Here is a 72,089-nt window from a genome sequence, read left to right as displayed (position 1 = left end):
CTTTTAAGCTGAATGTTCCTGGTGTGTCCTTAGCCTCTAATTTGGTGCCCTGCGGATAGCATAGACGAATAAACATTATTTGTTTTATTCAAAGGTTTATTTCCTTCGACAGTATGTACACAAGCTCACAAGAACATGAAAGCTGTCACACCTTTATTACAAGTGCAATGCTGCTTCCCCTTTTGAAAAAGAATAATTTGGTTTAACATATTTACAAACATTACAAGTCCAACCAGTGCTCTGTTCTTTGTATTCTTGGTAATAACTGCAGCGATACAGCTCCTGTTCAACTGGGATGTTGTCGGTACACAATCCACTTTATTAATGGTGTCTCGCCATCAGTCACATTCTGTGTTGATTTCTCTGAAGCATTTGTAGAACCCACTTTAGGAGTATATTTAAACTCACTATCTTCCCTCCCATTCCTTGGCTAACCCTTGTTATATTTTCTTTGTCTCGATGGCCTGTCTTCCACAGCCACTTCCAAAGTCAGTTGAAACAGACTCAAATGTATCCTGACTTCTGAGCACCAGCATTTCCTCAAGAGTACACTGTACTGGATGTGATTTGACTTGGCAACACTTGACCTACTTATACTTCCCTGCTTGAATCTGGGTAGTCTGGAGAAGTGAAGTGTTGCTTTATTCCATTCTATTTCATGAATTACTCAAACAGAAACAATCTGAATTGTGGACCATTTCCCAATACAACCTTGTTGAGAAGACCATGTCTTGAAAAAAAAAGTGGAACCAAATTCCTCTACTATTCTTTCTGGTGATGCAGGAGCCCAGATGCATTCATTTGAGATGGTTACCAACTAACCTTTTATATTAATAATCCTTACCAACACATTGGAATGTTCTTGTATACTATGTGGAGTGGTGTTGTTGGTAGTGGTGTTGTGAAGTCCTGGCAGAGTCTGTACCTGCTGAACAGCTCTTCCAGATGCTTTCCATGCTGGGCCATTGGACAAAACCACAAACTACTCCCTTCATTTTTGCTTTGCCTAAATAATCAGCACAGAATTCTTCCATAGTGCTGCTTCTTTGGATACAACTACTCTGTGACCCAATTTAATGAAGCTGTCATAGTTCTGAGTGCTGAGCACTGGTTGCCAGCGTATTGGTCAATCTTTGGGTATACTTTGTCTTCTGGTTGCTTAGACTTGTCAACTCTAGAGCAGTTCCGGTTTTGCTGCTTCTCCTAGGATATCCTGTTTGTGTCGCGACTCCGCCTCAGAGCCCCGAGGCAAGGTTCCTCCTGGTCACTGCCTGCATTTGGTTCTGAGGAAGCATCCCGACTCCAGTCTCGTACCGGTGTTCTGCATTTGGGTTCTCCATGACCTCTCTCTTTGTTTGACAGCTTAACAGAAGCTTGTAGCTGCCATCTAACACGTGTCTGAACATTTACATTGGTTACCAACCACAAACCTTGTGCTGTTCTTGAACCCAGGCTTGCTGTTCTTACAGCGGCAACCCTAAAAATGCATTCCCATTGATTGTGGCATTGAAGATTGCATGTCTCAACATTTATTCATTTCAAACCTGGATCTCTTCGTGACCTTATTTCCGTCGCTGTCATGGGGGGTGGGGGAGAAATCAGCCACAAACCTTCAGTGTGTCAATTAAGTTCATAGCAGCTTCTTCATAAGGCAGTCCTGACAAGTTACCCGCTGTGGCATATTGCCCAGACATGCCTCCTACTCTATCTGCACGTAGACTATTGGATAGTGTGCAGATTGTGAAAGCAATGGGTTTTTTTTAGGACAATTCAGTGAGTGATTCAGCACTATTCCAACTTTATGGTTGGAAGCATCACAAGCAAGTTTTAGCTTGCACTCATCAATAAAATATACCCAAAAGGGTTATCTGCCAAAGCTCTGCTGACAAACTTATGCTTTCTGCTACTCCTTTCCCCACCTCATTGGTTCAACCTTCTTTAATAGCTGGTGAAATAGCATCAATACTATTGAGGTCCAGTAGAAACCTGCCTTGGTGTTGGATCAGACCACAAAAATGATCAAAGATCAGTGCCTTTCAGGTTTCCCCTCTTTAATGATGGCTTCAACCTTTTCATTAACTGCTATGAAGCCTTTCACTCCATTTTAAGGGCCAAATATATATGTACTACAGCACAAAGGCACAGTTGCTTTTCTTGAGAGCCTTTAATATTCCCCAAATATCCAAAGATTTTTCTCCTCTGTTACTGTTGAAATTAGAATGCTATCAGACGGTGCTATAACATCTTTCCCATGACAATCTGGAATAGTTTTGGTGGAAGGTTTACATCATGAGACAGCTCAGTACATGAATACAACCTCTTGTGCATTTTAACCATTAGGTAGGGTTGGCTTATTTCATTCACCTTAAGCTGAGAAAGGACCAATGTGAAGATCTTGGCTTTTTGCCTTTTCATTGTACAGATCCTGAGATGGGGGCATAGGGTAATGTTCATCATCCACAGCTCAGTTAAAGATCCATTCACATTATAATCACCACAGAAATGGGAGGTCTTATCTGTTCCGACCACCACAATGATATGTCACCCATTCACTTTGTGCCACTCTCACCATGTATTATGTTATTCAGCCATTTTTTTGTCCAAGTGATACTGCTCTAGGTTGCAGTAACTTGACCCTGCATTTGGCTTAGTGCACACGTGTGCTTGCTGACTCTTAATATACCTCTGGGAATCCAGAAACCTCTCTTCAAATTGTTCCAGAAGTTTCTTTGATCTTCATTGCATTATATTCACACTAAGTACATCCCCCAAGCCAGTCTCGTCGTAGCAAACCTGGTCAGTTTGTGTGGTCAGATTCTATGAACAGTGGCTTTGTTTTTTTTGCCTCTTATGGAAGACTTGTCTTCAGGGTTTGACCAGAATATCTTCTCAAGTTCAATTTGCTTATTGCCAGCTGCATGTTATTAAAACTCAATAAGTATATCCCTGCCTATGTTAACATACAAGAGAACAACTGTATAATAGTCCTATTGTTGCCTTGCACATCAATTTCACCACTATTTGGAAACTGCTGCATTTAATAACCTCACATCTAGTGATGTACGTGCTGTTTAAAATGTGCTTCATGCAATGTTCGTCTGCTTCAGTATTATGTAAACACCCTTCTGTGGGTTTCTGCTGTAATTATTTCCCTTCCTTAACTGCCACCAGTCTGGTTTATGGCTTGGTTTATTATTAATATCACATATACTGAGGTACAGTGAAGAACTTGCATAACATTTATAGGGATTAATTCATTATACAGTGCACTTAGTACAAGGGAAAACAATAACAGAATGAGAATAAAGTGTTACAGTACATTAGAAAGTGCAGTGCAGACAGACTATAAGGTGCAAGTCGTAACAAGGTTGATTGTGAGGTCAAGAGTCCATCTTATCATACAAGGTGACTGTTCAATGGTTTTATAACAGTGGGACAGAAGCTGTTCTTGAGCCTGGTAGTACGTACTTTCAGGCTTTTGCATCTTCTGCCCAATAGGAGGGGGGAGAAGAGAGAATGTCCAGGGTGGGTGGGTTCTTTGATTATGCTAGCTGCTTTGCTGAGGCAGCTGGAAGTATAGACAAGAGTCCATGGAGGGGAGGCTGGTTTCCGTGATGTACTGAGCTGCGTCCACAACTCTCTGCAGTACAATTTCATTTTAGGCTCGCAGACAGAAGCTATTGATCATTTTCTGCCCTCGAAGTGTCCTATTGCCTTGACTGACACTTGCGCTGAATGATTCCCATTAATATAGTGACAACTTTTCCTGGCGGACACATATTTCATGCCACTGTTACCGGTGTGCCTTGGGCTCAGTACTGGGGCTTTCACCATTTTTCCCACCACTTACTTGAGTACCACATTTACTCTCATGTTCAGCGCCAGCTGAAATCCTTCTGCATTTCTTGAAGACAATTCCAAAGACGCAACTACCTTTGTGCCTGTTCAAACGTTATCAATCACACCGGATTCTAAGTTAGACTGGATGTGTTCGTGTCATTTTACATACAAAATTATCCCACAGTGCACAACCCAGGAATACATTGAAGTTACAATACTGTGACAGGCTCTTTAGAATGGCTGTATAATCATCCATCATTTCTCCTGACCTCAGGTTATATTTTCCAGACTTTGAACTTTTCACAAGTTTCAATAGTGCTGGTTGAAATAACTTGGCAATTGCTTTTATTACTGCAATTTTTAAAAATTATTTCATCAACTGAGATATAGATCTTTTTTCAGGCCATGCATATGCTTGCCAATGTTGTAAGTGTATCACATGATACTCCTACCAGTAGATCACTGTCTTGAAGTCACATTTGGCTGCATCCTAAACATTTTCACTTTCATCCTCTGGAGTGAATCATATCATCGAAGCAAAGAACATCTCCATTTTTTTTTAAAAGTTGAATGGCTCCCATCCAGGTTCCCAGTATAACTGGCTTAAGTCTGAGCAGTGTTGATTTCCACTTCAACCGGAACCATTGCAATTCACCTATCGCTGAAACAGGTCTACAGCAGATGCCATCTCCCTGGCCCTTCACTCAGCTCTGGAGCATCTGGACATCAGACTCCACCATCAAAGACTTTATCAGCAAGTGTGTGGAGGACTGTGTACCAAAGAGGACAATACAGGTGTTCCCAAACAGGAAGCCATGGATGAACCAGGAGATCCACTCCCTACTGAAGGAGAGGACCGCTGCACACAAATCTGGTGATCCTGATCTGTACAAGAAAGCGAGATATGACCTTCGTAAAGCTATAAAGGATGCCAAGAGGCAATACCAAACTCAAAATATGGCAGGGCTTACATGCCATAACAGGCTACAAGATGAAGTCAGGCTGCATAGCTAACAACAGTGCATCCCTTCCTGATGAACTTATCGCATTCTATGCACATTTTGAACAAAAAGGAAGTGGATTGTCACCATCCACCCTGACAGCCACCAACGCAGCTGAACCTGTGATCACAGTGGAGGACGTAAGATCAGTCTTCCGAAGAGTGAACACGAGGAAGGCACCTGGCCCAGATGGTGCCCCAGGCCACATGCTCAGATCTTGTGCTGATCAGCTGGCAGAAGTATTTGCAGACATATTCGACCTCTCCCTGCTTCAATCTCAGGTTCCCTCCTGTTTTAAGAAGACCACTATCATCCCGGTACCAAAGAAAAGCAAGGTAACATGCCTCAATGACTACCGACCAGTGGCTCTGACATCCACCGTCATGAAGTGCTTTGAGAGATTGGTCATGGCACACATCAACTCCAGCCTACCAGGCAACCTGGATCCATTGCAATTCGCCTATCGCTGAAACAGGTCTACAGCGGATGCCATCTCCCTGGCCCTTCGCTCAGCTCTGGAGCATCTGGACAGTAAGGACACATACGTTAGACTATTGTTTATTGACTACAGCTCTGCCTTCAATACAATAATACCAAGCAAGCTTGTCACCAAATTCTGAGACCTAGGACTCAACACCTCCCTCTGTAACTGGATCCTTGACTTTCTAACAGACCGCAATCAGTGAGGATAGGCAGCAATACCTCTGGCACGATTATTCTCAACAATGGTGCACCTCAAGGCTGCGTCCTCAGCCCTCTACTCTACTCCCTATACACTCACGACTGTGGCCAGATTCTGCTCTAACTCCATCTACGAGTTTGCAGATGATACCACCGTTGTAGGCCGTATCTCAAACAGTGATGAATCAGAGTACAGGAAGGAGATAGAGAGCTTAGTGGAATGGTGTCACGACAACAACCTTTCCCTCAATGTCAACAAAACTAAAGAGCTGGTCATTGACTTCAGGAAAGGGGGCGGTATACATGTACCTGTCTACATCAATGGTGCTGAGGTTGAGAGGGTTGACAGCTTCAAGTTCCTGGGAGTGAACATCACCAACAACCTGTCCTGGACAAACCATGTGGATGCCATGGCCAAGAAAGCTCACCAGCGCCTCTACTTCCTCAGGAGGCTAAAGAAATTTGGTTTGTCCCCTTTGACTCTCACCAACTTTTACTGATGCACCATAGAAAGCATCCTATCAGGATGTATCATGGCCTGGTATGGCAACTGCTCTGCCCAAGACCGCAAGAAGCTGCAGAGAGTCGTGGGCACAGCCCAGTGCATCACGGACACCAGCCTCCCCTCCTTGGACTCTGTCTTTACCTCTGGTTGTCTTGGTGAAGCAGCCAGCATAATCAAAGACCCCACCCACCTGGGACATTCTCTCTTCTCTACTCTTCCATCGGGTAGAAGATACAGGAGCCTGAGGGCACGTACCACCAGACTTAAGGACAGCTTCTACCCCACAGTGATAAGACTATTGAACAGTTCCCTTATACAATGAGATGGACTATGACCTATGACTTCATGATCTACCTTGTTGTGACCTTGCACCTATTGCACTGCACTTTCTCTGTAGCTGTGACACTTTACTCTGTACTGTCATTTTTTTTTACCTGCACTACATCAGTGCAGTCTGTACTAACTTGATGTAACTGCACTGTGTAATGAATTGACCTGTAAGATCAATTTGTAAGACAAGTTTTTCACTGTACCTTGGTACAAGTGACAATAATAAACCAATAATTACCAGGCTATCCTCTTGTCCCCACCAAATTTACAGCACTACCCCTTTCATTTCTACTCATTCTCAAGCCTTCACTTTTGACTCGCTACGATTAATTGCAAGCTTCTCAGATTTAACCTGTGCTCCCTCAATGTCCTTAACAACTTCTTTTTAAATATACATTTTTGACTCACTTGTTCTTTTGCCATTCCTTGTTAGTGTAAGCCATGGGTTCTTAATCACTAATGAAGTGCATTACATTGTGTGCAGAGCGGTACATGTGAGAAACAAATAGTTCAGACAGGGCATGCTTGATTTATTCATTGTTTCTTCTTCAGCTGTGCACATGAGCACAATACACAGTATGCAACATGTCAAGAATGACGTCACATATATTATAATACTTAAACTTGCCTCCAATTTAGTGCACCTTGTCCATCATTTTACTGTGTTCAGAGTATTTATTTTTTAAAAAGTAAGCTAAAAATTGAAGATGTCACTCAGAGGAACATCACAATCATTGCAGCCTCTATCTCCAAAGGACATCTTTGTCATATTCTAAAATGGAAATGCATTTGGACTGAACTTTACTCTAAAACTATGAGCCTGATTGATAGACAGTGACAATACTATTTTTGCAACTCATTCTTCAAATAATTGTGAATTTAGTAATTGTATAGAAAGGTGCAACGCCATTTCCTATTGTGCACCACTTGTGACACTGCCTCTGGCATTTCTTACAGCACATTTTAACTGAGTACAAGTGGATTGATCGCCCATTTCACAAACCTCCTAATTTTTATTTCCAGTGATTTCAATGCTTGCTACTGAGCTGATTTTTTTTTTAAAATGCCTCTGTACTATATTCTTTTCCTAAAGTTAGAATAGATTTATTGTTCCTGCAGGCATATAACTGGGAATTAACTCTTTGAAACCTGGACCCAAGAAACTTGATGGTGAAATTTGACTTCCATTATTCTAAAATTTTATGGGCCATTTCCACCCCCCCCCCCCCCCCCCCCCCCCCCCCCCCGAGTTTCCTTCTGTACAAACAACTAAAGAGTGTGACACTTTCCCTCTCCAACATTATCCAATCAAGGGGTTGGTTGAGAGCAAAAGGCTGTTAAAGTCATGTAACAATTGTGACTAATATTAACCTGCCTATTGTAAATCATACAAAATATTAGCTCTGATGAAAATACTAACTTTCTAGAATTTCAGTCAGAGCTTGTAAGGCTTTTGGCATTCTTGAGCAAGACTGGGGCATTTTATTGTGCATGCCAATGATTCTCAGCAGTGGCTTCTTTAGCTGAATAACTTTGTTTTCTGCTGCATAGCTGTAACTCACTGCTCTTGACTGCTCCTTCAGCTAGTCTTAAATTTTCCAGCTTTCCTTTGCCCTTAAAATCATAACAATTTCAACATTACAATTAGACATCGTAATGTTCCCAAAACAAAAAACATTATATTCTTAGATTGTTGATGTGCTGCACTGAAAATTAATACAAATTACTACTGCTTATCTGCTTTATAATTCCTTGCAGCATTTTAGTTGCATAAGCCACAAAATCTGTAGAAGCACAGTTTCCATTAAAATGCCCTTATCAGCCTTATGCCCGGTTGAAGTATTTTCCTCATAGTATCTTGGAATTATAAAAAAACATGCGAGGCTTTTACCATGCTGACTACTTCTAAGAACTACACAATTAATCCCACTCCTCTGCTCTCCACATAACCCCACAATTTATTTTCCTTCTTGCAATCTTTCCAGATACTTGTTGAAACTTACAAGCTTCTTCCACTTTTTCAAGCAATGGAAACCAGATCAGAACAATTCACAATGTGAAATAAACTCTCCTCATCTCCCTGCTGTTTCTTTTCCCAGTTAAATGTTACTTAAAGTTGCAATATCATTCTTTTTGTCAATGTGCATGTCCCCACTAATACAAATTCCCATGTGGGCATAGGCAGTTCAGATGAGCATTTATGATGAACATACTAAATGATCAAATTATATTGTATTGTCTGGCCAGCTCTCAGTTACCGTCTAACTTGTTTCACCCAAAAGCAGCACTTCCTGAGTGTGATGCTGTTGAAGATTGACCAGTGCATAATAGATACAGCTGTGGCAGGAGGTACTCTGTCCCAGCTTGCACAAAAAAGTCTAAAGCTGAAGAATTACTTGTTTTAGGAACAGTCTGTAATTATTTCTTTAGTGCTGCTGATTATTCATCTTAAGACTGGATACCAAAGCTACATCCTGATCCAAAACCCTACAGCACCCCTATTTATCAATTGAGACAGGCATGTGGCTGGTATCTCCAGAAGGAAAGAACGGAAATGGCAGAAGGCGGAGTTGGGAGGAAATGGGACAATGTGTACACTCCTGCTATTTTCACGGCAGAGTTATATTCCCAGTGGAGACTGGGAAGACTCATGGAGATGACCAGATTATAGTTGTGGTTATAGACTTGCCAAAACCATCTGGGATAAACAAAACAAGGCTTTGTTGTTTAGCATCTTGTGAGAATTCTCATTTCAGAGACAGTGACAAAATAAATGACACATACCCTTTAACTGTTTCTCCTTCCACAATGCTCCCTGACCGGCTGAGTTTTTCTAGCATTATCTGTTTTTGCCTTAATGTAGTTTCCCCAATCTATCATCGCCAACTCATGCTGAACACAGACTGGTTGCTAAAAAGTTACGTCTCAGCATTTCCACAATGAAGGCTATTTTGTTTGTGCGGATAGATTTTGACCTTGACTTTACAAACTTTGATGATATACTGTTGAAAGACAAATAGCCTTTACAAAAGCAACATAAAACCTACAGGCAGCACAGCAATGCCAGCAGCAAAATAAGGAAAGGGCAGTTCCTTCCAAAGACCAACAGCCACTTAATTGTAGGTATTAATATAATTTTACTTATTATTAATGCTGTAATATTATAATATAATTAGTAGTTTTTGTTTTCTTTTTTAGTGTTTTGAGGTTAGATGGAAGGTTTATCATACAGTGCAATAATTTTACCTAATATAGACTTGGGTGGGTGCTCAGTCAGAGCACTCCTTCCCAATTTTCAAAAGTCAGCGTTCCACACCAAGGCAAAGGAAAAAATGGTCAACCTAACCAGAGCTTCTATCTTTTGAATGAGATACTCAGCTGAGACAGCCTGGTTTTCCCTTTCAGGTGAAAACTAACTTGAGTTGTCATCTTCTGGTCAAATGGTATGATCAGAACCAAACTGTCATCTCGTTAATGCCAAAACAATGAAAAACAAGTGAACAGCACTCCAAAGTTCATAGTGTACAAGTTTGTACTCGGATCACTGATTTAAAAGTTCAAGCCTGTTTTTAAACATTCTCTCTGGTGAGATATTGAGTCCTCATCCTGATTGCCCTGTTCCATTGAAAAATCTAAGAATTTCCTATCTCCACACAAATACATATTTGCAATTTAAAAATACTGTCAATTTTGTTTGTGTTTGTGAGCTCTTAGCAAAGTCCACACGGCATCCCCATATTTACATCAGGGAAACCAGGTAACAACAGGACAGATGGTACACCTGCCATAACATAAGCTCTTGTAACACAGTTTAGGAGCTCTCATGTCTTACAAGCAGGGTCATTTTGTGTTGGTGTCATCCGTCCGTCACGTAATCTGATAAACTGTCAAGTCACCTTGCATTATGATATTCCTGCAGGAAATATAGTAAAGAGGTGGGCTACATGGTATACACAGCACAGGTATGGGCTGCTTGGTGAGGTTTCTACCCCGCTCAAGCCTTCTCCCAAATTTCCTTCCCCATCACTATCGGCGGAGTCCTCTGTTCACTTCTCCCTCATATGTTTATTTAATCTCTCCTTAAATGTAGAATCAGGTTTATTATCACTGACATACGTTGCGAAATTTGTTGTTTTGTGGCAGCAGTACAGTGCAAGACATAAAAATTACTACAAGTTGCCAAAAATAGTGCAAAAGAGGTGTATATACATTTATATAATATTACTCTCAACCATGTTTTTCTGATAGGATTGCAATGTTGGTTGTGAAGAATAATAGTTGCTTTAAGACTGTCAGCCTTCAGGCAGTGTGTCATGGAAAGTTCCAATGAGATAGTCTGTGGGGAGCCATTGCATAAAGAGGACAAACCTTGTTTTAAGTTTCTTGTGTCTTGTATATTTGTCCATCGACTCGAGGTTAGGAATTCATTGAGAATGCACATCCTTGAATAGAACAATTCTTCCTTTCAACCAGACAATCACCATTCAGATGAAGGGACTTGTGAATCCTGCACCAGGTCTAACTTTGTGCAGCATCCAAGAGCAGATTCTACAGCATAAGTGCTGAGGAATTCCAATAAGCTCCTGCTTCACTCTGTGCTGAAGCTGAGCTGGGAAATCACCAGCAGAACTTAGCCAACATTATAGGCTGTCCACGATGATACCGGAGCCCTGCAGACACTTGTCTGGATAAATTCCAGCAGATTTTGTGTTTTTAATTTTTTTTTAAATTTTATTTACAGCACGGTAACAGGCCCTTCCAGCTCAACGAGTCCACGTGGCCTATTTTAAACCCAAATTAACCTACCCGTACGTCTTTGCAATGTGGGAGGAATCTGGAGCACCTGGAGGAAACCCACGCAGACACGGGAGAACGTACAAACTCCTTACAGACAGCGACGGGAGTCGAACCCCGATCGCTGGCGCTGTAATAGTGTCGCGCTAACCGCTATGCTACCGTGCCTCTATGTCCTCAATGTTTCCCTACTTTATCTGCTCTGGTTCATTTTCCATTCCTAGACCCAACAGCAAATCTTCCCTGGTCAGACTTCTTTTCTAACCCAGTAAGTAAGAATCCTGCTCATACTTCAAGAACTGCCTTCCCCAGTCAAATATTCTGGTTGGTGCCAAGCTGAACAGAAACAAGGAAAAGCTGAGCTAATTTGTAAAGAATCAACAGACATTTAAAAAAAGACAAAGGAAAACACTCGAGCTTTTATATACTCAGACACAATAGCATAATGTAGGTGAGCAAACAGATATGATCTGAACGTCACAGGAATTAATACATTGTTTACCAACAGTAACTGTTGCTTTAAATCTACAGCCCATTGTCCAAAACACTATTTTAAATCATGAAACACTCATCACTCAAATCCTTACTATTTATTGTTCACTATCAATTTCAACATTGCCAGTGCTTGGACTACTGATATATTTTCATATTTTATCACGCCACATTAAAGTAAAAAAAATCAAAAAATTACCACAACTAGTTATAGGTGTTTTCAGTGACAGAAACACAGGAGTGTTTTTTTTAAAAAATATAATGTAAATTGAACCTTACTTCATTAGGATCTGGGTCTCACAGCACAAGGAGATATTTCAAACACATTGCATTGTACTGGTTGAAGATGTTATGCTTCTTTAGAGATCAGGATGTCACCATCAGTGCAGGCACCCAAGGATCAAAGAAAACGATGTTATCAAAACAGAAAATACTATCAACCTGGAACAAACAGTAGGATGGGAAACTCATTGGAACCTGACATCTTAACTGGAAATAACTTTACCCTGAAGTTCAGTTATCTAAGGCTGTTTTAATTTGAAGACAAGCGATCGTTGCTCGCCTCTTCCTGACTCTCACCAACTTTCTCCCCTCACCTTCACAGCGATACACTATTCAGCTGAGGAAACAAGCTCCTGACTGTGAAGGCTGGCATAAGCAACCTTAGCCCACATCACCACATGTACGAAAGAATGTGTTGCTGAATGCAAATCAGGAATGGCTCGATATCCAAGGTCAGTGAAAGCCAATTATGACATTCGTAATATTACCCCAATCAACATCACCAAACAGCACAGACCAGGGTCATTCTTGTCTTCATTACTTGGTTCCTTGCTTAGTGTTGTCAGTTTCCCGCCTGAACTTCCCTTCTCTGATTTACCATAGAACACTACAGCACAGAAAACAGGCCATTCGGCCCTTCTAGTCTGTGCTGAAACTTTATTCCGCTAGTCCCATTTACCTGCACCCAGTCCATAACCCTCCAGACCTCTCCTGCCCATGTATCTATCCAATTTATTCTTAAAACTTAAGAGTGAGCCTGCATTTACTACATCAGATGGCAGCCCGTTCCACACTCCCACCATTCTGAGTGAAGAAGATCCCCCTAATGTTCCCCCTAAACCTTTCCCCTTTCACCCGAAAGCCATGTCCTCTTGTACTTATCTCTCCTAATCTAGGTAGAAAGAGCCTACTTGCATTTACTCTGTCTATGCCCCTCATCATTTTGTAAACCTCTATCAAATCTCCCCTCATTCTTCTGCGCTCCAAGGAATAAAGTCCTAACCTGTTCAATCTTTCCCTGTAACTCTGTTCCCTGAAGACCCGGCAACATTCTAGTAAATCTCCTCTGCACTCTTTCAATCTTACTGATATCCTTCCTATAGTTAGGTGACCAGAACTGCACACAATACTCCAAATTTGGCCTCACCAATGTCTTATACAACCTCACCATAACATCCCAACTCCTATACTCAAAACTTTGATTTATGAATGCCAGGATGCCAAAAGCCTTTTTTTACAACCCTGTCTACCTGTGATGCCACTTTTAGGGAATTATGTATCTGAACTCCCAGATCCCTTTGTTCCTCTGCACTCCTCAGTGCCCTACCATTTACTGTGTATGTCCTACATTGATTTGTCCTTCCAAAATGCAACATCTCACACTTGTCTGCATTAAATTCCATCTGCCATTTTCTGGCCCATTCTTCCAGTTGGTTCAGATCCCTCCGCAAGCTTTGAAATCCTTCCTCGCTGTCCACTACGCCTCCGATCTTAGTGTCATCAGCAAACTTGCTGATCCAATTTACATTATCATCTAGATCATTGATATAGACAACAAACAACAATGACCCCAGCACAGATCCCTGAGGCACACCACTAGTGACAGGCCTCCAGTCTGAGAAACAATCATCCACTACCACTCTCTGTCTTCTCCCACACAGCCAATTTCGAATCCAGTTTACAACCTTTCCATGGATACCCAGTGTCTGAACCTTCTGAACTAACCTCCCATGTGGGACCTTGTCAAAGGCCTTCCTAAAGTCCATGTATACAACATCCACAGCCTTTCCTTCATCTACTTTCCTGGTAAGCTCCTCGAAAAACTCTACAAGATTCGTTAAACACGATCTACCACACACAAAGCTATGCTGACTATCCTTAATCAGCCCTTGGTTGTCCAAATACTTGTATATCCGATCTCTCAGAACACCTTCCAATAATTTACCCACTACTGATGTCAGGCTCACTGGCCTGTAATTACCTGGTTTACTTTTAGATCCTTTTTTAAACAACGGAACAACATGAGCTACCCTCCAGTCCTCCGGCACTGCACCCGTGACTAAGGACATTTTAAATATATCTGCCAGGGCCCCTGCAATTTCTACACTAGTCTCTCTCAATGTCCGAGGAAATATCTTGTCAGGCCTGGGGGATTTATCTACCTTTATTCGCTGTAAGGCAGCAAGCACCTCCTCCTCCTGTTGTATAATCTTCTTTTTCTCAGGGATTTGCTGTTGTTCTGAGGAGTGGAAGATGCCAGTGTGTGAATTCCTTTAAAGTCGAAATGACAATTACACACCAACCACCATGGGGCAGGCTGGGGCAGGATCTTGATCCAATGATTAAAAAGGTCCAAGATGATTGGAGACTAGGCTTTGCTACACACAAAACCACCTCCTTTTCTTGCTCCATTGCCTGCACCCACCATTCACTATTCCCTTCTCTGCCACCTCCCCTAACAGTGTCTCCTTTGCTCACACGGTCACTCTCAGCACTCGCCCTCTTCATTCAACCCCATAGTACCCTTCCCCTTTACTCTCACCCCTCAGCTCCCCCCCTCTCCTGTCACCCTTAGTTTCCTCCTCTCCATTCAGTCTCCCTCTCAGTTCCCTCTCTCAGCTACCTCTCCTTCACACCCCCCTCTCTTTCCATGCCACCTCCCCTCTCTCCTTCAACCTCCTCCCTCAGCATGCTCTTCAATCCTCTCTCTCCCAGCACCCACCCCCTCTCCCCCCCACCAGCACCCACCCCCTCTCCCCCCCACCAGCACCCTCTCTGTCTCTCAGCACCCTTCCATCATTCAGCTCACACCCCTCCCCTTCCCTTCCAGTTCCCTCCCCTTCCTGCAGAGTCTCACTGAGTCAGTGGGAAGCATGTTGCTCAAGACATTTGAAAGCAGTACCAATGGATTAATGCTCATTTACACTGGTGTCATTTCCAGGCTGTTGCTTACACATCCCAACACTTAGAAAGCTGTATTCCTAAGCAAACTGCTTTGGTGGATTTTACAATTAATAACTGAACTTATTACAGTGGGTGCAGAAAAAGTCAGGGTGGGAAAAGAAAGGGCTCAATTGTGGTTGAAGCCTCCCAATGCAACAGTTCAGTTTTTTTATTTTCACACTGAGTTGTTTTCTTTTTGAATGTACTCCAAGTGTTCAAGAAATCCCAAAAGCCAATTACCACTCTCTCAGTTTCAGAGTTACTTCATAATTACCTGGGTGCCATATTACAGTAAAGGAATTTTTAGAAAAAAAATACATACCCATAACCCTTGCCACAGCACAAGCCATTTCAAAAGCCTTTGGTTAAGACAATAACCAGAACATTTGGTTTCTCAGCTCAATGTAAAACTCCCACAGTTTTATGGACATCAGGGGAGTTACCCTGTAATCCTGGCCAAGAGCACTAAAACAGATGCTCTGGTAATTATCAAATCAGTTTGTAGATTCTTGCAAAGTACAAATTGGCACATGCTTTTCTCACAGTACAGCAGTAACTTCATTGGCTAAAGAGCCTTTTGGGAGGTCCCGAGGTAATAGAGGACACCATGTAAATGTCAAGTTCCTTCTTAAAAGCACTTTATTACCAATGAATTAACAGAAATAGCAATAAGCTGTTCTGTAAATTTGGTTTCCAAAGCACACAGGAGAAATCCCCCTTACTCTTAGGGATGTCAGGGCTTCTTTCACATCAATTCAAGCTTCAGTCTGAAAACATAAAGAACTTCTTGCAGGTTTACATCCAGAAACCTTAGAACCTTGGCTGTATATTCCTGTGATTTCAAGATGAGTTAATTCCTTGAATAGAAGTCATTTACAGGAGAATTCTGTATCTTGTGTTGCCTACTACTGGGACCTCATATAGGTGCAGGAAACATTCTCAAGAATCGGTGTTAAAAGGGATCATTAGAGTGTTGCATTTCGAGAGCTCTGTGCGTGGCAGCACCTTTGTGTTAGGAACTTGGGTGATGAAAATTGGTGCAAACCCCTGCCCTCCTCATTTCTGTGCCCTGTTGTGTCACAGCTGGAACAGCTCCATGCCCTGTGCTGGTGCTCCCCAACAATGGAGTCAGTACTATAAAGGGTATAGCTAAAAGCTGAGTCCAAGTGTATGGCAAGAGAATCTGGATCTGTGGAATGCTCCTCCTGCAACATGTGGAAATCAGGAAGACTTCCAGTGAACCTGGCCACCACGCGTGCAGGAAGTGTGTCCAGCTGCAGTTTCCGATTGACTTCATTACACATCTGGAGCTGTGGACAGAATCACTCTGTGACACCAGGTGTATTGTGGACAGCACATTTCATGAGCTGGTTACACTGTAAGCAATGAATCAGAATCAGGTTTATTATCACTGACGTGTGTCGTGAAGTTTGTTGTTTTGTGGCAGCATTACAGTGCAAGACGTAAAAATTATTATAAGTTACAAAAATAAATAAATAGTGCAAAAAAGGAATAACGAGGTAGTGTTCATGGGTTCATGAACTGTTCAGAAATATGATGGCAGAGGGGAAGAAGCTGTTCCTAAAACGTAGAGTGTGTATCTTCAGGCTCCTGTACCTCCTCAGCAATGGTAGTAACAAGAAGAGGCCACGTCCCGGATGGTGAGGGTCCTTGGTGATGGATGCAGTCTTCTTGAGGCACCGCCTCTTGAAGATGTCCTCGATGGTGGGGAGGGTTGAGCCCATAATGGAGCTGACTGAGTCTACAACCCTCCGCAGCCTCTTTCGATCCTGCACATTGGAGCCTCCATTCCATGCAGTGATGCAACCAGTCAGAATGCTCTCCACTGTACACCTGTAGAAATTTGCAAGAGTCTCTGGTGACATACCAGATCTCCTCTAACTCCTAATGAAGTAGAATTGCTGGCGTGCCTTCTTCGTGATTGTATCAATGTGTTTGGCCCAAGATAGATCCTCTGAGATGTTGATGCCCAGGAACTTGAAGCTGCTCACCCTTTCCTCCGCTGACCCCTCAATGAGGTCTGGTATGTGTTCTTCTGACTCCCCCTTCCTGAAATCCACAATCAATTCCTTGGTCTTGCTGACATTGAGTGCGAGGTTGTTGCGACACCACTCAACTAGCCGATCTATACGCCTCCTCGTCGCTATCTGAGATTCTGCCAACCACAGTGGTGTTGTCAGCAAATTTATAGATGGTGTGCACAGGCCAACTGTAGCAATGTCTGCACAGGCAGAAAAATGGTGGGTGACCACCAAGAAGAATAGTAGGCAGATGGTGCAGGAGTCTGCTGCAGCCATCCCCCACTCAAACAGATATACCATGTTTCCGATTGACTTGTTGGGGGAGATGGCCTCTCAAGGATAGCAGCAACAGCCAGGTTTGTGGTACCACAGTTGGCTTTGCTGTACAGCAATGTAGGAAAAAGACTAGGAAAGCTATAGCAATAAGAGGCTTAATTGTTAGGGGAGCAGACAGTAGCTTCTGTGGTCATGAATGAGACTCCCGGATGGTACGTTGCCTCCCTGGTGCCAGGGGCAGGGCATTCTGGTGAACATCCCCACCGGGAGGTGGTGGAGGGTTGCTTTTGTGATTGGAAACCTGTCAACAGTAGTGTACCACAGAGATCAGTGCTGGAACCCTTGCAGTTTGTAATAGACATTAATGTAGGACATATGATTAGTAAGAATGCAGATGACACAAAAATTGGTGTTGTTGATAGTGAAGAAATTGGTCACGACTACAGAATGACATTGATCAGCTGGAAAATTGGGTAGGGCAATGGTAGATGGAACTTAATCCTAATAAGAATTAGATGATGTACACAGGGGGACCGTATAAGGGTAGGATATATATCATGGAAGGTAGGGCCCTAGGGAGGACTGAAGAACAAAGGACCATAAGACATAGGAGCGGAATTAGGCCATTCGGCCCACTGAGTCTGCTCTGCCATTCGATCATGGCTGATTTATTTCCCCCTCTCAACCCCATTGTCCCGCCTTCTCCCTGTAACTTTTGATGCCCTTACCCATCAAGGACTATCAACCTCCGCTTTAAATATACCCAATGACTTGGCCTCCACAGCCGTCCGTGTCAATGAATTCCACAGATTCACCATCCTCTGGCTAAAGAAATTCCTCCTCATCGCTGTTCTAAAGGGACATCCTTCAATTCTGAGGCTGTGCCCTCTGGTCTTAGACTCTCCCACTACTGGAAACATCCTCTCCACGTCCACGCTATGCAGGCCTTTCAATATTCGATAGGTTTCAATGAGATTCCCCCCTCATCCTTCTGAAGGAGCCCTGTGTACGCCCAAAGTTCCCTGCAGGTGGCAGCACAGGTAGGTCGAGTCGAGAGGAAGCCAGATGAGGTCCTTGCCTTCATTGAGCAGGACATACAGTGAGAGCAGGGAGTTATTGGTACAACTTATAAAACATTGGTTAGGCCAAATTTGGGATTTTCTGTGCAGTTCTGGTCAGTCCAATACAGAAGGGATGTGATTGCATTGGAGAGGATGCAGAGGAGATTCACCAGAATATTGCTGGTGAAAGTCTCAGTTATGAGAAGAGATTGCATAGGCTGGGTTTGTTTTCTTTGGGGGCAGAGGAGGCTGAGAGAAGATCTGACAGAAGTAAACAAAATTATGTGAGGCATTGGTAGAGTAAATAGAAAGAAACTTCTCCCCATGGCAGAAGTGCCTAAGACCAGTAGGGCATAGGTTTAAAGTGAGGGGTAGGAGATTTGGAGGAAATTTGAGGAAGAATGTTTCACCCTGAGGGTGGTTGCAAGCTGGAACACACTTCCTAAGAAGGAGGTGGAGGCAGGTACCTGCACAACATTTAAGAAACATCTGGATGAGCTCTTGAATCACCAAGGCATAGCAGGCTACAGAACAAGTGCTGGTAAATGGGATTTGTTGAGATAAATACTTGATGGTCAGTATAGATGTGTCAGTACCAGGGGCCTGTTTGTGTGCTGTATAACTCTCTGAATCGCTCACAACTTGATGTGAGAGACTGCCTGTGAGGGCTGGGGTGTGCATTACAACCGCGTAGCGTTAAGATGTGGGGCCGAGGGCTGTACCCTGACCTGCAGAAAGAGTGTGGGCCATTGCTAAGGGCCACCAGCATTGGGTCCATGTTTTGACCATTCGCCTAGATACCGTGGTCTCTCTTCTCACCTCCTGTTGCTTGAAGGCTGTCGTCTTCCCCTCTCTCTGTTTGACTGCACAGCTTTATGGTAATAAACTATAACATGTCAGTGCTCTGCAGCGCAATGCTAAGTGGTTTAACGGTGTAGTGCAGACACATCCTAACATTGTGTCTCTGTGCTGTGTCTCTATCCTGATCTTTCCTTCCCCTATCCCCTTTCCCACAGTCCCCCATCTTTAAAAGCTTTCTTCCCTCAATCCCTTTCAGACCATCTTAAGGCCAGTGATAGTAACACATCAGTTACTGGGAACAATCTTACCAAAGGTCAGATGTGTGAAAGGTGCTGAGTGACACCAGGGTTAGTGGTGGCTTTATAACATAGAGAAGTGATCAGAACAAATAGATCAAATTAAGTTAGATGTGCTGTCACATCCAGAGATAAGTATTGAATGTACTGAACAAATATTAATATGCACCCTGGATCCCGCATTGAGTTACTGTTCCATAGCATAAGATGCAATACCAGTTGCTGTTGCATGCAGGTGCCTGGACATTTGAGTCACTATAACATAGAGTATTATTGGTTTGAATTCCACCATGACCTGAATCTTATTTCCAAGAAAGATGTGGGTGGGTCTGCAGCTTTCTGCATTAGCTGGGCTAAAATAGATATAATGGCTAACTTTCAACTTCAATGCAAATATTTTATGATTAACATAGGGATAATTAAAATGCACAGAACAGTAAATGACTCCAAGCATGAAATTTCATATTTACTTCTGCCGAACATAAGATTTAAAACATGCAGTCATACTTTATAAGTTTATCATTAGTTGGATTTTACATACAATGTTAGTCATGGCTCAGTGATAACACTCCGGGTCTGATTAAGGAGGGGAATCTTGAAGAAGAAGGGAACTAGGTGGGTCCGTGAGATGAGGTGTGGATGAGGGTGTAGGCAGGAACACGGGTCTTCAATGGTCTTGGGACGCCCTTTGCCATCAGACCAAGATTTCATCCTTCAAGCCCATGTGGGAGCTTGTGTGCAAAGGTCACCCTATGTTAAAAGAATTGATGCTAAGGAAACTTCCCCTCCTCCAATGATGGAGAAAAGTCATCCATGATTGCAAGGAATTGCCTCAGAAGACTCCTAACTTAAATGATAAAAGGAAGTAGGCAAATCCACATCAGAGCTCCATCAAGCCAATAAGACAGATTCTGAAATATAATCTACACAATGGGTTTGATTGACTCATTTCATTGCCATTTGTCTGTAAATATGAGGGACAGACAGTGATTAGGCACATATACAATTCTAGTTCATTAATATAAAATGGTTTTGTTTGGAATGGACTAAGAGGGAAGACAATCCACGTCGGGGAAATAATCTGTGCTGAAGCAATGGATCCAACCAAGCTTTGGATTCGAAGGACTCAACCATATACATGGAAAAATATTTCCCGTATGATAAAGGAAATCTCTTACACTGAATTTAAATTTCTCTCCTGTAATCTGAATGGTTGTTCAGATAATTAGCACTTGATCTTCTCATTAACAGCTTGGCCAGTTTCCTGCACAGTTGGCTTTTATTTAGCTAGACAGCTTTAGATCTCTGGGGTACTGGAATCATTTCTGGGGAAGGTGGGATGTGGACAAGCTGGGTGCATTGCATCTCAACAGGGTCAGAGCCAATATGATGATCATCCATGAAAAATGAATCCCATTTATTTACTGATCACTTCAACCATTTTTTAATAAAACTTTAACCCCCAGGACAGAAAGCAGGAATAAATGGGACATTTTGGGGTTGAGAGTCTGTGAGTAATGGGTGCCACAGGGAGCTGTTCATAATCTATATGAATGATCTGATTGGGATGAGGAGACCATGCCTAATACATCCATGCTGCATATGATATAGAACTGGTGGCAATGGGAATCATGAGGAAGGTGCAGAGGCTGTCTACGTTGGTAGAAGAAATAGAAAAGCAGAGTACCTTCTAAATTGTGACATATTTAAACACGTTGGTGTTTAGAGGCCTGCGTGTCCTTGTACAGAAATTACTGAAAGTTAACATGCAAGGCATCAAGCAATTAGGAGATTTAATAGTATGCTGGTCTTTATTGCAAGAGGATTTTAGTATTAAGAATAAAGATGTCCTACTGCAATTATATAGTGCCCTGGTAAAACCATATCTGAAATATTGTGTTCTGGTTTGGTCTCTCCATTGAGGGAAAGATATATTCTCTGTTGAGGATGTGCGGCAAAGGTTGATTGATTCTTGGGATGTGTATATTGTGCTATGAGGACAGATTAAGCAGGCCTATGCTATCCAGAACTTAGGAGAGAGAGATGATTTAGTTGGCACAATGTTTCCCCTAGATGGGGTATCTAGAACCCGAGATCACAATCTCAAAGTAGGAGGTTGGCCATTCAGGTCAGGGATAAGAAGAAATGTCTTCACCTGGTAGGTAGTGAACCTTTGGGATTCTCTACTGAAGTGTTGTGGAGACTCGGCCAGTGAATGTATTTAAGTCAGATTTTTGGATATTTAGAGACTTGTGGTTCGGGATTAGTGCAGGAAAGTTGTGCTAAAGTAAAAGATCAGCCATGGTCTTATTGAATGGCATGAAGGGCCAGATGGCCAACTCCTAATGATGCTTTAGTCATGCAATTCATATTGACACCACACAAAATCTAGTGATAGATGCTGGAAAATAGGGTTGCCAGGATAGCTTAATAGAATTCTGAAGCATCTTCCAGATACTGTGTATTAACTCACACCCAATAAAACCACAGAGGGCAGGAATGCATGTTACAAAGTTCAAAGACAGTTAGATGGTAAGAGTGCTATCCAGGCACAAGGCAAGGTTTGTCACCAGGTATCAGAATCTCCAACCTTGAAAACAGCATTAACACAGGCAAAATGTCCCTCAAGTCCCACATTCAAAATGAAATAATGTAACCATGCCGTCAGCAGTTTGTGTAAATATGCAGTATAAGTGTGTTCTATGATAGTCAAAACTAATTTTTCTGATGGATTATTGACATCAAAACAAAGGGTGTTCAGTTTTCCAATGAACCCCAGCTTGCAAAAACCTCTCAAGAAACTTCAAAGCTTATCTTAAATCTAAGTTAGGAGAAAGTTCTGATTTCAATCATTGCAGGCATCACAGTGATTCTTGTGAGCAGACTCACTTTATTACGCATACAAGTTTCACTGCTGAATTGAACCAAACCTTTTGCCGAAATAAGACCTCTCATTGGAGAATGAACTTTCAGTGACTCACTGACACTTCTGTGCTGCGGCACAAACCCAAACTGTCAGGAAGATCATGTTCCTTAAAGTAGTATGGCATTTTACACTAATGCAATGTCACAGAGTCATAGCAGAGAAACATGCCCTCTGGCCCACCATCTATACTAATCCTATTTACCAGCATTTGCTCCATGGCCTTCTTTTCCTTGAAGATTCAGGTACTCATCTAGATATTTCTTAAATGTTGTGGAAGTACCTGCCTCCATCACCCACTGAGGCATTGCGTTCCAGACGGCAACAAAAAAAATCTCCCTCAGATCCCCACTGAACTTCTTACCACTTACCACGAATCTATGCCACCTCGAAAGTCTAATCTATTGACCTGGCAATGAACAAGTTTTTACACATTATTCTTTTGGCTGAATTATCTATTTGTATTCTGCTCTGTGTATCATATTATCTGTAAGTATTTATTGATTTTAATTTTGCACTTTAATCCCTTGCTTAGATTAATTGGAGATAATGGTCACAATTATAAATCTTCTTTGAATTATTGCACTTCTATTATTGATTTGATCCATTTTTAATGCAGGGTTTACAATCCAAAATTGATTTTAGTCCCATTCCTCCTTGAGATCCTAACAGGTACATGATTTTATGCAAGTAAGCCATTAGATTTGTAAATTGCAGAACCTATCAAGGGCTGCACGGTAGCGTAGCGGTTAGCATGACGCTATTACAGCGCCAGCGATCGGGGTTCGATTCCCGTCGCTATCTGTAAGGAGCTTGTACGTTCTCCCGTGTCTGCGTGGGTTTCCTCCGGGTGCTCTGGTTTCTTCCCACATTGCAAAGACGTACGGGTAGGTTAATTTGGGTTTAAAATGGGAGGCGCGGACTCGTTGGGCCAGAAGGGCCTGTTACCATGCTGTAAATAAAATTAAAAAATTTAATAACCTTAAGCATCTAAAACGCAGCCTGCATTTCTGTTTCACTGGATATTCTTCACATCATTTATGTCCTCCACTGTGTTGTGTGGCACTTCAAATCACGCAAAGTGGAGAAGAAAAATAGATCTAGCAGCTCAAAACTGGATGTCCAAGAGGTGCTGTGGACCATCGGCAATGTTCAGCACCACAATCTGTAACCTCATGGCCCAGCATAATCCTCACGCCACTATCATAACCAAGTCAATGGATCAATGAGTGCCAGCAGCACCAGGTGTACCCAAAATTGAGATACCAACTCAGTAATGGTGCAAAGACAGGACTATGTGCACTAAACAGTCAAAATATTATGCAATAGTGATCTCACAACCGACAGATCAGATCAAATCTCTCCTGCTACATCGAATGGTGCATGTTGCTGGACAAGAGAATGGTAAACAGGAGGAGGAATGTACCTCTACTGGATGGTGGCAGGGCCCAGCAGGTGAGTGCTAAAGGCAGGGCTGAAGTATTTGCAATCACATTTAGCCAAAAGTGCTGAGTGAACAATCCATCTTGGTTTCCTCGTGAGACCACATGCATCACAGAATCCAGTCTTCAGCTTATTTGGTTCACACCCAATGGCATCAAAAAAATGGGTGAGAGCACTGGCTATAATGAAGGTTATTAACCAGACAACATCCTGGCCATAGCACTGAAGACATGCACTCCAGAACTAGCCACATCTCTAGGGAAGCTGTTCCAGTACAATAGTGAACCCAACTACATAGGCTAGAAGTAGTTAAGGCTCACACAGCAGCAAAACCTAGAATTCTTTTAAAAGTGTATTAAGACTGAACAGATGCCACAAATAAATAGGAGTACTACAAATAATATGACATTATATGAAAGTATAGGTTATATAACAAAATATTACCAGCTATTTATTGTACACCAAACTGGTCTTTGTGCTCTACATTGCTTTAAAGCTTGACTGTAACTATGACTTACATCCCCATGTAGTTCTCTCTGAACATAATTCACTCCAGTGATTATTGAAGGGCTCCATCCCATATGTACAGGAAATAGTCTTCATCCACAGTTCCTTTGTGAACCACACTTTAACTTTGAATATTACTTGCTTGTTAACTTTGAATGATTTTGAACATGATTCACACCAGCAGTCATTCAGAGGAATGTTCCCACTTGTACAATTTTTGGTATCTGCAAGTTTCCAAATTTTGTGCAACTTTGTAATAATAAAAAAAAATCACACCTGTGACAATTTGACTAACACTACCCCTTTGAATGAACCATCTTTATTATTTTGCATGTTGCAAAACCTTAAACTATTCGATGCGGAAATGTTTGGTGACAGGTCATTAATACACGATAAAGGAATTGAGGAAAACTATGAAAAAGTTGGTGAATGGGTTTTAATTAACTGACAAGTCTGATGTCTATGACTTTCAAAGGTTGCTGGGGACAGATCCAGATACTTGTTGATTTGCAAATATTTGTTGACAGCCACACCACAGGGGTTTAGAGAAACCCATTTTGCGTTTCTATCAGCTGGTGGTTCAGGATTGTCTTTTAGCTCAGAACCTGACTGAAAAGCTCCTCACAGAGCCTTTCTGTTCCTCTCAGCACGATGTGGAAAACATTTTAGTGAATTTTTGGACCATTTTGATTTGCCATGAGTTTAAAATGCACTTGCTAAAGACAGATTAAATGAATAAAGAAAACAGCTCACAAGAAAAGCACAAACTGCAAACTTTAATTTCCCTGCATCTTTCCAAGCTACATGCTGAAGCAGCCCAAGGATTAAGATTGAGAGGTGGTATACATAAACTATTCTCAGTTTCTTGTGATCGGGGAAGTTACACAAGGCAAGGTCCTCAAACACTATTCCAATTTAACTAGTGCAGCTGGTAAGTAAAGGAGCTCACGAGAGAAATCTGGCATACAGCAAGACCCACTCACATGGTATCCTTGTTGACAGCCTTGGAACAACAGATGTTCACTGCCACACAGGAGGCTATCCAGTCCACCCTAATTGTGCAAGCCAATTCCACAGTCATGCAACACCAATAAACACATTGGTTATGCTACTGCACCAGTAATCCAAAGGACTGGACTAATAATCCATTTTCCAGGGAGAGGAGTTCAGATTCTACCCTGGTAGCTGGGGAGTTTAAATTCAATTAAATAGAAATAATCAGCAAATATCAGTAATTATGGTCTCAGATCTGCTACTCTGTCGGAAAAACTCAGTTAATTCAATGACCTTTGGAGAAGAAACTCTTCCCTGATCTGGCCCAAATGCAATTTCAGATCCTGGGCAATGTGGTTCAAACTCTTGAAAAAAATCTTGTAAATTTTAAATTAAAGGTCATTCGAGGTCAAACAACAACCTGGCAGTATGGTTACTTAAAATTAAAGCTTAATCAGACATGCAGAACTTGGAGTAAAATTGCATGCAAAAATCTCTCAGGCTCAACATTTATGCCAGTGTCTTACTAGATCTAAATAGCATTTACTGCACATATACAACCTCTACAGGTTTGAAGTATCATAAAAAGGCTCTATATTCTGAACAGCCATACTATCTTTTAAATCACAGGATTTCAGATTAAAAGCAGCACTGTGAAGTTACATTCTTAAAGTTTATAGGTTTATTTAGAGAAGGAAATGGCTTTTAAGGCGAGCCAACGCTGATATTCTGAATTCAGCAATTCTTTGCCTTTACTGTCCTCTCTCAAAACAGCAACACTTAATCTTAGCAATACAGAAGACTTCAACTATAATTTATACCTTCAGCTTTCCCACATTACATGCAGCACCATACCACATTTCTCCGTTAAAATAAGGCTTAGTATGCAATAGGAAAATAAAAAATTTCAATGCATTGATATGTCAAGTTTACACTGATTTGCTATGTTGACATATCACATCTTGCCTTGAGATGACAGCAAGTGCAATAATCTGTTACACTAAATTGAATTGATTGCGCTATTTTTTCAACCCATGATACTCTTCAGACATGGTCACCATGTTGTGAGTTAGCTCATGAGCTCATTAAAAATGAGCCAGTTTGTTCCGAATAGTGGAATCCAGTAACAATGGGAAGCATTTGTTCAGAGATGTAAAAGAACAATGAGCATTTGTATCTGTTGCTCAGTGCCATTTTATAAATACTGAGACTTTGCCTTCTGATTGTCCTTTATACAGGCACTGAAATTTATTCAGTACTTGACTTTTGTTTTCTCATAATTCCATTTCAAAAAAGTGCTCACTTCTGATAATTAAAACATTCACGGGCTTTTGCCAGTATAGAATAAATTAACAGACACCCATTTATCTGTGCTAAAACCAGAAATTGCATGAAGATGTGTGAAGACTTAAATATATTTTCACTTGGCACACCACATTCAAAGTCCCAGCAATTCAAAATTAGAAAAACTAAAAAAAAAGACTTCTATGCAAGTGGGAATGATTAAAAATAAAGGAAAATACAAATAGCAATTGTACAACTCAGATTTTAATAAAAGTTAAAAAAAATTATGATACAATTAAGTTTGACTGTGTGCTATTAACCAATTTGCTTCAGCAACACATGAAAAAAAAACACAAAAAGGTCTTTGTCACCAGAACCTCTTACTTATTTTCCTTCAATTCTTCAAATAGTGGCCTTTTTGAATACAACAGACCATTTCAAGAGGTCAAAATGTCTACCAAGGTTTGGCAAAAGACTTGGTGCATCTTTGAAGTGATATTACATAATTCAGCAGTGCCAAATAAATCACATGGATTGTTCTAAGAATTCCATTTTCAAAGTGCAAGCCAGTGTCTGCTGAGGACAGATCTTGGAAGTTCAGCAAATGTTTGGAATTTTTGTAACATTGACAAATAGATGATTGGGCACTTTGGCAAATCAGTGTTTCTCTTTTTTCACCCTGCTCCTTCCTCCACAAGCTTCCAGCTAGGCAAAAGATTAACAAACAAAAGCATAGTTTCAAACAAAAAACTCAGAAGCAGGTGTATTTAAGAAAAAAAGCTGAAATACATTTGGTACTTTGCAGGCAATTCTTAGTCACTGACTAACAGCACCAGTCAGAAGCAAAGGAGTTTTAAGATTGTGAGACAAAAAGCAAAATGTGGATACATAAATATTTTCAAGTTGATACTAAATCTTCATTTTGTCATTTACAATGAATGTAAGCAATTAGGACAATTACGTTTGCCACTTTCCTCAGTTAAAACAAAATTAGACCAGCTTAGGGTAGAACTCATGAAAGTTGAAAAGGTCATATTTATCACTAAGCAATGAAAGTACTGATTTAACACCCGTGAAAATAAAACATACAAATTTAACCAAAAGGCATCAATTCTTCAGCATAATTTTGTTAGAAAACAGAAAAAAGTGTCTAGAGAAATGCAATAAAAATGTTCTTTGATGTGATGTTCTAAATTGTGTTGTATAGCACAGCCCATTAAATAGCAACATCTCCATTATGCAAAAAATTTTGCTTTCAGTACAATGTGGACTGTATGAATCCAATTGGATACTTAATAATCAAATTGTACATCATAATCAGCATAGAGATTTTCTGTATTCAATAACAGCTTGATACATACAAATCTCCTTTCAAACTTGCCATCAAGTCAAGATAGGAGAACAGCATATTTGGCAAATAGTCACTGACTGATCATTGTATGTGTACATGATAAATACTCTTCAGGGAACAGCAACCCAGGGAGAAAATAGCTCCATATTAGTGATATATTGAAAGGGCTCCACTGTATTATGTACTTATGATGTGACAAATCACTAATGGTATTATTGACAATGTCTCTAAACATTCTTGCACTGGAAACCTCAACACTTAAATGGGACTACACGCATTCTTTTTCTCTTCTCTCCCTCACCCAATCCCAAAAGGCACATGATACAACAGCACAAACAGCAAATACAACAGGTATAATAGATAGTTTCCCCAAAAGCTTCTGCAGTGTTATAAGCAAAATGAATTGTTTTGTAGAGGTTGTAAACACATTCCTCAACAATCTTTCAACTGCCATCTATGAATTCTGAGCTGGTGGTGCCACATTTCCTGGACCCTGCTGATGTTGTTCTGGTTCAGCATGCCAGCTCGTTTCCTTGAACACAAACCAGGCATTTCCACACCATAGAATCAGATTAAGGAAACCAAACACCTGTAAAAGAGATACAAACCATCAAATGGCAATCAATGCATGAAAGGATGCAGCATAAGCCACAACTTTAAAAGCAGCTTTGCCATTTAAAGTCTTTTTAATAGTATATTGTGCAGGGATCATGAGATCCTAGCAAGCTTGAAGTCCCACACCACCTGGTTCAAGAACAACAATTTCCCTTCAACCATTCGGTTCTTGAACCAACCTGCACACCCCTAATCATGACCTCAGTTTAGCAACACTATGACCTCTGCACTACAATAGACTTTTTTTTTGGTTTTAATTGTGTTCTCTCTTGTATAATTTTGTATCATTTATGGTTAATTTATGTCTTTCTTGCGAATGTTGTGTGTCTGATGCTGTGTCTGTGATGCTGCTGCAAGCAAGTTTTTCATTGCACCTGTGCATACATGTACTTGTGCATATGACAAACTTGACTCTGGCACGAACAAGTAGCAATCTTGATTATGTAGCTTTCTGAAGTAAAGGGAAATTCATGGGAATATATGGTAGGCAAATCTTGGGGTTTTGAACAAAGAAAGGGGTTCGATCTACCCACAACATTGAAGATCTTAGTTTCTGTCCTGCTTCAGGAAGCACTGGCTATAAACTGTTGAACAAGATCAAATACTACATCTCTCCCGGCTCCAAGCCCGCAGGGAGAAGTGGTGGTGTTTAAGTGGGAAGTAAAGGTTCCACATGGAACCTTGTCAAACGCCTTACTAAAATCCATGTAGATCACATCTTCTGCACTACCCTCAACCTTCCTGGTCACCTCCTCAAAGAACCCTATCAGGCTAGTGAGGCAAGATCTTCCCTTCACAAAGCCATGCTGGCTGTCCCTAATCAGTCCATGATTCCCTAAATGCTCATAGATCCTATCTCTTAGAATCCTTTCCAACAGCTTGCCCACCAGACGCAAGGCTCACTGGTCTGTAATTCCCTGGACTATCCTTATTACTTTTTTTTGAATAAGGGGACAACATTTGCCACCCTCCAATCCTCCGGTACCATTCCCGTGGACAGTGAGGACTCAAAGATCCTAGCCAACGGTTCAGCAATCTCCTCCCTCACCTCGCAGAGCAGCCTGGGGAATATTCCGTCAGGCCCTGGGGACTTATCTGTCCTAATATTTTCTAACAGCTCCAACACATCCTCTCGATGTCTACATGCTCTAGAACATTATCCTTACCAACACTGTCCTCAGTCACCCTCTCCTTGGTGAATACTGAAGAGAAGTATTCATTGAGAACCTCACCCACTTCCACAGCTTCCCACCTTTGTCTCTAATCGGTCCTACCTTTACTCTCATCATCCTTCTGCTCTTCACATATGTGATGCAGCTCTACAAAACTCTGGTTAGACCACACTTGGAGTACTGTGTCCAGTTCTGGTCACCTCATTACAGGAAGGATGTGGAAGCATTGGAAAGGGTGAAGAGGAGATTTACCAGGATGCTGCCTGGTTTGGAGAGTATGGATTATGAGGAGAGACTGAGGGAGCTAGGGCTTTACTCTTTGGAGAGAAGGAGGATGAGGGGAGACATGATAGAGGTATACAAAATATTAAGAGGAATAGAGTAGACAGCCAGCACCTCTTTCCCAGGGCACCAATGCTCAATACAAGAGGGCATGGCTTTAAGGTAATGGGTGGGAAGTTCAAGGGAGATATCAGAGGGAGGTTTTTCACCCAGAGAATGGTTGGTGCATGGAATGCGCTGCCTGGGGTAGTGATGGAGGCAGATATGTTGGTCGAGTTCAAGAGATCGTTAGATAAGCATATGGAGGAATTTAAAATGGGGGGATATGTGGGAGGAAGGTGTTAGATAGTCTTAGGCATGGTTTAAAGGTCAGCACAACATGGTGGGCCGAAGGGTCTGTATTGTTCTATGGTTAAAAGGAAACCAATGGCAACTCCCTAATCCCAGGTAGTGAAAATAAAGGGTTCTGGATAAAATCAAGGAGAAACTTAATATTGGTCCTCCAAAAAAGGCACTTAAGACGAATACCAACTCTTCCTCAGCTGGTGCTAACCAGCACAGATCAGTACGTGACATAAATGAGTGATGCTAGGTTCAACCAGAACACGTGTTTCTCAACGAAACGTACAATTTGTTATCAGATGGCAATGAACCTCATCAAGCCTCAGAAAATAACAGCAAGCAGTATTTATTGTATCACAGCGGTAACTGCATAGGAGATAGTCATTTGACCTGTTGAATCCATACCAGCTTTATCCAAGAGCAACACAGCTGGTCCCACTTCTCCACTCTCCCCAAAGCCCTGCAAATATATTTTTTTCAAATATCTGTCCAGCTCCTCTGTGAATACTACAATTGGATCTTGCTCTTGTACTACATGCCTTTAATGTAAAGCCCAGGATTCTATACACTTTTGCAATCACCTTCTCAACTCGCCCTGTCATTTTTAAACAAACTATGCATTTGTATCCCTATTGCTGCACCCATTCTGAAATTCTGTACCAATTCTAAACAGCCTTTGCTATCTCTCATTCTAAAATATAACTCTTCACATTTCTCAGGGTCAAATTTTGTCTGCCATCTTTCCACCAGCCTATCCACCTCTCCTTGGTGATCAAAGAACTACAGATGCTTAAAATCAGAAACAAAAGCAGTCCTTTCCCTCTTACATCCATAACACCTCAGATGCCTTCTGCCACTTGGATAGTTTCCAGTTTCCTGGCCACAATAATCCCTCTACACCTCCATCTCACACAAGGAATGGTCAGTAGCTCTCCATTTCATCTTTGAACAAATGCCCAACCAATTCTCTTTCATAAACTTGTTCTCTCATTAAACAATTTCTCTTTCAGTTCCACTCAGTTCTTCCAAATCCAGAGCAGTGCTTTGGGAACTCACATGGGCCCAAGCTACACTTGCCTCTGTTGGATACATGGAGCAGATCATGTTTCAGTCATTCTAGGCCCCTCCCTCGGCAGTGCATTGACCACTACATTGATGCTGCTTCCTGCATGCATACAGAACTTGAAAATCATCACCTTTACTGCCAATTTTCACCCTGCTCTCACTTGTAATGTCCTTCCATTCTGCTAGTTCATCCATCTCCTTTGCCTCTGCTCTGTTGATGAGAATTTCCACACAGGGACCCCTGAGATGTCTTTTCCTCTAATTGTGGCTTCCAATTTACCATAGATGACAGAGCTCTCAACGATGTCACAGTCATAGACTTGTACAGCATAGAGCCAACCAGGCCCTTCAGCCTTCTACATCTACACTGACCATCACATCTAATCCTACTTGCCTGCATTAATTCTATGTCTTTCTCTGCCTTGCTCATTTAATTACCTGTCCAGCTGCCTCCACGATCTCCTCTGGTAGTTCACGCTGGATACCAGCTACTCTGTAAAAAAAAATTACCTCTCAGATCTTCTCTAAACCTCCCCCTCTCTCGCCTAAAACCTTTGACCTCTTGTTTTATTCACCATACCATGGGAAACAGACTTTGCCCTTATCTATGCCTCTCATAATTTTCCCTCTCTCTATCATGTCACCTCTCAGCCTCTTCTGCTTCAGGGAAAACAGACACAGCCTGTCCATTCTCTCTTTAGAACTCAAGCCCTCCAATCCAGGCAACATCCTTGTTCATCTTTTCTGCACCTCTCTCACTTAATCACATCTTTCCTGCAGTGTAGCAACCAGAACTGCACACAATCCAAGTGTGATCCCAAGTGTGGCCTAACCAACATTTTGTACAACTAGAACATGTCCCAACTCTTGTACTCAATGCCTTGGCCAATGAGGTCAAGCAAGCCAAATGCCTTCTTCACCATCCTATCTACCTGCATCATCAGTTTCAGGGAACAAAATACTTGTACTCCTAGGTCTCCGTTTAACACTTGCTGGGGCACAGCCATTCACTGTACATCCTGGCTTGGCTTAACTTCCCAAAATCATCACTTTGCACTTAGAACAATACAGCACAATACAGGCCCTTCAGCCCACCATGTTGTGCCGACCTTTAAACCACACCTAAGACTATCTAACCTCTTCCTCCCACATATCCCCCTATTTTAAATTCCTCCATATGCTTATCTAACAAACTCTTGAACTTGACCAACATATCAGCCTCCACCACCACCCCAGGCAGCGCATTCCATGCACCAACCACTCTGAGTAAGAAACCTTCCTCTGATATCTCCCTTGAACTTCCCACCCATTACTTTAAAGCCATGCCCTCTTGTATTGAGCATTGGTGCCCTGAGAGAGGCGCGCTGGCTGTCTACTCTATCTATTCCTCTTAATATTTTGTACACCTCTATCATGTCTCCACTCATTATCCTCCTCTCCAAAGAGAGAAGCCCTAGCTCCCTTAGCCTCTCCTCATAATCCATGCTAATCCAGGAAGCATCCTGGTAAATCTCCTCTGCACCCTTTCCAACACCTCCACATCCTTCCTATGAGGCAACCAAATTTGGACACAGTACTCCAAGTGTGGTCTAACCAGAGTTTTGTAGAGCTGCATCATTACCTCGCGGCTCTTAAACTCGATCCCATGACTTATAAAAGCTAACATCCCATAAACTTTCTTAACTACCCTATCCACCTGTGAGGCAACTTTCAGTGATCTGTGGATATGAACCCACAGATCCCTCTGCTGCTCCACACTACCCATTAACCTTGTACTCCGCCTTGGAGTTTGTCCTTCCAATGTGTACAACCTCACACTTCTCCATATTGAACTCCATCTGCCACTTGTCAGCCCAGCTCTGCAACCTATCAGTATCCCTCTGCACTATCCACAACACCACCGACTTTTGTGTCGTTTGCAAACTTGCTAACCCAGCCTTCCACCCCCTCATCCAAGTCATTAATAAAGATCACGAAAAGTAGAGGTCCTGGTACCGATCCCTGTGGGACACCACTAGTCACGGCCCTCCAATCTGAATGCACTCCCTCCACCACAACCCTCTGTTTTCTACAGGCAAGCCAATTCTGAATCCACACAGCCAAGCCTCCCTAGATCCCTTGCCCTCTGACCTTCTGAAGAAGCCTACCATGTGGAACCTTGTCAGAGTTAAATTCTATCTGCCACTCCCTTGCCCACTTTCTCAGCTAATCCCGTTGCAATCTTCTTCACCGTCCACTATAGCACCGATTTTGGAGTCATCTGCTAACTTACTAATCATATCGCCGATGCTCTTATCCAAATCATTTATATGGCAAACAGAGGACCCAACCCTAATCTCTGCAGCACATCACTATTCACAGGCCTCCAATCTGAAAAATAACCCTCCACTATCACCCTCTTGCCTTTTACCAAGCCAATTTTGTAACCAATTTGATCCCAATGTAATCACCTTGATCCCAAGTGTTCCAACCTACCGGACCAGAACCAGAGGTTTAAAGAGAATTGAGGGGTAAATGTCTTATCTATTTTCCACACCTGTTCTCACCTGCTCTCTTCCCAGCCACAGAAAGGATGGGGTGAACACAGGTTCGCCAATGTGGTATCCTCTACATTGTAGAAATTAAAAGATCACTTTGTGGACTACTTCCTTTCAGTCTGCGCGAGGGACCTGAACTTCCAGTTGCTTGTTGCTTTAATTCACCATCCCAGTCCTACTCTGACTTTCCTGTCTGTGGCCTTCTGCACAGTTGCAACAAGGCCCAATGCAAGCTTGAGAAATTACTTCTCATCTTCTGTCTGAATGCACTGCAGCCTTCTGGACTTTATATCAAATTCTCCAACTTTAAATAACTCATGCTTTCTATCCATCAGTATCAGAATTGGCCATTTCTGCTTGTCATCATTTTAGCTCAGTTTTTCTTATTCTATTCGTATAGTCTACTTGTTGGGCATGTCCCACAGCCTCGCTATTTGACAAAAGAGCTTAACATGCTTGTAACTCTCCCCATTAATTAATTTGGACTCCCCCCCCATCAGAAATATTTCCTTTGTTCCACCCATCCTTCCCCCAATTTCTCAGCAACTGAAAACTAACTTGCTTTTTTCTTTAAAACTCATTTTCCAGTTTTGCCAAAGGGTCCCAGACCTGAACACAGAACAGTACAGCACAGGAACAGGCCCTTCAGCCCACCATATCTGAGAGGACCATGATGCCAACTTAAACTTATCGCATCTGCCTGAACATGGTCTGTTCTACAATTCTGTCTGTTCATACGCCTGTCTTAATGCCTCTAATATTTCCAATTGATCTACATCCTGCTGTACCCTTTGACAATCTTCCTCATTTTCCATAATCCCACCAATTTATGTTGTCTGCAAACTTACTAATCAGCCCACCTAGATTTTTGTCCAAATCACACAGCTGTCCTATGACTGATCCCCATGGAACACCACTGGTCACAGACCTCCAGTCAGAAATAACACCCCTTCCAGCAATATCCTCTGTCCTCTATGGCCAAGCCAATTTTGAATCCAATCTACTAAGTCACCATGGATCTCACATGCCTTGATCTTTTTGACCATCCCTACAAGTCCAAGTCCAAGCTTTTCAAATGAGAGTCGATCCTATTCCCAAGAATCTTCTCCAATAATTTCCCTCACGGCCTATTATTTGCTGGGTTATCCCTATTGCCCTTCTTAAACCAAGGAACAACATTGGCTATTCTCCAGTCCTCTGGGACCTTGCTCGTGGCTAGAGGATACACAGATCTCCGTCAACGGCCCAGCAATCTCCTCTTCTCTCAATAACCTGGGACAGATCACATCATGCCCTGGGAACTTATCCACCTTAATGTTCTTCAAGAGAGTATCAGTGTAACCCCCCCACCGATCTCTCAATCCTCCATGTCATTGTCCTTGATGAATATCGATGTGAAGAACTTGAAGTACCTTGTCCACTTCCTCTGGTTCCAGGATTAAATTCCCTCCTTTGTCCTTGAGTAGTCCTACCCTCTACCTAGTTACTCTTGTTTTTTTATGCATGTATAAAATGCCTTGGGATTTTCCTTAACCCTGCTTTCCAAGGACATGTCATGGCCCTTTTAGCCCTCCTGATTTCCCGCTTAAGTTCTTTTCTGTTTCCTCAAAGGCCCTATCCAAGTTCAGCTTCCTAAACCTTACATACTGTATGCTTTTTCTTTCTGACCAAATTTGCAACCTCTCTCATAACCCAAGTTCCTAAACCTTGCCATCCTTTTCTCTCTTCCACATAGGAATAATTTCTCCTGAATTCTGACCAGCTGGCCTTTAAACAACTCCCACACATCAGATGTGGACTTGCCCAACAACAGCTTCTCCCAATCTACTCACCCCAGCTCCTGCCTAACACTGTTATAATTGGTCTTTCCCCAGTTTAGCACTTTCCCTCGCAGTCTTACCTTATCCTTAACTAGCTGAAACCTTACGTAGTTATAATCACTGTTCCCAAAATGCTTTCCCATTGAAACTCCCATCACCTGGCCAGGCTCATATGCCAATACAAGGTCTAGTATGAGCCTCTCCCTTGCTGGACTATCTACATACTGTGTCAAGACACCCTCCTGGATGCAACTAACACATTATGTCCCATCTAAGCCTCTGGCACTAAGGGAGTCCTAGTCAATATTGGGGAAAATAAAGAAACCCACTACAATAACTTTATTGCTTTTACATCTTACTCTAATTTGCCAACATGTGTTCCTTTCTCCCACTGGTTATTGGAGGCCTATAGTATCACCCTATCATAATGATTGCACTTTTCTTATTCCTGAGCTCTACCCATATTACTTCACTGGATGAGCCCTCCAAGATGTCCTGGAAGTTCAGCTGTGACATTCTCCCTCATCAGTAGTGCTCAGCCCATCTGCTTCTCCCTCCCATACCCACCCACCCAGTAGTCTACTCCCTTTGTTCACCTCTCCCATATCCCTCCCTATCTGGTTCCACACATCACCTACAAACCTCTATCCTATCCCCCCACTCATACTGCTAAATACTGGCAATCTTTCCTCTGTCCTTGTGCAGGGTCTCAATCAGAAATGCTGGCTTACACCTTTTGCCTCCACAGATGCTAGTCAACCCACTGAGTTCATCCAAGGTTGCTTCTTGTACCAGATTCCAGCATCCGCAGTCTCTTGCTTTCCAAGTCTCATCCTGTCTAAATTTTTGCTTTAGATCTGTTTTCCCTCTTTTCAATGCTACCTTCAATGCCCATCCCCGTCAAATCAGGTTAAATCTCAACCCAGAGCACATGTAAACCTCTTGGGAAGACATTGGACCCAACTCTGTTATGGTGAAAAGTGTCCAACTTGTACAGGTCCATCTTCCCCAGAACTCGTGACCCAAAGGTATAAAGCTCTCCCTCCTGCATCATCTCTCCAGCTGTACATTTACTTGTGCTATCCTCTTATTTACATTATTACTGCTGTGTTATGCAGAGAGTAATCATAAAATTACCACCTTTGAAATCCTGCATCTTAATCTCTTCCCTTTAAATTCTGCCAGCAGGGCCTCAAATGTTTTTCCATCATGTTGCTGGAATCAATGTGAATCATGACCTGCAGCTGTTCACCCTCCAGAGTTTTCTGTAGCTGCTCAGCAATATCCGTAACCCTATACTACTAAAATCAAAGCGGTTTTACTTGCTGTGAACAAACTTGCACTGTTTAAAACCAATGCTTATTTAAATCTGCTAGGGCTCTGTCCCCAGTGCTCCTCTCAAACTCACTGGAGCCCTGTCCCCCATTCTCCTCTCAGACTCACCAGGGTTCTGTTGTTGCCTCCTCTCCCCACCCAAACTCCTCTCAAACTCACTGGGGCTTTCTCCTCCACCACCACCCCCCCACTCCTCATTAGGGCTTAGCCACCATGGTCCTTTTAATGCTCCATTCCTCAGATACAAATAGGATCCAAATCAGAGTCTTAAAACAGGATGGATTCACTGTTGTCCTACATTTGTTTATTCCATGGTGTTTCCAGAAGCGAGCATCATGGTGGAAAACTACCCTACACTTGATAACATGTTGATGGCACCCAATGAAGGTAACAGCAAGAACAGAGTCTCAGACCCCAACAGGTACTCACAATCTGTTTGATCTAAAAGGATCTGAAAATGGCATCTTTGAAGTTTTCAATAAGAATGTCATGAATGGTATCGATCACCACTGCATGATTCTAATATAATATGTGAAGGGAAAAATCATTCAGAAGAAGCTTTCCCAAGGTGATTTTCAGCAACTCACCTCAAGTTGTAATAATCTATCACAGGTTGGATTTAATGAGTGGGCATCCAGTGAAACATTATGGGGAAACCAAATACAAGAATAATAGTGAAAACGGGAGGATTAAATAACAACAAGTGCACATACCACAGACACGTTCAAACTTCCCATGCTGGTTACGCTCGAACCAGTACATTCAGCTTCATTCTTGCAGAATGAAAGGTTGTCCTTGAGGACATTTGGACTTGTAGAATACTTGAGATCAGTGAGGCCTTTACCCCAAGCTGAAGAGCTGACCAACCACAAGAAAGCAAAAGTCACTGTCACAATGAAGTCCTGAAAAACAATAAACAAAGTAAATGTGTAGCACAAAATATTCAGAAACAAATAATGAACTCAGTTTATTGATGGCTTACTGCACTGAAATCCAACAGGACTATTACAACGAGAGAGTAAAACAAAATGTTAGAAACACACAGCTGGTCAGGTCTGATGAAAAAAAATCATGGACCTCAAACATTAAGTTTGTGTTCTCAGAAGATGTCTGGCCTGCTGGGTATTTCCAAAACTTTGTTTTTATTTCAGACTTCCTGCACCCACTGCAAGTTGCTTTTGTTTTATGGAACACAATGTCATATTGCATACATGCAAGGTTCACAATAATAAAAATACTAACAAAAGAAAATGGTTGAATATATACTGGCTGATTTAGGAGTTCAATTCCTGCTTACAGCAGATTCATTTATAAGTAGAGAGAGAGAAACTTCTCCAATCGCAGAGGGATTAGAAAGCAGAGCCCAATGCAAGGAGCAATTGAGGAGAGCAGCAGAGATGCATTTAAAGGTAGGGTAAACAAGAACATAAGGAAGGAAGGAAGGAAGGAACAGATGGTTATGCTGATACAAAGTGATCAAAAACCACAGAAGGCTATTCAACGCACCATCCATGCAGGCTAAAAGTAGATTTTAGACTAATTTCACTATCCAGTTCCTGGAACCTGGCCTGCAGATTATGACACAACCAGGTACTTCTTAAAAAGTCACATGGGTGAGAGTCTCCACCACCCTTTCATATCATGAATTCCGCAGCCCTGCCACTTGTGTGAAATAATTTTTTTTTTCAAACTTTCTTCCGATTTTTCTACCAATTAGCTTAAATCCATGTTCCCTAGAATTGACCTCTCTGCTCTCTGAAATAGATCCTTTCTTGGCCTTTGATAATTTTATACACCTCAAGTAAATTTCTGTCTCCTTTGTTCCCAAGGGGAAAAAAAACCCTAGCCTGGGAACGTTACTTGTATTGCAATTCTCCAACCCTGGCAATGTGCTCACAAATTTCCCTGTAGCCTATCAAGAGCTATTACATCCTTCTACAGTGTTACGATCAAAACTCTGCACGTTACATTGACCTAATGTTTTCTATGTTTATGCATGACCTCCCTACTCTTGTATTCTATACCTTGACCAATAACATCCTTATGCCTTTTTGCCCACCTTACTTGCTACCTTCATGGATCTGTGGACATGTATACTAAAATCCCCATTTTTCTCTACACATTCAAGAAAATTACTATTTATTGTGTATTCCTTTCTCCTCGTCAAATGTATTACCTCACACTTCCCTAGGAGGAATTTCCTTTGCACTTCTCTGCCAACCTAACCAGTCCATTGATATCTGCCTGTCGCCAAGAACTTTCTTCATCAGCCACCCTACCGACTTTGGTATTCAACTGTGGCCTCCACCTTTAGATAGGTGTCATTGGCATATACGCTGAAAAGCAAGCAACCAAAAAAGTATGGGTGGATTTTGTGGAGACTGCATTGATGTACTGAAAATGCTAAAATGATTTTCAGTACATTTGATAAACTTAATCCTAACCACAAATTGAAGTTTGCTTCAATATCTGATTTATCACAAACAGTTTAGACAAATCTGTGTAATAGAAAAGTTTAAATCAAGCAATGGGACTCAGTTGAAGTAGAATTCATTGCTCAAGGGAAATTTGAAGCAAGATAAAAAATAAACACATCATCCTTCTGTTATGAGTTAGTTGGGCAGCCAAATGACAGACATTAAGCTAGTATGCAGCAATTCTATTGACTGTTGCAATTCCTTACCTAAGTTTTTAAAATGAACAAAATTGTTTGCTTTGTTTATACATTTCATAATTTTTGATTTATTTCCTGTACACACAATATTAAATACTTCAAAAAAAGTCAACAGTTCTGGGGAGGGTAAAAGTACTATGCCAATGGCTCAATCTTCTGAGAAGGCAGAGCAGAACTGGAAAATAAAACATCTTCTAAAGTCTTTGATGTGGTTTTCAAGAAAGTTTTAGATTTGTCACTATTAAACTTTGTTCCATCCTTTATACAGCTGTTTAAAAAAACATGTACATAGTACTACCATACTGTATGAAAAAGTCCTTCAATTCGTTTTTCCCCTCCCTTCTCCAGTCAAGTGGACAAACACCAAAATAACTAGTACAGCAGCCTATTCCACTGCCCTACTATCTAGAGAATTTTAAATAATAAATGGTCAAGGTGACCCACCCTTTATAACAAGCAGTTTTATCACAGTAAACTATTCTCAGGATCAAACAGAACTTAAGATGCATAAATACTGGAACAAGCAACCAAAAGGCTTGGACAAAGCAGGGACAACATAAAGCAAGAGAGGGGCAACATAAAGGAAGATAGAGGCCTGGTGAAATTTAAGTAGCACTGACAACTGCTCTTAGTAATGGACTAGCTGAAATCAGGGATGCTCAAGAGCTCAGTGTTGAAGGAGTACTGATAGCTGATGTGTAGGATGGAGGAAATTTCAAACGTCGGAAGTGGCAAGGGCACAGAGTTTAAAAACAAATAAGTATCATTTAACTGGAACTCAATGTAGTAGTGTGTAAAAGTAAGCTACCACATGAAATAGAACAGGGCGGCAGAGTTTTAGGTGACCTCAAGTTGATGGAATGCAGTGCACAAGAGGCTGAGAGATACGGACTGATCAGGAGTTCCTGCAACAAATGAGCCGAATCAAATGGATTGAATCATGCAACACTGCAGGAGGTACAAATTCTTAGTGATGGCTTGGATATGGTTTGAAACTTATTTCAGGGTGAACTATGACACCAAAGTCATGAAGCCTTAAATCGGTTCAGAGGGAGAAGGATGGAGTCAGTGGTTACGGAATGGAGTTTGTGACAGGCACCAATGACAATGCCTTTGCCTTCTCATTACTTTGCCAGAGGATATTCCTGCTCACCCAGTACTGAATGTTTGACAAGTAGCCCAACATTTTAGAAAAAGTTGCAAAGTCAAGAAAGGTGCTGTGAATGACAGCTATGCATTGCCAGTGTATATGTGGAAGCACATACCAAGTTCTCAGATGACATTGTTGAGATGATACAGCATGTACATATAAGACAGGAGGGAGTAAATGATAGATAAATGATCCACTGTAGTATTGTGAAATAAAATTAGGACAGATGAACAACAGCTTTGTCAAAAAGATACACTTTTAAGTGCATCTAAGGAAAATTATGAAGATGAATTTTTCTTTAAACAGCAAGTAATGAGGGCCTGAATGCATTGCCAGGGACAGCAGTGGAGATAGAATCCATTGGTTTATTATTGTCACTTGTACCGAGGTACAGTGAAAAGCTTGTCTTACAAACCAATTGTACAGGTCAATTCATTACAGTGCAGTTACATTGAGTCCATAGAACCATACAGCACAAAGCAGGTCCTTCGGCCCACCATTTTGTGCCGTCCATCAAACTACCCTCACACTACCTAACCCCTTCCTCCCGCATATCCCCCCATCCCACACTCCTCCATATGCCTATCCAACAAGCTCCTGAACCTGTCCGATGTATCTGCCTCCACCACCACCCCAGGAAGTGCATTCCATGCACCAACCACTCTCTGGGTGAAAAACCTCCCCCTGACATCTCCCCTGAACCTCCCACCCATAACCTTAAAGCCATGCCCTCTCGTCTTGAGCATTGGTGCCCTGGGAAGGAGGCGCTGACTGTCTACTCTATCTATTCCTCTCAATATTTTATATACCTCTATCACGTCTCCTCTCATCCTCCTCCTTTCCAGTGAATAAAGCCCTAGCACCTTAAGCCTCTCCTCATATTCAATATGCTCTAATCCAGGCAGCATCCCGGTAAATCCATTGGACAGATTAGAGAGAATCTCCTCTCCAACGCCTCCACATCCTTCCTATAATGAGGCGACCAGAACTGAACACAGTACTCTAATTGTGGCCTAACTAAAGTTTTATAAAGCTGCATCATCACCTCGCGGCTCTTAAACTCAATCCCGCGACTTATGAAAGCCAACATCCCATTGGCCTTCTTAACTGCTCTTTCCACCTGTGAGGCAACTTTCAGTGAACTGTGAATATGAACCCTCAGATCCCTCTGCTCCTCCACACTGCCAAGTACCTTGCCATTTACCCAGTACTCTGCCCTGGAGTTTGTCCTTCCAAAGTGTACCACCTCACACTTTTCCGGATTGAACTCCATCTGCCACTTGTCAGCCCAGTGCTGCATCCTATCAATATCCCTCTGTAAGCTCCGACAGCCCTCCACACTATCCACAACACAGCCGATCTTAGTGTCGTCCGCAAACTTACTAACCCAGCCCTCCACCCCCTCATCTAAGTCATCTATAAATATCACAAAAAGTAGAGGTCCCAGAACCGATCCCTGCGGGACACCACTAGTCACTGCCCTCCAATCCGAGGGCACTCCTTCCACCACAACCCTCTGCTTTCTACATGCAAGCCAATTCCTAATCCACACAGCCAAGCTTCCCGGGATCCCTTGGCCTCTGACCTTCTGAAGAAGCCTACCATGAGGAACCTTATCAAATGCCTTACTAAAATCCATGTAAACCACATCCACCACACTACCCTCAATCTTCCTGGTCACCTCCTCAAAGAACTCTATCAGGCTTGTGAGGCAAGATCTTCCCAGTCAGTACAGAGTGCATTGATGTAGCGCAGGTAAAAACAATAACAGTACAGAGTAAAGTGTCACAGCTACAGAGAAAGTGCAGTGCAATAAGGTGCAAGGTCACAACAAGGTAGATCGTGAGGTCATAGTCCATCTCATTGTATTGTCAATAGTCTTATCACAGTGGGGTAGAAGCTGTCCTCAAGTCTGGTGGTACATGCCTTCAGGCTCCTGTATCTTCTACTGTGGTGTTCAAAGTGAAGCTGGACAAGCATCTAAAAGAAAAGACTTTGCAGGGCTATGGGGAGCAGGAATAGCTGGATTGCTCTCGCAAAGAGGCAGTACAGACTAGTTGGGCCCAACCTGTGCTGCTGTATTGTAACCATTCTATGTGAAGAGGCAAACAGGTTAGGAAGACAATTTCAGAACTCAGCACCAATTCAGCTGGTAACTGGAATGAGGGAGGAGGTAATCAAAAAAGTCCCCGGGATCTTGGAAGCCTGTAATCTTCAGCATTAGTGATGGTGTATAGCCAAATACAGATCAATCACACAGTATCACTTCACATTTTAAATAGAGCATTCTAAGCATGATGCGCATTAGCAACTGCAGTTATCTCCCTCAGGAGCAAAGGAAATGATATAAATAAGAGAAAAAACACTCAATTCTGGAAAACATGGTGGTAAAATGCAAATGTCCTGCAAACTATTCAGTTGGAGACAGGGGATAGTTAGATAAATGACAATAGAGGCATAAATAAGAATCAAAAATAACAGGTAGCTGTAATACATAATATTTTTAAACAGCTGAGGACGTGAAGGAAATAGAGGGGAAACCAGAAGCACGAGAAATTGCCAAAGCCAAAAGCGCACTAACAGCCAAGGAATCATTATAAGTAGCTTGACACCGAGGAGCAGACAAACTGTTCACCACCCCAACATAACAACTAAGACAACCAGCATGTGTTGCCCATTGATTCACACGCAGTCACAGCTTTGTACCTTCATCATGGACAAAAAAAATCTAAGTAAAAATGCAGCTTTAACAGTTAAATGCTTAAAATACATTTTTAAAAAGAGAATAACAGGTGATTACAGCAGGGGTTAATGAAGTCAAAACCTCTCATCTAGAATTGTGTCATTTTACCCAGCAAAGTTTTACTCAAGTCACGTCTACACTTGAGTAAAAAAATCAAAGAACAAGTTGCATACATTTAAGTTGAATGACCACCTTGTTCTATGATAAAATAGTCGGAGGGTTGGCTGATGACTATTCTTTTCCTCTCCTCAATGCTTTAGAGTAATTGAATTGCAGCCCTCTCCATGGGTTTTTATATATTAAAAAAACAGGGTATAAACATCTTTGAAGCCGAGGTACTAGATCATAAGAACTAAAGCACATGGTTTGCAGCTATGAGAGCCATGTGATATTGGCATACAATTTATACAATGTTTGCAGCTCACTCGAAATGCTCAGAAAGTTGCATATTGGAACTAATAATTTAGAAAAAGTGACAACCAACTTGAAGGTTTAACAAAATAAATCCCATTATCATAACAGATTCCACAAAAGGAATTAGTATATCCTGAAATATCAGGCAACTTACCAGAATACAAATTCATCCTTTTGATTTGTACAGCAGGAAATAAAATAAGTTATTTTAAATATTAAGTACCTCCCAATATAATATCAATTTAATTCTCCAGAAAGTAGATGTTAAAAATACAGATATTTAAAAATAGACAAGTGAAGATGCTTACCACTAACAGACCCTCAACATAAAATATTCAATGGATACATGCACAAGAAGAAACATTTATAGGATTGCAAGGAAACCAGAAGGAGCTCTAACAAAAAGTTGGCACAAATATCATGGATTAAACCTCCTCCCATATTGTTTCACTACGAGTCTGAAAAACTATTAAAACTGCTTGTAAGTAATTATCACTTTAGCTCACCCACCCTGACTTGCAAACTCTAACTCAAAGGACTGTTCCATTGGGAAACACAACGAGAGTCAGCCATGGTATCAAGTGAAAAGTAACAACGAAAGAGACCATGCTGTTCATAATGCTGTGTATCAAGCCCATACTTAACCTGTTCTGGCATTAAATAGATTAACAAAGCGCAGATTGGGGGCAAATTTGCAAGCGGAGTAACAGATATTAAAGATTAACATTTGCTTGTCAACTATCATACAATATGCAGAACAAATGTTACCAATGCAATATATGGCAAATTATTGTTATTCCAGATCTTAATACTTCTTAGTTTAAGAGGGCCTTAACTGGAAAAGCTGTTTAAAATTACAATACTTTTTGAATTGGTACCAGATTGTAATAGACCCATTTTTAATATAAATAAAACAAATATGCTTCGTGTTTGGGACTCTTAGCCAAATAAACCACCAGGAATTTGTATTAGGATTATTTATTAATCTAAATTTAGCAAGTAAAAGAAATAAATTCACAGAAAAGTTTCAAGCTGGAATGTAGATTAAAAATTCAGGTAGTGTCATTTCACGTTTGAGACAATGGAAGTGGATGAAAAATGTTCTAGTAAATATTCACAATGACTTGGAATGGCACCAGAAAACAGAATTAACTTACTCTGATAATATTATTTACAACCTCAGGTGGTTCTAAAGTATTTTGCATCCAATGAAGCACTCCCAAAGTCCAGTTGCTGTTGTAAATGCATGAAGCAAGGAGCCAAGATACTTAGACACTCAGCAACGAATTCAAGCTTTTTTTCCCTTTAAAGTAATACTGAATGAGCAAGAAATATTATCCCCAGCATGAGAGTAGGTAGTTGAAACTCCTTTAACCTTATCTAAATTGCAAGAGAATCCCAAGGCATTCATCAAGAGGATAACTAGGGAGACAGTTGGACCACTCAAGGATAAAGGAGGGAATGCATGTTTGGAGGTGGAGGATGTGGGCAAGATCCTAAATGAGTGCTTTGTGTCTGTATTCACTGAGGAGGACATGGAGGATACCGAGATTAGTGTGGAGCATGCTAAAATGTTAGCACACGTTGGTATAATGACAGAGGTGGTATTAGGTCTCTTGAAGAATGTTAAGATGGGCAAGTCCCCAGGGCTTGATGCAGTATCCCTCAGGTTATTATTGAGGGGCAAGAGATGACATTACTGGGGCCTCGACCAAGATCTTTGTCCTTTCCAGCCACAGGCAAGGTCCCAGAGGACTGGCAAACCACTAATGTTGTTACTTTGTTCAAGAAAGGAAATGGGAATAATTCTGGAAATTATAGACCAGTGAGTCTCACGTCAGTGGTAGGGAAGCTATTGGAGAGGATTCTTAGGGATAGGATTTATGAGCATTTGGAAAAGCATGCCTAATTAGGGATAGTCAGCATGGCTTTGTGTGGGGTTGGTCATGCCTTATCAACTTGATTGAGTTTTAGAGGACGTGATGAAGGTGATCGATGAAGGTAGAGAAGTGGATGTCAGTAAGGCATTCGACAAGGTCCCCCATGGTAGGCTCATCCAGAAGATTAAGATGCATGGGATCCATGGTGACTCGGCCATTTGAAATCAGAATTGGCTTGCTCGTGGAAGACAGAAGGTAGTGGTTGATCGATCTTATTCTGGCTGGAGGTACGTGACTCATGGTGTCCCACAGGGATCCCTGCTGTTTGTAATTTTTATAAATGACTTTGATAAAAACATGGATGGGTGGGTTAGGAAGTCTGCAGATGACACAAAGATTAGTGGCATTGTGAATAGCGTAGAAGATTTCCAAAGGATACAATGGGATATAGATCAGTTGCAGAAATGATTGAAGAAATGGCAGATGGAGTTTAATCCGGGCAAGTGTGAGATGCTGCACCTTGGCAAAATGACTAATGGCAAGATCCTTAACAGCATTGATGTGCAAAGGGATCTTGGGGTCAAAGTCCATAGCTCCCTGAAAGTCTCACACAAGTTGATAGGGTGGTAAAGGCAGCATAATGCATGCTTGTCTCTATTAGTCAAGGCATTGAGTCAGGAAGTTAAGTAGCAGCTTTATAAAACTCTGGTTAGGCTGCATCTGGAGTATTGTATTCAATTCTGGTGACCCCATTAGGAGGATGTGGAGGCTTTGAAGAGGGTGCAGAAGAGGTACACCAGGACACTGCATGGATTAGAGGCCATGTGCTTTGAGGAGAGGTTGGACAGAGTTGACTTGTTTTCTCTGGAGTGGAGGCTGAGGGGAGATCTGATAGAAGTTTATAAAATTATAAGAGGCACAGACAGAGTAGAGAGCCAGTACCCTTTCCCCAGGGTTAAAATGTCTAATACTAGAGGGCATGCATTTAAGGTGAGACGGGGAAGTTTTTTTTTGTTATGCAGGGAGCAGTGGGTGCCTGGAATACACTGCCAGGGGTGGTGGTGGAGGCAGATATGACAGAGGCGATTGATGCTCTTAGACACTTCAATATGCAGAGAATGGAGGGATATGGACCATGTGCAGGCAGAAATGATTAGTTTAATTAGGCATCATTGGCTTTATTAGTTTGGCACAACATTGTGGGCCGAAGAGCTTGTTCCTGTGCTGTACTGCTCTATGTAAATTGTATCTACTTGAAGTTCATAACTCAGTGCTTATGACTGGTAGCATGTAATCATGCTTTGCTATTAATGGCAGTGAAGCTTTACACCAGGCATCCAAATAGGTATTGAATTTCATGTCAATATAGGCCACTAATAAACCGAAACCATTAACAAGCTGCTTATAATAGAAGGCTCATCTCCTCCTGTCTCAATCACAATGTTTCAGTGCCTTCTCATGAAGCCCTGATGTACATTAGCTTTTTTGATGTAGGTTCCAATGATAACATAATTAAGAGTAGGACAAGTGATCCCTCAAACCTGCTCCACCATTCAATATAATCATTCCTGATCCTTTACCTCAATCATTTCTCTATCCAATCCCTCAATTTCCCAACGTCAATCCCATCTTGAATACATTCAGTGACTGACGATCCAATGCACTCAGAAGGTAGGAATTTCAAAAGTTCAAACCCTTTGAATAAAAAAAAGTCCTAACCTCATTTCTAAATAGCCTAACCGTTATCAAGATTCAATGCCCCTTCACGAGGCAATGCCTTTTGAAATTTTCCAGAAGCAATATGCCAACTTTATCTGTGGTGAGCTATATCTTCGAAATGTATTAGGATTTGTTGAACACAATTCCCTCCCCTAAAACCCTGCTGACTCTGCCCTAATCACATTACGATCTTCTAAGTGGCCTGTTCCCACTTATTTAATGGATTCCCATATTCTCCTGACAGCTGAAATCAGGCCAACTGAGCTGCGTTTCTCCATCTTTCCTTTCTTGAATCGCCGAGTTTTACTTGTTAATTTTCAATCCAGCGAGGCAGTTTCTGAGTTGGGGAATTTTGGAACATCACTACAACATATCCACTACCTCTGCAATGACTTATTTTGGAATCCTAAACTGAGCCATCAGATCAGGAAAGGCACCAAGCCTTTAACTTTTTCAATTAACATTAGCAAATAAGAAGTACTTAAGTTTATCACTCCAATTTTGATACTGAAATCATTTGAACAACATTCATCAACAATAAAATTCTGTTTTAAGTTTAGATCTTTGCTTGGTCAAAAGACAAAGATTCTATTAACAGTACCCACAGGTCCCCACTCAGAGGGAGCTCAGTGGTTAGATTGTTGCCAAATAACGAAAGGAATTTAGAACAAGACACAAGAAATATCAGAGTCTACCAACAATATATATTTATCTAATGATTGAACATTTTTGGCTAAATAGGCCTGCAAATGCATGTCACTCAGTCAAATTACATGCAGCAATTGCTTATTTATAGGTGAAAATCTACTTGATTTAATTTGTCCAAAATCAAACATATAATTAAGCTCTTGATGGCCTACAGTACACCTAGGTGCATCACACTGACATTAAGAACGCACACTTGCTTTATCTTTTACCAATCTCTTTGCTCCTTCTATATAAACTTATAGATCTCCACCCTAGAATCTTAAGGCTTGTGAAAATTAAATGCAACTTGTTAAAAAACATAACCACATTACAATTATGCATAAAAGTTGGTTCCTTGGTAATTTCATGGAAAAATTCTGAGATACTCACAATTATTGGACCACGTTTACCTTCACGATACACATGGAGGTACCCAACATACACAACCAGGGCGGCCATACAGTAGAGGAAGGCTAAGACTGCAATGGCAACAAAAAACTCAGCAGAGGATGAAAAATCTCCCACTAGATGGGTTGCTACAGTACTATTGCATGTGCCCTTGGGTATCAGGATAACGGAGTTCAACCTGGAAAATAAAAAGTCAATAATAACTGTCACTACCTACTACTTCCTTTTGTACAAAAAAAATTAAATAATCTTCATCTGTGAAGTCACTCTCCAACTTCTTGGGCAGTGAATGTGGAGGAACTCACATAGTTGCCCCTGCAGTTAACTGTTCTGCAACATGCTGCTGCCATAGGAACAATACTAATTTAATTAGTCCATGCAAGGCTACTTTGTCACCAACTGAGAAGCAAATGCAAGATATTGCCCTGGGATAAGTTTGAGGAATTTTTATTAATAATCAAGACTGCAAAATGCACAGACTCAGACATGGTTACAAAGTCTCTGAAAACTTTCATTCAACTGAAAGACAAGGAATTACATCTGCTAGTTAACATTCAGAATGACATGAAATTAATTAAACTTAGAGTGAAAATCATTTACCCAAGATATTAAGTTTGCTTCATAATTTGTTCTGCGCAAGTCAAAAGCTACACAACAAAATGAAGATACTAGAATTTGACTTGACACTGGTGATAACATTCAAACAACAAAACACACTAACCTGAATGGATATTGGAAGGTTGCTGTATATTCTTGAGGGCCACTGTTATTTTTGCATTTTACATTCAATGCAGTTTGCCCAGTGAACCCACCACATGTCGCAAATCCAAAAATTGCAAATATCTGAAAGCACAAAGATCACATGAAAGGAAAACTTATGCGAGAACTGGCAGAAGATGCTCATCTCTTACATCATAACTCAGACTGTGTTAGAAAGAAAGTAAGGCTGGTTGTACATTGCTGTTCACTCTGAAGAAATCAGGTCATTTATATGGCTGATATCCGAGGATCAACCAATCTACAGCTGATCTCTCAATATGCAAAAAGCCCTGTAAAACAGTGTTATACATTTTCAGCTTAGCACATTGTTTTATTGAATAGCCATGGCAAGATTCCAATCACCTGTCCGCAAACTATTTAACGAGTCTAATTACCAAACACTTCAACCATCCCAACAATAAGCAAAATTCAACCTCTACTGAAGTGTGATCTGGTTAAAAACAGTACTGAACTTGGTGTGGCTACTGTCAATTATCATACCAGAGGCAACTGCGGCTGAGTGGGTAGCAGTCACACTCCAAGCGAGAAGGATTGGGTTCATGTCACTTTCTGGAGACACGAGCACGAAGATCTAGCTTGACCCTGTACCGGAGCACTGAAGGAGGTGTCTTTGCTAATATTTATCCACTAATCAACACCACCGACAAATTTCTCATCAGTATCAGATTACAGTACACAGGAGATGGTTTTGTAAATTGTCCTTATTGCAATAGTACTTTAAGGCTGTAGAGTTTTGGTTTGATACAAAAACATGAAAGAATCTATCTAAATTTAAGCCTCTTAAACTAATGAACGCAAGATTGTTTTACCCAAGTAGAGGGTACTTTAAAGGCTACTGGGGAGAGTTTAAACTAGAATTGTTAGGGGGTGGGATCCGAACTGGAGAGACTGGGGAAGAGGTGTTTGGCTCTCAAATAGAGAAAGCTAGTAGTAGGTACGATAGATAGGCAGGTGATAGAGAAGGGATGCGCTCAGACAGGTTTGAGATGTGTCTATTTTAATGCAAGGAGTATTGTGAACAAGGCGGATGAGTTTAGAGCTTGGACCAATAGTTGAAGCTATAATGTGGTGGCCATTACGGAGACTTGGATGGCTCAGGGACTGGAATGGTTGCTTCAAGTGCCGGGTTTTAGATGTTTCAGAAAAGACAGGGAGGGAGGGAGGGAAAAGAGGTGGGGGAGCGGCACTATTGATCAGAGATAGTGTCACGGCTGTAGAAAGGTGGACGTCGTGGAGGGACTGTCTACGGAGTCTCTGTGGGTGGAGGTTAGAAACAGGAAGGGGTCAATAACTTTACTGGGTGTGTTTTTTTTATATATAAGCCACCCAATAGTAACAGGGATATTGAGGAGCTGATAGGGAAGCAGATCCTAGAAAGGTGTGAGAATAACAGTTGTTGTGATGGGGGATTTTAGTTTCCCAAACATCGACTGGCATCTCCAGACAGTGAGGGGTTTAGATGGGGAGGAGTTTAAGTGTGTTCAGGAAGGATTCTTGACACAATATGTAGATAGGCCTACAAGAGGAGGTTCCCAATTTGGTATTGGGAAATGAACCTGGTCAGGTGTCAGCTCTCTCAGTGGGTGAACTCAGTTGGGCTGAGAAGTGGCAGATGGAGTTCAACCCAGATAAGTGTGAAGTGGTTCATTTTGGTATGTCAAATATGATGGCAGAATATAGTCTTAATGGTAGGACGCTTGGCAGTGTGGAGGATCAGAGGGATCTTGGGGTCCGAGTCCATAGGACGCTCAAAGCGGCTGCGCAGGTTGACTCTGTGGTTAAGAAGGCATGTGGTGTATTGTCCTTCATCAATCGGGGAATTGAATTTAGGAGCTGAGAAGTGTTGTGGCAGCTATATAGGTCCCTGGTCAGACCCCACTTGGAGTACTGTGCTCAGTTCTGGTCACCTCACTACAGGAAGGATGTGGAAGCCATAGAAAGGGTGCAGAGAAGATTTACTAGGATGCTGCCTGGAATGCAGAGCATGCCTTATGAAAGCAGGTTGAGGGAACTCGGCCTTTTCTCCTTGGAGCGACAGAGGATGGGGGGGGGGGGGGGGGGGGGGGGGAGAAGAGCCTGAAAGAGGTATACAAGATGATGAGAAGTATTGATTGGGTAGATAGTCAGAGGCTTTTCCCCAGGGCTGAAATGGTTGCCACAAGAGGACATAGGTTTAAGGTGCTGGGGAGTGGGTATAGGGGAGATGTCAGGGGTAAGTTTTGTTTTACTCAGAGTGGTGAGTGCGTGGAATGGGCTGTCGGCAACGGTGGTGGAGGCAGATACAATAGGGTCTTTTAAGAGACTGTTGGATAGGTACATGGAGCTGAGAAAAATAGAGGGCTATGGGTAAGCCTAGCAATTTCTAGGGTAGGGATATGTTCGGCACAGCTTTGTGGGCCGAAGGGCCTGAATTGTGCTGTAGCCTTTCTATGTTTCCAAGTAGAGTCAGAGACTTAACCAATTACAGCTTTTTGACATGCTTGGCTTCTCTCCACCACTTCTGTTGTATCAAACTCTGACCATCAGTCAGAATTGAGCTGTACTCAAACAAAAGGAGTAGAATTGGACAGCACACAAATGAGCCCTTTTGGCCCACCTCACCCATACCAACTGTGATCTTATCTATTATGTAGAATAGTACAGCTTAGAAGCATGCCATTCAGCCCATAATGTCTCTGCCAACCACAAAGCCAACTTAAATTACACATCTTCCTGAACACTGTCTATATCCCTCCATCCCCTGCCTGTTCATTGATGCAAATTCCATTTGCCTGCATTATGCCCTTTACACCTTAAGTAGCTGCCTTTCAAACATTGTAACTGTATCTGTCTCTACCAACTCCTCTGGCAGTTCATCCCAAATAACTTCAACCCTCCTTGTAAAGAGGTTGTAGGGCAGCAAGGAAGGAAAAATAGAACACAGGAGTAATTTGAGCAAAAAAAAACAAGAGACTATCTAGCTTCCTTTGATATATAAATGAAAAGAAAAGCAAAGGTTTATAAGGCTCACGTCTGTCACATAGGTAGAGAAGAAATTACATTGTAGAATAATGAATAGCAGAGAATTTAAAGAAATATTTTATGCCTGTCTTTATGGAAGACAGAGAAAGCACCCTTGAAATAGTGAAAAGCAGCATGGTTAGAGCAAGAGATTCTAAATTAGTATTAGTTTAAAAAAGATATTGGAGAAATTAATGGGCCAGACAGAAGGAAATTGCATCCCATGAAAGTGGAGATGATGCAGGTTGTTATCTTCCAGAATTCCAGAGATTCACGATTAAAAGCTGGTAAATGTAACCCCACTATTTAAAATAAGAACAAGAGAAAATGAGGAGCCGTCGATCAGTCAGCCTGATCCAGGTAGGAGGAAAGATGCTTGAATCTATTATTAAGTGTTAACACGACACTTAGAAAACAATGACTGGATTGGGCAAAGTCAACGTGGTACTTATGAAAGCAAACATCACATTTAACAGATGTGTTTGTTTTTTGGGATGTACCAAGTGGAATACATATAGTTGAACCAGTGTATATGCTGTATTGAGAAAGCGTTCAATAAAATGTTACATAAGACGTGAGTAAATAAATTAAAGCACTTGGGATAGATGGCAATGGATTGAGGGCTGGTCAATGGACAACAAAACAGATTAGGAATAAACAGGCCATTTTCAGATCGGAAGGTTGTGACCCATAGGATGCTGCAGGGATCAGTGCCAGGCCCCAGCCGTTCACAAACTAGGTCAATGATTTGGATGAAGGGAACAAGTGCAACAAATCTGTTTGCTGATGATAAAAAGAAGGATGGCAGAATGGGTTGCAAGGAGATACAGATTAGCTAAGTGAATAAGGATGTGAAAGAGCGAATATAGTCTCAGAAAATGTGAGGAGATCCACTTGGGTAGACAAAGTAGAAAGGTGGTGTATTTTTTTTAAATGGTGAGAGAATGAGAAGCGTTGGTGTTCAGTGGGTCACAGGTGCCCTTGGGGGGGGGGGGGGAAGAGAGAGGGAGGGAGGGAGGGAGGGAGGGAGGGAGGGAGGGAGGGAGGGAGGGAGGGAGGGAGGGAGGGAGGGAGAGACACACAAAATCGCTGCAGGCTAACATGTTTGCACAGGGAGCAATTTGGATGGCAAACTGTTGAAACAGAAGTCAGATGAGCTGGAGGTCAAGTGCCAGCAAATCTATCCTACACTTGCTGCTGGACTCGGCAGCCTTTGCGATGATCAGAGTTAGAGGCTAGATTGACGTTCAGCTTTACATCACCAATATCAAATTTGGCTCTATTCCTTTGAATGAAGTCACAAGTGTTTCCTGTATTTGAACATATGGTTCGCTTTAATTTACAGTTGTCTGCTGGTGGAGCACTGAAATGCACTTCGCATCTGGACTCTCAGCTTTAGACTAGCCACAGCTGGAGTGATCAGTGCAGCCCCAGTTGTCTGAGTGTGTTACTAATCTTGAGTGGAAGGAAGTGCAGGTAAGGAGTTTATTTCTCTTATTCTTAATGTTTTCAATTAATTTCTGGTACTGCAAAGTCTTTTGTTTTATTAGTTATTTCAAATTATTTAAATCTACTTAACTGTTTTTGAACTTCTGATTATCAGGGAGCGGAGAACTGGCCAAAGGCCATCATGGATTGCTGGGATTGTGCCTCAAGACCCAGAACCTGGTGGATACTGAGGGTCAACTTAGTCAGCCCTTCCTATATGGATAACACTAGTGGGGCGGGCAGGCACCACATGCAGTGAGCACAGCTGTTTTTCTCTCTCTACAGAGGATGAAGTCAGCATTCTCTGTCTATACTTCCAAACAGGTTGAATGCAATTCATCATATTTTTCAGTTTGAAGCTTTAAGTTAACCACATTAAAGATTCAGAGCTAATGTGAAGGATCCAGTCACCAGGCACTTCAAGCAGAGCTTGTACAGCTTGCACAGCTTGCAGCGCTTTGCTCTGGGTGCATCTTTCACTTTCAATTCACTTTTCTATCAGAATTGAAACATATTAAGGTTGTAACGTGCAAGAGATTACAGCTGTGTCCGCAGATGAAAGAAAGAACTGGGACTGATTTAAAAGACACAACTCAAGGTCTTAGAGTGGAAGACATTTTATTTTTAAACCTTCATAAGGGAAGCGTTCCTCTGTGTTCCATGTCCAAAAACATTATTAAAGGCTTTTTGGGAGTTTTTTTTAGTCGCAAAGGTGGAAATATTATAGACTGACATTTTTATAGTCTCTTTCCTGACCTCAGGATGTACTAAAGTCAATGAATTAATTTCAAAAGTTTGGTCACTGTTGCAGTGTGGGAAATGTAGCAGCCAATGTGTGCAGAGCAAAGTCTCTCAGGCAGCCATGTGTTAATAAAGCCAGATGATCTGTTTTTAGGCATTGATAAAGGAATAGATATTGGTAGCCAGAGCCCTGTTCTTTGAAGTAGTGACGTTGGATGTTTATGTCCACTTGACAGCAGATTCTTTACAGCTGTCCAAAAGAAGCATCTCCAACAACACAGCACTCCCTCAGTACTGCACTAGATATTTTGTTGCCCAGGATATAATCCTAACTTCATGATTCAGGCAAAAGTCTTCAAGGAATCTACGGTACTCTATTATGCCATGGCTAATAATTGAATCTTTCATTAAAGTGGAACAAATTGTCAAAGATTCTTTTCCTTTATTTTCACAAAGTCAAATTTTATTTTTGACCTAACTCCCATTTATTCCTAAAGAACAATTTAGTAAAAGGTTTCACTTTACTTACCTAATCCATAATAGCATAATTCACACAAGGCTGTTTCCTATTGTCTAATCAAGAGATTTTACAATCTAAGTAAGGTTCCTAGGATTTCAAGATATATTTTCTCAAAGGCTGTGTTTTGTGGACAAGAGGGAACTTACACAGGACCAAGGTGAAAGGGCATCTGGAATACTGTGTACAAATCTGGAGTCTCCCAGCCTGAAGGAGATATATATATCAGGATGAATCGAGATAACAACTTGATTCCTGGGATGTGCAGTTTATCCTACGAGTAAAGACTAAGCATTCCGAGCCTTTATTCTCCAGAGCTGAGAGGAGAGAGAAGTGATCTCATTGAAACATACAAAATTCTTTAGGAGCTTGACATGGTATATTCACAGATGTTTCCCCTGGTTGGGATGTCTAGAATCAAGGGCTCATAATAAGAGGTCAGCCACTCAATACTAAGAAATTTCTTTACCCAGACTGAAGCAGGACTTCATAATTCTCTAACCAACAGAACTATTGAGACTCAGTTGCTGTGATTTATCAAGATAGATTGATAGGTTTCTGGATATTAATAGAATCAAAAGATATGGGGTTATTGCAGGAGAACAGCAATGAGGTAACAGATCAGCCATTATCTTAATGAATGGCACATCAGACATGGGGGTCAAACAAACCTTCACCTGATTCTTTCCTTTATATTGTTACTACGAAGAACAACATGCAAAAGCGAAAATGAAAGATTTTGGAAAAAAGCATCGTTGACTTTAAAATAGTTCTCTCAATTGCTCACAAGGGCCCTATGCCATCACTTGTATACTTAGTATAATTCATTTGGCCCTCGTTCATAATAGAGACATCCAGTCAGCATACAGAAGTGTTTTTGAAGTGTCCTGCACAATCTCACTCCATCTATTCTTGCCCTATTGCAAGAATCTTCCTTCAAATAGAAATGCAAGATAGTATTATCACTATCTGCTCACCATGTTGCCTTTTCCACCCCATTTTATGCACCACTTCAGTCTTATTTGTAAACTCGGGTTCTATTCCCTCTTCTCCTGGGTGGAGACAAAATGTCCCTGCTCATTGCAGGTATAGCAGAGGTGACTATCAGAGCCATTAAGTTAGGAGGTCCGTCATATCCTTGGAAAGTTAGAATATTCTCACACAACTCAAATAAACAAAAGCAGAGCCAAATGCTGGCCACAACTGCACAGAGTCTCCAAAATTCATTGCTAACTGCTGTGGTTGGTGCTCTCTGTAGGCTATCTACGGGGACCAGATTATTTCACATAAACTTTCCACAGGTAACACCTGACCTAGAACCTCCAGGATGGAGTTTGATTACTTGAGAAGAAAGTAGTAATTACCAATTTTTCCCTTATGAACTGGGATTTTAACTTTGCCTCTCCAAGGAGATTATATGGCTCACGAGGGATTGGGTAATAGGATAGAGCACTCAGTCATGGTGCCTTGTTTATCAATGGTCTGAAGAAGGAATGTCAATTTCAGGAAGCCACTAAATTTAACTCCAAAGTATATCATGTGATTATATCGTCCAACGGCAATAACATTTTCCTGCTGGATTTCTAAATGTTTTCACTTTAAGATGCAGGTTTGCAACTCCAGCACAACTTAACTACTGTAAGAGGAAGAGCCCGTTAGGACTTGTTTCATAGTCACATACTATTGGACCATCACCAGAAGGATGTTGTTTTAAAAAGCTTTCCAAATATTTGCCATTAGGAAACAAGTTTTTATTGCAATTGATTATGAATAAATTGTAGTTTAGGCATTTGTGTAAAAAAAAATCACATCCATCTTTTGTGATATTCAATGAAAAAGACTTACAAACTGTGCCACTTTGGTCACTTTAGCCATGTTTTATTTCACTCTTTGGAGGCCTACCAATTCCAGTCAATATAAAGCATTTTTTTTAAAGCCTGGCTATCTTTCTGTTAGCCTCAATGCCACCGGTTGTTAGCCTTAATCAAATGCTGGCATCTGTGCACTGTCATGAGAAAAGTACTTGACACCCCGGAGTCTCTTCACACCCTCTGCACCTCCAAGTTATTCTCACTAACAAATATGGAACATTACAACATGTTCTAGGAGCTATAATGTTTCATTTAACCACACAAGATAGATCCACAGCACTATAATATGGGAAAATGCAAAATAAAACCTTAATCTTGTTCTTCGTTCTAACAGCAGCAGCCTCACATCAGATGACATTTTCTTTATGAAAATTGTTTTCACAATTTGGCATTGACCCAGCACCAGACCAACACTGATAAATTCTGTTAACAATTTCTAAAATTTCTGAAAGGGCAGAGGATGAAACAGATGTGCTGCTGTTAATACGATTTACCTGCAATATATAGTTGTAAAACCAAAGAGCAAAGTCGCCAATTTAAAAGAAAAATGACCAAAATCAGAACTGCCTTTCCTAATTGCCCATAGTTGCCCCCAGTATCTCACCACTATGTACTCAATAAATTGTGATTAACAAGCAGCTAGATGAAACCACTAAGGTCACAGAATTACCTGCAAGCCACATTGCCCTTCAAGTTCATGGCTCACCTATACCAAGAAAATATAGCTAATGACCCAACTCTATGCATACCGAGTCCCCCAGTTTCCTCAAGACCCGATGCTCTCAAAAGTCAACAATCTCAGATACAAAATGAAAAACTGACCTTGTATCAATTTCTTTTTAGGAAAGGAATTTCAATTTTCAACCATCCTTTTTGCATGCGGATGTTTTTTGAGAATCACAGTTGCAAGGACCAGCTCTAATTTTGAAAATGCATCTTTGCCTTTCTACACAGGAAAATTAAAGCATGGTATTCACAACAAACTGAAGGATTCAACTTTGAAACTAGAGCCTTTAAGATAGACAACTACTATGTATTGGTATACACAATACAAGAGCCATCTTTGAAACCAACTCCTATGCTGATGGCAGAAGATCAGTGTCAATTGCCTCATGCAAGTGGCTGGTTTGAGAAGTGTAGAACATTGACATGCCTGTACTATCTACATCTCGAGCAGACTAACAAGAGGAGGTGCAGCATCAACATCCAAGAGCGGCGATGTCAATGGCCAACACCAAAGTCTCTGCACACATTTCTCTGAACCATTTCTCCCTTCCCTGAATCATTCCGTGGGCTTGCATTAATTCAATTGCCAACAGTTATTATCTCAATACTATTATAGATTAGAATAATATACAGATGATTGTTTAATACTTAAAGTATTAGTCAGCATCTGTGCAGGGAAGAAAATAAGTTAACATTGCAGGTCAATGGTCTTTTATAAGAACTATTCATCTTAAGTACCATTGTTGATGTATTTGTATAACTTGATAGGAAGACTAATTTAGTATTGGAATTGGTTTACGATTGTCACTTGTACTGAGGTAGTGAAAAACTTGTCTTGCATACTGTTCATACAGATCAATTCATTACACAGTGAATTGAGGTAGTACAAGGTCAAACAATACAGAATAAAGTATCTCAGCTACAGAGAAAGTGCAGTGCAGGTAGACAATAAGGTGCAAGGTCATAATGAGCTACACTGAGGTCAAGAGTCCACCTTATTCTAGGGAACTACTCAATAGTCTTATAACAGTGGGATAGAAGCTGTCTTTGAGCCTGGTGGTACGTGCTTTCAGGCTTTTGTATCTTTCCAGCGACCAGAGAGCGGAGAGTGCTGGAAATTAACGAGGAGTGAGTTTTTTTTTCTTTCCAGCATTCGGGATAGCGGCGAGTGACTGCGCAGGCATGTGATGTCACTCGGAAACGCGCGGGCGATTTAAAAAGCAGACCACCATATCCAGCGGGCAGCGGAGTGAGAGGGAGCAGAGTGGGTTGGGCTTTGGCTCAACGGGCTTCAGCGAGACTGAGTAAGAGGCGAGACTTATAAAGAGGGGGTAAGTTATTAGTTTATTTGTTGAACTCAGTGGTATTCAGCAGTATGCATCTGGGGTTGGTCTTATGTTTGGAGTGTCAGATGTGGGGACCCTGGGAGACTACCAGACTCCCCGATAACTACATCTGCACAAAGTGCACCGAGATGCGGCTCCTCAAGGAACGGATTGAGAGTCTGGAGCAGCAGCTCGATGATCTTCGGTTGGTTAGGGAGAGCAAGCAGGAAATAGACAGGAGTTATAACGAGTTTGTAGACAGCACCTCTGTGGTGGTCCCCCTCAAAAACCGATATCTCATTTTAGATTCAGTTGGAGAGGATGACCTGATAGAGGAAGACCTCAGCAACCGGGACCTTGGCACCGTGCCTGGTACTGTGGTCCAGCGGAAGAAGCGAAATGCAGTGGTTATTGGGGATTCTATAGTAAGGGGTACGGATAGCAGATTCTGCGATACCGACAATGAATCTCGGATGGTGTGTTGCCTCCCTGGTGCCAGGGTACAGGATATCACGGACCGGGTCCAGCATATTCTGAGGGGAGAGGGTGATCAGCCAGAAGTCTTGGTACATGTAGGGACCGATGACATAGGTAGAAAAAGAGAAGAGGTCCTGAAGGAGGAATACAAGGCATTAGGGAAAAGGTTGAGAAGTAGGACCTCAAGGGTGGTAATCTCAGGATTACTACCTGTGCCACATGTCAATGATAGAAAGAATAGAAAGCTCTGGCAGATGAATGCGTGGCTGAGTGACTGGTGCAGGGGGAAGGGCTTCAGATTTTTGGGTAATTGGGACCTTTTTTGGGGAAGGCATGACCTATTCGCTAAGGATGGGTTGCACCTAAACTCCAAAGGGTCCAATATCCTGGCGAGAATGTTTAATTTAGCTGTTGGGGAGAGTTTAAACTGATCTGGCAAGGGGATGGAAACCAGGATGTTAGGTTACAAGATGCTAAGGTAAGAGAGGAAGTTTATAGAAACAAGTCCAATGAGGATGGCAAGAAGGACAGGCAGGTGAGAAGTCAGGATAATTTGCTGAATAATAGAAGTGCAACAAATCAGGATGTTAGGGATACAGAATGTTAGAATAGAGGATGAGGTATATAGGAACACGTCTAAGATAGTATGTAATGAAGATGGTAAGAAGGATAGACAGGTGAAGAGTCAGGATAATCTGCTGAACAATAGAAGTACAACAAAATCAATAGCAGATACCGGACTAAACGTACTATATTTAAATGCACGTAGCATTAGGAATAAAGTAGATGACCTAGTGGCACAACTACAGATTAATAAATACGACATTGTGGCAATCACCAAGTCGTGGCTTCATGACAGATGTGATTGGGAACTGAATGTCCAGGGGTACACAGTGTATAGCAAGGATAAGTGGGTAGGCAGAGAGGGAGGTGTGGCCATGATGGTTAGTAGCGATGTAAAATCAATAGAAAGGAAGGACATTGGGTCAGAGGAGGTGGAATCCTTATGGGTGGAGCTAAGAAATAGCAAGGGTAAAAGGACAATAGTAGCAGTCATATCTAGGCCCCCAAATAGCAGTCAGGAAGTGGACGATAAGTTGCAGTTTGAGATAGAAAAAGCATGCCAGAGGGACAATGTGAAGATAATTATGGGGGATTTTAACATGAAGGTGGACTGGGAAATCCAGCAAGGTGGTAGAACTCAGGAGAGTGAGTTTGTGGAGTGTCTACGGGATGGTTTTTTGGAGCAACTTGTTAATAAGCCCACCAGGGGATCGGCTGTTTTGGACTGGGTGCTGTGTAATGAACCGGAGGTGATTAGGGAACTAAAGGTAAAGGAACCACTGGGAACTAGTGATCACAATATGACTGAGTTCAGTTTCAAGTTTGAGAAGGAGAAGCTGATAACTGGTGTATCGATATTTCAGTGGAACAAAGGAAATTACAATGGTATGAGAGAAGAGTTGGCCCAAATTGATTGGAAGAGTAAGGCAGCTGGAGGGACGGCGGAGGAGAAATGGAAGGAATTTCTACAGGAAATAAGGAAAATGCAGGATAGATATATTCCAAGAAAAAAGGTTTTAAATGGAAAAAAGGCACAAATGTGGATAACGAGAGAGGTGAAGGCTAAAATAAAAGCAAAAGGGGCAGTGTACAAAGAAGCAAAAATTAGTGGGAAAACAGAAGACTGGGAAGCTTTTAAAAACCTGCAGAGAGAAACTAAGGTCATTAGGAAAGAAAAGATGAATTATGAAAGGAAGTTGGCGGATAACATTCCAAAGGATACTAAGAGTTTTTTTTAAATATACAAGGAGTAAAAGAGAGACACAGGTTGATATAGGACCAATTGATAACGGTGCAGGAGATATTATAATGGACGATGGAGAGATGGCAGAGGAATTGAATGAATAATTTGCATCAGTCTTCACCGTGGAGGACATCAGCAATGTGCCGGTTAGTCAGGAGTCTCACAAAATGGAACTGAGTTCAGTTAAGGTTACTAGAGAGAAGGTGCTAGGAAAACTAAATGGGCTAAAGACTGATAAGTCTTCCGGACTGGATGAGGTGCATCCCCGGGTTCTGAAGGAGGTGGCTTTAGAGATAGCGGAGGCATTAACGATAATTTTCCAGGAATCGATAGCTTCCGGCATGGTTCCAGAGGACTGGAAGGTCGCAAATGTAGTTCCGCTGTGTAAAAGAGGGAGGCAGCATAAAGGAAATTACAGACCTATTAGTCTGACATCAGTGGTGGGAAAGTTATTGGAATCTATCCTCAAGGATGGGGTTACGGAATACCTAGAGGTGCAAGGCAAGATAGGTCCTAGCCAACGTGGTTTTGTGAAGGGAAGATCCTGCCTGACCAACCTATTGGAGTTTTTTGAAGAAATCACAGGTAGGGTGGATAAGGGAGAGGCAGTAGATGTTGTGTATTTAGACTTTCAAAAGGCCTTTGATAAGGTGCCTCATAAGAGACTGATTAATAAGATGAGAGGTCATGGAATTACAGGTAGGATAACAGAATGGGTGGAGCACTGGCTGGTTGGCAGGAAGCAAAGGGTAGAAATAAAAGGATCTTGTTCTGGTTGGCTACCGGTTACTAGTGGTGTGCCGCAGGGGTTGGTGTTGGGGCCGCTCCTTTTTACCTTGTACATTAATGATTTGGATGATGGAATAAATGGTTTTGTGGCTAAGTTTGCGGATGACACCAAGATAGGTGGAGGAGTAGGGAGTATTGAGGAGATAGGAAGGTTGCAGAGAGACCTAGACAAGTTTAGGAGAATGGGCAAGGAAATGGCAGGTGAGATTCAAAGTTGAGAAATGTGCAGTTGTACACTTTGGAAACAGAAATAAGCAGGCAGATTATTATCTAGAAGGGGAGAAAATTCAAAGTACAGAAGTACAAAGGGACTTGGGGGTACTCGTGCAGGATACCCGAAAGGTTAACTACCAGGTTGGATCGGTGGTAAAGAAAGCGAATGCTATGTTGGCATTCATTTCGAGAGGTATAGTGTATAAGAGTAAGGAAGTGTTGATGAGGCTCTACGGGGCACTAGTGAGGCCTCATTTGGAATACTGTGCGCAATTTTGGGCCCCACATCTTAGGAAGGATGTGCTGACGTTGGAGAGGGTTCAGAGGAGATTTACGAGGATGATTCCAGGAATGAAAGGGCTTACGTATGATGAGCGTTTGTTGGCTCTTGGACTGTACTCGCTGGAGTACAGAAGAATGAGAGGGGACCTCATAGCGACATTTAAAATGTTGATAGGAAAGGACAGAGTAGATGTGGCTAGGCTGTTTCCCTTGGTGGGCGAGTCCAGGACCAGAGGGCACAATCTTAGAATTAGAGGGTACAGATGAGGAGAAATTTCTTTAGCCAGAGGGTGGTGAATTTGTGGAACTCCTTGCCATGTACAGCAGTGGAGGCGTTCAAGGAAGAGATAGATAGATATCTAAATAGTAGAGGTATCAAGGGATATGGGGATAAGGCCAGAAATTGGGATTAGAATAGGTTATTTTTTCCCACCCCATTCCTCATTTCTTTTTTCCCCCTTTTCCTTGGAGCAGACTCGATGGGCCGAATGGCCTGCTTCTGCTCCCTTATCTTGTGATCTGCCTGATGGGAGAGGGGAGAAGAGAGAATGTCTTGGGGGGGATCTTTGATTATACTGGCTGCTTTACCGAGGCAGCAAGAAGTATAAAGTCCATGGAGGGGAGGCTGGTTTCCATGATGTGCTGTATCCACAACTCTGCAGTTTCTTGCAGTCCTGGGCAAAGAAGTTGCCGTACCAAGCCGTGATGCACCATAGAAAGCATCCCATCTGGATGCATCGATACAAGTTGGTGAGTGTCAAAGGGGATTTGCCAAATTTCTTTAGCCTCCTGAAGTAGAGGTGCTGGTGAGCTTTGTTGGCCTTGGTGTCTGCATGGTTGGACCAGGACAGACTATTGGTGTTGTTCACTCCTAGGAACTTGAAACTCTCTTGACCTCAGCACCATTGATGTAAACAGGTGCATGTACACCACCCCCGTTCCTGAAGTCAATGACTAGCTCTTTTGCTTTGGTGACATTGAGGGAAAGATTGTTGTCATGACACCACGTCACGAAGCTCTCCATCTTCCTGTACTCCAACTCATTGTTATTTGAGATACAGCCCACTACGGTGGTATCAACTGCAAACTTATAGATGGAGTTAGAGCAGAATCTGGCAATGCAGTCATGAGCATAAAAGGTAGTAGAATAGGGGGCTGAGGATGCAGCCCTGTGAGGCACCAGTGTTGAGAATAATCGTGCCAAAGGTGTTGCTGCCTACCGTTACTGATTGCGGTCTGTTGGTCAGAAAGTCAAGGATCCAGTTACAGAGGGAGGTGTTGAGTCCCTGGTCTCAGAATTTGGTGATGAGTTTGATTGGAATTATAGTATTGAAGGCAGAACTGTAGTCAATAAACAATAGTCTAACATAGGTGTTTTTACTGTCCAGATGCTCCAGAGATGCGTAGGGCCAGGGAGATGGTCGAGGTTGTCTAGGAGGCTGGAGGTAATGTGTGCCATGACCAGCCTTTCCAAGCACTTCATGATGGTGGATGTCAGAGCCACTAGGCAGTAGTCATTAAGGCACATTACCTTGTTTTTCTTAGGTACCAAGATGATAGTGGTCTTCTTACAGTGGGTGGGGATTTCTGATTGAAGCAGGGAGAGGTTAAAAATGTCTGCAAATAGCCCTGCCAGCTGATCTGCAGAAGATCCAACAACATGGTGAGGTTGTATAAGACATTGGTGAGGCCAAATTTGGAATAGTGTGTGCAGTTCTGCTCACCTCACTATAGGAAGGATATCAGTAAGATTGAAAGAGTGCAGAGGAGATTTACTAGAATGTTGCCAGGTCTTCAAGGAACAGAGTTACCGGGAAAGATTAAACAGGTTAGGACTTTATTCCTTGGAGCACAGAAGAATGAGGGGAGATTTGATAGAGGTTTACAAAATTATGAGGGGTATAGACAGTAAATGCGAGTAGAATCTTTCCACCTAGATTAGGAGAGATAAGTACGAGAGGACATGGCTTTAGAGTGAAAGGGAAAAGATTTAAGGGGAACATTAGAGTAACTTCTTCACTCAGAGAGTGGTGGGAGTGTGGAATAAGTTGCCATCTGACGTGGTAAATGCAGGCTCACTCTTAAGTTTTAAGAATAAATTGGATAGATACAGTGGCATGCAAATGTTTGGGCACCCCGGTCAAAATTTCTGTTACTGTGAATAGCTAAGTGAGTAAAAGATGACCTGATTTCCAAAAGGCATAAGTTAAAGATGACACATTTCTTTAATATTTTAAGCAAGGTTACTTTATTTCCATCTTTAAATATCCAGCTTCAAAAAAGTTAGGCGACACCCACCCCATGTTACGCAGGCATTGAGTTCCCAGAACACCATCTATATCACGATTTTCCATCATGTCATAATGTCATCTGTGCATGTGTCAAGAAGCGAGTTGATTAAAAACCTGGATCTGAGAGCAAATTTTTTATTCCACCTCAATTTTTGGGTAGTGATTTGTGAATTCCATAAAGGCAAATTTCCATTACCCAAACAGCCATAACCAGGGGTTGCCTGTAATTTGAATTCAGGAGCTGTCATCATAACAATTGATATTGTTATTAATTGCTAGCTGTACAACAATTCCTCAGTCACTGAGATTAACCCAGCTAGCAAGGTTGAAAGTGACCAATATCTTTACCAGTCACAGTGAATTGGTTTCATGTGATTGCCAAAGGTCTTTGTAGTAACTTGAGTCCCTATTCATTGAGGGACACACACAGTACCAGAAACCTATGATAAAATGCACCTTTGCACGTTCCTTCCCATTTGTCGCCACTATCTTAAACACCAACCCATGGTGAAATTTTCAGGGTTAATTTCTCCCAGGCTGATGCAGCAAGTAGAGAGAAAAGTTATCATTTAAAGATAATTGGAGGTTTCCTTTGTTGGTGGAAGTCTCAGTCTGTTAGTCATTGTGTTAATTTGCCTATTCTTAACGATCAGCTGCACTCTCTCTGCTTCACATTGAGCTCCCCTCCTGATACAGCAACCACAGAGTAAATTGCCTTTTCACAGTCACAAATGAATTTGCAGTTCACTTTCTCTAATGACACAGGAAGCTTGGAAGTGAACGGTTATAGATTGCACAAATACATTCTGCCATCTGTCCTGAGGCCTCAGATTCTATCCAGAAACATGGAGAATAAAGTTTCAGCTTATTACACAACCATTATTTAACCTTCCCACTATGTGTCTCAATGTAAGTTTTAAAGAATCTGCTCCATTTAAAACAAACTTGTAAAGACTAAAGTAAACACCCCCAATACTGCCCATATAACCACACCTGGGACATAGAAGTACTATAATGAAAAACAATTTAACCAAGCTGGATGAAGCTGCTTCTTAGGGATGCCTGGAATAGCAAAATATAGGTTCAAAAAACAATAACAATTTTTAAAAAGTATATTTTCAGGAAAAAAAAGCAGTTGTAGAAGTGTCAAAGATTTAAGGTACTGGCCACTGAACTCATCTTTTCAAACAAAATACAGTAAAAAGTTCCCACAAATTCATATTGCCCAACTGAATGGCACATATCAAAATTAGCTGAAACCTAAAACCAATAATCTCAACCTCATTGCCACAGGATGAATCTCAGTTCCTACGCTGGTTGCACTGCATTACTGGCTATCAGAGCTCGCCTGGCCAGATTCCAAATTTCAATCCATCCACTGGTCACCAGCAACTGATGGAAAGCAAAACTGGTCCCAATATTTCCATATAGCTTTCCTCACCTGCCCAGTAAATAGAAACAGTAAGAAAGTTGTTCTGAATCCAAGCTGTCAAAATTCCATCAACATTGGCCTCGAGTAGAGACTCAGACATGAAAGAGCAGAAATCAAGCAGGGACAAAATGAAGGCAAGCTGTATGCAGTAACACCCACCAAGAACAAACATGTCTACCACCAGAAAGTTCACCCAACAATCATAAGGAAAGTTTTACCACACTAATAGGATAAACTTGCATTTATAATAGCACCTTAAACAACTCTAGGACAACCCATTTAGAGAAAATGAAACTTTTTTTGAGATGTGGTCACTGTTGTTTGAAATGTAGCAACTACTTGCATGTGGCAAGCTCTTACAAAAAGCTGCATGAAGTAACACGGTTTTATATAATGTTCTAATTTGTGCCTTGACAGCAACGGACCCAACTGAACACAGCACCCTTCCCAACCCCAAAAGACCCCAGAGATTATAGTGTCGGATTTCACTGGCAAATGCCGAGGGTTCCAGCAGAACCTTCAACATTTTGTTTAAATTGGAGTGCATCTGGGACTTCTGTGCATATCTGGCAAGTGCAAGTCCAGGACTTAATGACTAATTTAAAAGGATGAATCTGTCAGATTGCACTATCACTGGATTTCACATGTTCATTTTTATTTATCCATGTGTTTCGCATGCTTTTACCCAATTTTAAGTTTATTTTGTTTATAAATGAGCAATTTTTTAAATTTCTGAATGTCACATACAGAAAACTACTGGAAAATTAGTTCATTTTTAGAGCCTTCACCTTTCCCAGCTGTCAGGGGTTTCAAGAGCAGCACCTTCTCACTGGAGGCTGTGTCCCAACTCACTCTGTGATGCTGGGCACCGAGATGGGAAAGGCCCATAAGGTCAATGTTTCACGTCAGGACGAAAGAAGTGCGGATGTCCGACTGGAGACTGAAGGTGCTGAATCTGGGTGGGGGGAACTGGCCTGCAAAATCTGGCCCATTCCATTCACACCTGTAATGTGGAAATGCTAAACGACTTCAGAAGTCCAAATACTTTCCACTTCTCCCTCAAGAATAAAGCTTTCAGTCCCCTTCACCCAACAATAAGAATCATGCACCTTCAATTTCCAAAAGGACTCAGATACATACTGACAGCATATTAGAGAAATCACATTAGCCATCACAGGAATCTTGTAGTGAAAACAACAATTTATACAGTGGCAACACACAAAATGCTGGAGGAACTCAGCAGGTCAGGCATCATCTATGGAGGGAAATAAACAAGGTCTCGACACGAAACATCAACTGTTTATTTCGCTGGTGAGTTCCTCCAGCATTTTATGTGTTGCTGCTCTGGATGCCAGCATCTGCAGAATCTCCTGTGACTCCTATTTATACAGTAGCTTTAACATTGTGAAAAAAACTTCAAGGCCCCACCTGGAGCATTGTGCAGAGTCCTGGTCTCCTTACCTAAAGGAAAGGATATACTTGCTGTAAAGGGAATGCAACAAAGATTAACCTGCCTAGTTTCTGGGATGGCAGGTCTGTCATAATGAGCAGGCTAGGCATCAGTTCTCTAAAGTTTGGAAGAAAGAGGCAAGCGAGATCATTGAGATGTATAAAATGCTGAGAGGACTTGACAGGGTAGATGCAAGGAGGCTGCTTCCCCTGACTAGCAATCTAGAACTAATGGTCACAGTCTGAAAACCAGGGATATGCCATTTTGAACTGAAATGAAGAGAAATTTCTTCAGCCTAAAGAAGGTGAATATTTGGTTTTCTCTACCCTGGAATGCTGTGGAGGGTCAGACATTGCATTCAAGACAGAAATCAAAAACTTCTGGATAACGTAGAGATTAAAGGATATGAGGATAGGGTGTTGCAGTCACAGATCAGCCATGATCTTGCCAAATGGCAAAATACTCTTGAGGGGCTGAATGGCCTACTCAAAGTGATTTGAGATGCTAATAGAACAGATGAGCAAAAGCTTAGGGGCAAGTTTTTTGGCAAGTCTCAAAGAAAGGCAGGGAAGCAGAGAGATTTAGAGAAAGAGTTCCCAAGTTGATGGTCTTGGAAGCTGAAGACATAACCATCAATGGCGGTTTGAAGTAACAGAGGGATACGAACTTAAAAGAAAATTACCCAACAAACAACACAAAATTATGAAGAGTTTCTGAAGAAAGAAGCTGGTTCCACTAGTGGCAAGAGGATGGCAACCAGTGGTTGTAGATCAAAGACAAATAGCAAGAAACCTTGTGGGAAAACTGAATAGAAATGTATCTAACTGGGTATTAAGACTGCACTTCTAAAAGGATGGTGGAAAATTTAATAGTAATTTGAAAAAGTTTGTTATTTCCTTCAAAAGAAAAATCAAAACTGCAGGGTCATGGGGAACAATCTCAAAATGTGTGTGATTAATTGAAAAGCTCCTTTGGAGGACTGACCCAGACAGTGGATTGAATGGCCTCACTCTGAAATCCAAACTGCTGCAGACTTGAGCATGCTTTGAAGTTGATGCAAATCTTTTAAAAGATACAGAAACCATTACCATATAGCTCAGACATTGTGAATTTCATTTTCCACAGAGAATTTTAAAGTGTCAATGATTATTTCATGAAAGAAAATTAGTTGGATTAAAGAACAAGAAACTTTTAAAAAAATCCAATTTTTCCAAGTGTCAGGAAAGTCTAATAAGAGCAACCAAAGGCTGGTGCATTGTGCAATTTTAAAAGTTGGGAAATCAGCTATATTAGACTTTGATTGGCCACATTTGGGGTATTGTGCGCAGTTTTGGACACCACATTACAGAAGGATGTGGAGGCTTTGGAGAGGTGCAAAACAGGTTCACCAACAAGTTGCCTGGATTAGATAGTACTAGTTATAAGGGGAGGTTGAACAAGCTTGGATTGTTTTCTCTGGAGCATCAGAGGCTTGGTGTGGGGAGGGGGAGGGCGCGAGAGGCTTAGATAGGGTTGATTGCCGGGGTGGAACTGTCAAATACTGGAGGGCATAGCTTTAAGGTGAAATGGAGGAAGTCTGAAGGAAATTTGTAAGGTGAGTTTTTTTTTTAGAAACACAGTGGTAGGTGCCTGGAATGCATTGCCAGGGGAAGTGGTGGAAGCAGACAGGATAGCAACATTGAAGAGACATTTAGACAGACACATAAACAAGCAGGGGATAGAGGCATATTGATTATGTGCAGGCAGATGGGATTAGTTTAAATAGGCATTATTATTGGCACAGACATCCTGTGCTGTTCTATCTTTACATTTGTGTTTCTAAAACTTTGGGCTTAAAATTCAAGAACAGTGGTGGGATAAAACATGTTAGGTGATTTATTTTGCATTAACTAATGTACTAGGCAGAATCCCTTTCAGACAGCCAACAAGATTGGTCACAATATTTTTCACTGCTTAGTCTTAAGATCCCATGTCCATCAGTATCAGAGGTATCACAAACTGAAATTGAATGATAATTTCCCACAAAAGTCCAAGTTTAATTTTTTTTTTAAAAATCGCAAATATGCCACCAATAAAGTCACTTTCTTGAGGTTTCAAACTGAAAAATCTTAAAAACAGGAAATAATCGACTTGAGCAGCTTACTTCAAAAGCAGCAGTTGTACAAGTTATCACCATCTGGCTGTTTCAAATTTCAACTTCAGCACAATCATCCTGCCTACACAAGTTTTCAATCACATACACCAGAGTATCTTTAAGTCACAAATTCTGCACTATTTGACAGCTGAATGCGTCCAAGAACCCACAATATGCGTCAGTAATTGGTGACATGAAAATAAACCCATCTGTGTTGCAGCTACTCTCATTTGAAGCAGGATCATGCCACCCCACAATGATGTCACTAAACCAGTCTTCCTTTTCAGAAAAATTGGAGCTCCATTTTTATTATTATTGTGTCTTTGATTGTACCATTAGTACCAGCCAGATTAAACAGAGTAAATGTGCTGAGTGGACTGTGGTGTACCAGTCCCAAATCAATGGTCTTCTCGGATGTGATGCAACTGTCTCAACACTCAAAAGTTAAAGCAGCTACAGACTCAGCCAGTACAAGAATATTATCAATGGGGATAGCTGATGGAAGCACACCCAGAGATATTTGCTGTTAAAATCATTAAAACAACACAATTACCAGAAATGTGAAGCAAAAACTGAAAAAGCTGCAAAATTGTGGCGGGGGGGGGGGGGGGGGGGGGGGGTGGGTGGTGGGTGGTAAAGGGAGAGAGTAAAGAGTTAATGACCGTACATTATTCAGATCACTGGGCTGAAAATTTTAAACATTCCTCATACATTGCACCATCTGACGCCCTAAGCATTTTTAGACAAACAAAGGACCGCAGATGCTGGAATCTGGATGAAAAACACGATGATGCTGGAAGAACTCAGCAGGCCAGGCAGCATCCGTGGAGAAAAGCAGGCGGTTAACATCGGGACCCATCTTCAGGACTGAAGATAAGAAAAAGGGAAAGCCCAATATATAGGAGGGAGCATTTCCCCCTGTTATTTCAATACCTTCGAGGACTGGCTGACCCCTTTCCAACAGCAATATTAGTTTCGCGAATGACCAGACGCCTGTTTCACGAAGTATTTATCTTCACTGAAACAAAAAAAAACTAAAAAAAAGCAAGATTCGCTTGGACGTTCCTTGAATCCTGCTCCTCCTTCGCCCTCCCTGGGAGGATCCTCCAGGAGCTGGCACCAGGCCATGCGGCAGATCACAAGGCAGAGCCGAGCAGGGGGCACCCCCGCCCCGCCCCAGCCCAGCCCAGCCCAGCAAGAGGCCCGGCGCTCCCCCACTCCCAGTCTCCCCTCACCACTAGGCCCCGGGGCCGAGGTCGTAGTTTGAAGCGTTTGGCGGCACCTTCCCTCCCTCCCGGGCTGGGACAGGCCCCGGCCCGGCCGTCTTTACCGCGAAGCCACCAACTCACCCACTCCAGGAGCTTGATGAAGCCGATCGGTTCCTTCAGCGGCCCGAAGTCCAGCTGCAGCCCGGCCATTTCCGTGCGAGTGAGGGCGGCGAAGAGGAGGAGGAGTAAAGAAGCTGAGGCGGTCGCTGCTCTACCTGTCGGTCCGTCCGCCCGCCCTGCCTCGCCTCCGCTTCCTGTGCGGGGCGGGACGCGGCGACTCGTCCTGGGAACCGCGGCTCCGCCCCCAGGCCCCAGCCTCCAATCAGCGGCTCGCCCCGGGCCCCGGCCTCCAATCAGCGGCTCCGCGCCCTGGCCCCGGCCTCCAATCAGCGGCTCCGCGCCCTGGCCCCGGCCTCCAATCAGCGGCTCCGCCCTCGGGCCACGGCCTCCAATCAGCGGCTCCGTCCGCCGCCTTCATGCACTGGTCCCTTCCCGGGACGGTGTGTAGGCTCCGGGCGTTCCCGCCGTCAAATGCGCACACGGAGCGACACCAGCCCAGCGGGCCGAAGAGGAATGGGCTGCTTTCCTTCCAACCACGTCGTCGGTCTCTTTCCAAATGTCAGCGGGCGGCTCCATCAAAGACCGAGCTCAGGAGTGCAACGCTCAACTACTGTACGGGAGTGTAAGCCTGCGTTGTGTGCCCGTCTCTTCAGTCCTTTTCCTCCCCCAGCCCTTACACTCAGTAATTTATCACCCTCAGTGATTCCAACTGTCTCAGTTCACCTTACTCTCTGATCTTCCACCCTCTCC

The 72,089-nt window shown here is 42.0% G+C and overlaps 1 protein-coding gene across 1 annotated transcript; it reads right to left on the bottom strand.

Moving 5' to 3' along the window:
• Positions 1–26,740: 26,740 nt before the first annotated feature.
• sypl1 (synaptophysin-like 1) lies at positions 26,741–71,534 on the bottom strand. Its single transcript, XM_052029974.1, has 5 exons — positions 71,361–71,534; positions 49,410–49,531; positions 48,671–48,866; positions 37,727–37,915; positions 26,741–28,434 (listed from the first exon to the last, which is right to left on the bottom strand). The coding sequence occupies exons 1-5, from the start codon at positions 71,427–71,429 to the stop codon at positions 28,300–28,302; spliced, it is 711 nt and encodes a 236-aa protein (XP_051885934.1). The 5' UTR covers positions 71,430–71,534; the 3' UTR covers positions 26,741–28,299.
• Between the last annotated feature and the right edge of the window lie 555 nt (positions 71,535–72,089).

The sequence above is a fragment of the Pristis pectinata genome, chromosome 15 (assembly GCF_009764475.1).
Source record: "Pristis pectinata isolate sPriPec2 chromosome 15, sPriPec2.1.pri, whole genome shotgun sequence".
Classification (NCBI taxonomy): Eukaryota; Metazoa; Chordata; class Chondrichthyes; order Rhinopristiformes; family Pristidae; genus Pristis; species Pristis pectinata.
This window is presented reverse-complemented; position numbering and strand designations above follow the sequence as displayed.

Bases quoted from the DNA above. Each gene is read 5' to 3' on its own strand.
- sypl1 (XM_052029974.1), bottom strand. From the start codon at position 71,429: ATGGCCGGGCTGCAGCTGGACTTCGGGCCGCTGAAGGAACCGATCGGC. The intron at 49,532-71,360 runs GTGAGTTGGTGG...TTGTGCTTTCAG, and splicing joins TCATCAAGCTCCTGGAGTGG to ATATTTGCAATTTTTGGATT. The intron at 28,435-37,726 runs GTATGTGCACTT...TCTCTTTTACAG, and splicing joins GAAGTTTGAACGTGTCTGTG to GTGTTTGGTTTCCTTAATCT.